The sequence below is a fragment of the Zea mays genome, chromosome 5, assembly GCF_902167145.1.
Source record: "Zea mays cultivar B73 chromosome 5, Zm-B73-REFERENCE-NAM-5.0, whole genome shotgun sequence".
Lineage (NCBI taxonomy): Eukaryota > Viridiplantae > Streptophyta > Magnoliopsida > Poales > Poaceae > Zea > Zea mays.
In genome coordinates, this window is record NC_050100.1 from 19,348,491 (window position 1) to 19,420,138 (window position 71,648).

Genomic DNA, 71,648 nt, shown 5'->3' on the forward strand with positions numbered 1-71,648 from the left:
CCGAAGGGGGACGACGAAATTAAAAAGATGGCCAAAGATATTATGGATGAAGTTGTCGATCGACTGTTGAACGAAGCTACAGAAGTGGTACTTAGGGAAGACTAGATGCTATTTGTAAAAACATTTTAAATGTAACATGTGTAATATCTTGTAATCCTGCATGTAATATATTTGTTTTATTTTTCTTTATGGTTCAATTCTTTACGATGCATGAAACCTTACATACGTACCTTTTTTGAGTCTTTGACGAAAAAACACCTTCCCTTCTTTTCATGCTTCGTGAAGAATATCCAAGCTTCGTGAAAAAAAAAATTCTCCGAAGCTATACTTCGAAGATGAAGATTGTGTCTCCTTGTGACCACGATTTTCACTCTTTCAAATCATACTTCCGAAGATCAATATTGTGTCCCCTTCTTGTGACCACGATTTTCACTCTTTCAAATCATACTTCCGAAGATCAATATTGTGTCCCCTTCTTGTGCCATATGCAACATGATGTATGATGCTTATGCTATGCAAAATGATGTGATGATGTTATGTTACGTAGATGACATTTGTTCCGAAAGATACACACATATCCCCACACAATATTTTTGTATCAGCACTGATTCTTCGCTGTAAGCTCTGCATTCCCTTAGGAACGTCTTTGGAGCTTCTTCGCCTTTTACTTAGGCGGTATAAGCTCTGCATTCCCTTAGGAACGTCTTTGGAGCTTCTTCGCCTTTTACTTAGGCGGTATAAGCTCTGCATTCCCTTAGGAACGTCTTTGGAGCTTCTTCGCCTTTTACTTAGGCGGTATAAGCTCTGCATTCCCTTAGGAACGTCTTTGGAGCTTCTTCGCCTTTTACTTAGGCGGTATCAGCGTTGACTTTTCGCTGTATGCTCTGCATTCCTTTTGGAACGACTTTGGAGCAGAAAACTTACACTGCGCTCCCTTCGGAACGACTTTTTGTGACTTCGTCAGACTTACTCTGCGTTCCTTAGAACGACTTTTTGTTGCTTCGAAGGATTTTCGATAGTCCGAAGGTCCTTTTTATTGTCACAAACCTGTGAAGAAAACATATTTTTCTTGTAGAAATCAACGAAACTAATTACATGAAACCTAAACAATGTCCTTTATTACAGAGAATAAAACTGAATGAAAAAGATTGCTATTAAGGTAGGATATTTGTCAATAGATGTGCTTTGACTCTGGCACGGTGCTGTTGACCGTGCGAGCTTCGGACTGTTCTCTGAAGTCCCTTTGATGTGGAGCATATTGGCTCCCTTCTGGCTGCTGGCCTTGTTGCAACGGAGGTGGAGGCGGAGGCTGTTGCCAGGAAGCTGAAGGCTGACTTGCCGAAGCAGCAGAGACTGCAGGATGGTTGCCCACATATTCTGGGATGTAGGGCGAATGATACGAAGCTGTATGCATGACCTGCTTCGGCTGGGCTTGTTGTGCTGCTGCTTCAGCTATTTCCTTTTGCTTTTGTATAGTAACATGGCACATCCTGGTAGTATGGCCTTTGTTCTCACCGCAGAATAAGCAAAAGATTCTTCTCGGTTGATCGCCAAATCTTCCTCCGAAGCCCCTGGCGCCTCTGCCTCTTGGAGCTGGTGGCCGAAGAGAGCTTTGCTGTTGTCCAGAGGCCTGTGAGGAGCATTGTGGCCTTTGCTGTTGGCTTCCTCTATCATCATTTTGTGTAGAATTGTGAATTGATCTCACATGCCTCGGGTAAAACCTCCCTCCGAAGCCCCTGGTCATTTCAGAAAACCTGAAAGCCTCCTCCCTTCTTTGGCGAAAGTCATTGTCGGCCCGAATGTATTCATCCATTTTCTGGAGAAGCTTCTCCAAAGTTTGAGGAGGCTTCCTGGCGAAGTACTGAGCTGACGGACCTGGCCGAAGCCCCTTGATCATGGCCTCAATGACAATTTCATTGGGCACCGTTGGTGCCTGTGCCCTCAAACGCAAGAACCTTCGGACATATGCCTGAAGGTATTCTTCGTGGTCCTGAGTGCACTGGAACAGAGCCTGAGCAGTGACCGGCTTCGTCTGAAATCCTTGAAAGCTGGTTAACAACAAGTCCTTCAGCTTCTGCCATGAAGTGATCGTTCCTGGTCGAAGGGAGGAATACCAGGTTTGAGCAACACTTCTGACAGCCATAACGAAAGATTTGGCCATGACTGAAGCATTGCCACCGTACGAAGACACTGTTGCTTCGTAGCTCATCAAAAACTGCTTCGGATCAGAATGGCCATCAAATACGGGGAGCTGAGGCGGCTTGTAGGACGGAGGCCAAGGTGTAGCCTGCAACTCAGCGGACAGGGGAGAAGCATCATCAAAAACAAAATTCCCATGATGGAAATTGTCATACCAGTCATCTTCGTTGTGAAAGCCCTCCTGATGAAGGTCTTGATGCTGAGGCCTTCGGTGTTGCTCATCCTGAGCAAGATGACGAACTTCTTCAGAGGCTTCATCTATCTGCCTCTGTAGTTCAGCTAGCCTGGCCATCTTCTCCCTCCTGCGTTGAACCTGCTGCTGAAGGATTTCCAGATTTTGAATCTCCTGATCTAGATCATCCTCCTGAGGTGTTGGACTGGTAGCCTTCCTCTTCTGGCTTCGTGCTTCTCTAAGAGAAAGGACGTCTTGATTGGGGTCCAGCGGCTGCAGCGTGCCAGCCCCTGGTGCTGAAGCCTTCTTCGGCGGCATGACGAAGCTGATGCTTGCCGAAGGTGTCGAAAAGCTCAAGAAATGGAAGTGAGTTCACCGGAGGTGGGCGCCAATGTTGGGGACTTGTTCTCAAATGCTATGAGTTAAGAACAAGGCAACACAGAAAATGTTAAACGATAAAGTCCTTCGTCCTTTGAAGCATTATTTCCCTTAGGATATAACGATCTCCGGACGAAGGTCATGAAGGACGAACCTTCATCATCACAGTATACAAAAGACGAAGCATATAAAACATAAAAAATAACATGAATATTTATATAATATTATTCATTTAACTTTTTATATTATCATAGAGAAATAGAAACAATATTGTATTATAAGTGTACCTTCGGCTTGGAAGGAGATGAAAGTACAAGTGTGACGCAAAAAGCGAATGCCAAGTCAGCGTGAACAGTACGGGGGTACTGTTCACCTATTTATAGGCACGGGATACAACCCATACAAAATTACATACATGCCCTTTACATTTGGTGATAATTCCATAGCAATCTATCGAGGTCTAAATGGCCTTTTCATCTTTAAGTCGGTTCCCTCTTCTGCGAACATGCCGAAGCTTTACTGCTTCACAGCTTCGGCGCTGTGTCAACCTTCGTATCTTTTGAGCTTCTCCTTCTTTGATATAAGTCCGAAGGTACCTGTTCACACATTACACTCTAGAAACACTGTTAAATCATGTTTTTGAGGACCTTCGGAAGCCGAAGGCCCCCAACATTGCCCAAGTAAGAGTTATTTTTCGTGGTAGGCGACGAGTGAGGTATCCGTATCCCAGAGGCGTAGGAATCCCTCAGCTCGGTCAGCCTTGCCACTTACATGCACTCTTATTCGTTTCTTGGGGTCCTGTTACTGATATAGCCGGGTGACGCGAAAGTCTTTTTTGATGGAAGACTTTTTTCGAGGAAAATTTTGACGCGGAGGGGGTTCCCCCCTTCTAGCCCCCGAGGGGGGGTCGGGCTTTGCCGAGGCAAGGCTGACCCTTCCTTGATGGTTAGACTTTGTGTGTGAACGAGGTGTACGAACAACTTGAAAGCATCTTAAGGGTAGAAGCGACGTAGCTATCGGATGTTCCAAGCGTTGCTGTAGACCTCGCCTTGACTGTTGGCCAGCTTGTATGTCCCGGGCTTCAAAACCTTGGCGATGACGAACGGCCCTTCCCAAGGAGGCGTGAGCTTGTGCCGCCCTTGGGCATCTTGTCACAGCCGAAGCACCAAGTCGCCCACCTGGAGGTCTCGAGACCGAACCCCTCGGGCGTGGTTTGTCGCATGGACTGCTGATACCGCGCCGAGTGTAGTAAGGCCATGTCCCGAGCCTCTTCCAGCTGGTCCAGTGCGTCTTCTCGGTTTGTTTGATTGCTTTGGTCGTCGTAGGCCCTCGTCCTCGGGGAACCGTATTCTAAGTCTGTGGGCAAGATGGCCTCGACCCCATAGACTAGAAAGAACGGTGTGAAGCCCGTGGCTCGACTCGGCGTTGTCCTCAGACTCCAGACCACCGAGGGGAGCTCCTTCATCCATCGTTTGCCGAACTTGTTGAGGTCGTTGTAGATCCTCGGCTTGAGTCCTTGTAGAATCATGCCGTTGGCACGCTCTACTTGCCCATTCGTCATGGGGTGAGCCACGGCGGCCCAGTCCACCCGGATATGGTGATCCTCGCAGAAGTCCAGGAACTTTCTGCCGGTGAACTGGGTGCCGTTGTTGGTGATGATGGAGTTCGGGACCCCAAAGCGATGGATGATGTTGGTGAAGAACGCCACCGGCTGTTCGGACCTGATGCTGTTTAGGGGTCGGACCTCGATCCACTTGGAGAATTTGTCAATGGCGACCAGCAGGTGCGTGTAGCCCCCGGGTGCCTTCTGCAAGGGACCGACGAGGTCCAGACCCCACACAGCAAACGGCCAGGTGATGGGTATTGTCTGCAGAGCCTGAGCGGGCAGGTGGGTCTGCCTTGCGTAGAATTGACACCCTTGGCAGGTGCGGACAATTCTAGTGGCGTCGGCCACCGCGGTCGGCCAGTAGAAACCTTGTCGGAAAGCGTTTCCAACAAGGGCTCGAGGCGCTGCGTGATGACCGCAAGCCCCCGAGTGTATTTCTTGTAAGAGCTCCTGGCCTTCGGCGATGGATATGCATCGCTGGAGGATGCCTGAGGGGCCGCGGTGGTAGAGCTCCTTCCCGTCCCCCAGCAAGACGAACGACTTGGCGCACCGCGCCAGTCGCCGAGCTTCGGCTCGGTTGAGGGGCAGCTCTCCTCGGTGGAGATATTGCAGGTACGGGGTCTGCCAGTTTCGATTAGGCGTGACCCCGCTCCGCTCTTCCTCGACGCGCAGTGTCTCACCCTCAAGGGCCGAGGGTGCCTCGGGCTGGGCCGAGGCCTTCTCAGGCTCGGGCGTGTCGTCGGTCTTGACTGAGGGTTGATGTAGGTCTCGGGAGAAGACGTCCGGGGGAACTGTTGTTCGCTCCGAGGCTATCATAGCCAGCTCGTCCGCAGTCTCGTTGTATCGTCGGGCGACGTGGTTGAGCTCGAGCCCATAGAACTTGTCTTCCAGGCGCCGAACCTCGTCGCAGTAGGCTTCCATCTTCGGGTCACGGCAGTGGGAGTTCTTCATGACTTGGTCGATGACAAGCTGCGAGTCACCGCGAGCGTCGAGGCATCGGACACCTAGCTCGATTGCGGTGTGCAACCCGTTGACCAGAGCCTCGTACTCAGCCACGTTGTTGGACGCCGGGAAATGGGGGCGCAACACGTAGCGGAGGTGCTTCCCGAGGGGCGAGATGAAGAGCAGGCCCGCGCCTGCCCCTGTTTTCATCAGCGACCCGTCAAAAAACATGGTCCAGAGTTCTGGTTGGATCGGAGCCGCCGGGAGCTGGGTGTCGACCCATTCAGCCACAAAGTCCGCCAAGACTTGGGACTTGATGGCCTTCCGAGGAGCGAACGAGATTGTCTCGCCCATGATTTCCACCGCCCACTTTGCAATCCTACCCGAGGCCTCTCGGCATTGGATGATCTCCTCCAAGGGGAAGGATGACACCACAGTCACCGGATGAGACTCGAAGTAGTGTCGCAACTTCCGCCGCGTCAGAATCACCGCGTACAACAGCTTCTGAATTTGTGGGTAGCGGATCTTGGTCTCGGACAGTACCTCACTGATGAAGTAGACCAGCCTCTGGACGGGCAATGTATGCCCTCCTTCTCATCTCTCAACCACGGTCGCGGCGCTGACCACCTGAGTGGTAGCGGCGACATAGATCAAGAGGGCTTCTCCGGCAGCGGGGGGCACCAAGATGGGCGCGTTCGTGAGGAGCGCCTTCAGGTTCCCGAGGGCTTCCTCGGCCTCGAGGGTCCAAGTGAAGCACTCGGCCTTTCTTAAGAGGCGGTACAGGGGTAGGCCTCTTTCGCCGAGGCGCGATATGAAGCGGCTCAGAGCCACAAGGCATCCCATGACCCTCTACACGCCTTTCAAGTCCTTGATGGGGCCCATGTTGGTGATGGCCGCAATTTTCTCCGGGTTGGCCTCGATGCCCCGCTCGGAGACGATGAACCCCAAGAGCATGCCTCGGGGGACTCCGAAGACACACTTCTCGGGGTTGAGTTTTACGCCTTTCGCCTTGAGACACCGGAATGTTGTTTCAAGGTCGGAAACGAGGTCGGAAGCTTTCCTCGTCTTGACTACAATGTCGTCGACGTAAGCCTCGACCGTTCGACCAATGTGTTGGCCGAACACGTGGTTCATGCACCTTTGGTATGTCGCACCCGCAATCCTCAAACCAAATGGCATAGTAACGTAGCAGTACATGCCAAAAGGTGTGATGAAAGAAGTCGCGAGCTGGTCGGACTCTTTCATCCTGATTTGGTGATACCCTGAGTAGGCATCGAGGAAAGACAGGGTTTCGCACCCAGTAGTGGAATCCACGATTTGATCAATGCGAGGCAGAGGATAGGGAACTTTCGGACATGCTTTGTTTAGACCAGTGTAGTCTACACACATCCGCCATTTCCCTCCTTTCTTTATCACAAGCACAGGGTTGGCAAGCCATTCGGGATGGAATACCTCTTTGATGAACCCTGCAGCCATCAGCTTGTGGATCTCCTCGCCTATGGCTCTGCGCTTTTCTTCGTCGAATCGGCGCAGAGGCTGCTTCACGGGTCGGGCTCCAGCTCGGATATCCAGCGAGTGCTCGGCGACCTCCCTCGGTATGCCAGGCATGTCCGAGGGACTCCATGCAAAGACTTCAGCGTTTGCGCGGAGAAAGTCAACGAGCACTGCTTCCTATTTGGGGTCGAGCTCGGAGCCGATCCAGATCTGCTTGGAGGCGTCGTTGCTGGGGTCGAGAGGGACGGACTTAACCGTCTCTGCTGGCTCGAAGTTGCCGGCATGGCGCTTCACGTCTGGCGCCTCCTTGGAGAGGCTCTCCAGGTCGGCGATGAGGGCCTCGGATTCGGTGAGGGCCTCGGCGTACTCCACGCACTCCACGTCGCATTCGTACGCGTGTCGGTACGTGGGGCCGACGGTGATGACCCCGTTGGGGCCCGGCATCTTGAGCTTGAGGTAGGTGTAGTTGGGGACGGCCATGAACTTGGCGTAGCATGGCCTCCCTAGCACTGCGTGGTAGGTTCCTCGGAACCTGACCACCTCGAACGTGAGGGTTTCCCTTCTGAAGTTGGAGGGAGTCCCGAAGCAGACGGGCAGATCGAGTTGTCCAAGGGGCTGGACGCGTTTCCCGGGAATGATCCCGTGAAAAGGCACCGCGCCTGCCCGGACCGAGGACAGATCGATCCGCAGGAGCCCAAGGGTTTCGGCATAGATGATGTTGAGGCTGCTGCCTCCGTCCATGAGGACCTTGGTGAGCCTGACGTTGCCGATGACGGGGTCAACAACGAGCAGATATTTCCCCGGGCTCGGCACGCGGTCGGGGTGGTCGCCCTGGTCGAAGGTGATGGGCTTGTCGGACCAGTCTAGGTAGACTGGTGCCACCACCTTTACCGAGTAGACCTCCCGACGCTCTTGCTTGCGGTGCCGAGCCGAGGCGTTCGCCGCTGGCCCACCGTAGATCATGAAGCAGTCGTGGACCTCGGGGAACTCCTCTGCCTTGTGATCCTCCTTCTTGTCGTTGTTGTGGGCCCTGCCACCTTCCGCAGGTGGCCCGACTTTGTGAAAGTGGCGCCGAAGCATGACACACTCCTCGAGGGTGTGCTTGACGGGCCCCTGATGATAGGGGCATGGCTCCTTGAGCATCTTGCCGAAGAGATTGGCACCTCCGGGAGGTTTCCGAGGGTTCTTGTACTCGACGGCGGCGACAAGGTCCGCGTCGGCGGCGTCGCGTTTCGCTTGCGACTTCTTCTTGCCTTTCTTCTTGGTGCCGCGCTGAGTGGACGCCTCGGGGACATCTTATGGCTGGCGGCCCTAGGGCTGCTTGTTCTTCCGGAACATGGCCTAAACTGCCTCCTGGCCAGAGGCGAACTTGGTGGCGATGTCCATCAGCTCGCTCACCCTGGTGGGGGTCTTGCGACCTAGCTTGCTCACCAGGTCGCGGCAGGTGGTGCCGATGAGGAACGCGTCGATGACATCCGAATCAGTGACGTTGGGCAGCTCGGTGCGCTGCTTCGAGAATCGCCGGATGTAGTCCCGGAGAGACTCTCCCGGCTGCTGGCGGCAGCTTCGGAGATCCCAGGAGTTCCCAGGGCGCACGTATATTCCCTGGAAGTTGCCGGCGAAGGCTTGGACCAGGTCGTCCCAGTTGGAGATCTGCCCCGGAGGCAGATGCTCCAGCCAGGCTCGAGCGGGGTCGGAGAGGAACAAGGGGAGGTTGCGGATGATGAGGTTGTCATCGTCCGTTCCACCCAGTTGGCAGGCCAGTCGGTAGTCCGCGAGCCACAGTTCCGGCCTCGTCTCCCCCGAGTACTTTGTGATAGTAGTCAGGGTTCGGAACCGGGTCGGGAACGGCGCCCGTCCTATGGCCCGGCTGAAAGCCTGCGGACCGGGTGGTTCAGGCGAGGGACTCCGATCCTCCCCACTGTCGTAGCGTCCCCCACGCCTGGGGTGGTAGCCTCGGCGCATCCTCTCATCGAGGTGGATTCGACGGTTGCGGTGGTGGTGCTCATTGCCGAGGCGGCCAGGGGGCCGCAGGCGCTGTGTTGCGCGTGCGCCCGGTGTGGACCGAGGCTTCCCGCATTAATCGGGAAGTCGCGGCGCGATGCTCCGAGGGGTATCCCTACCTTATGGAGGCAGAGCTTTCGGCCCGTCGGATCGCGGCATCCTCCAGGAGATTCTTGAGCTCTCCCTAGATACGCCGCCCTTCGGTGGTCAATGGTTCCGGCATCGCGCGGAGTAGTATCGCTGCCGCAGCCAGGTTCTGGTCGACCCCACTAGAAGCCGGTGGCAGCCTTGCCCTGACGTCGTCGGCAATGCGGTGTTGGATGCCCTGGGGTAGATGACGCGCTTCTCCGGCCGGAGCTTGGTCTGCCCATTCCTGCCCGATGTTCCGCCGGAACGGCTCAAGTGTTCCTGCTCCCTCGTCGAGCCTGGCCTGCATCTCGCGGATTTGCTCGAGCTGTGCGTCCTGACCCCCCGCAGGGACTGGGACCACAGCTAGCTCCCGAAGGATGTCAACGCGAGGCGCAGGCCTAGGGGGATCATCGTTTTCCGGTATACCAAGATGGTTGCCTTCGCCGGGACCCCCTAGATCGACGTGGAAACATTCACGACTTGGGCCGCAGTCCTCGTCACCGAAGCTACGGCTACCGTCGGAACAATCGGAAAGGTTGTAGTCGCATGCAGTCATGAAGTCCCGCATGGCACTGGGGTTACCGAGTCCAGAGAAATCCCAACAAAAGTCGGGCTAGTCATCTTCCTCGGAACCCGAGGGTCCGTAGGTCGAGACGGCCGTCAGCCGGTCCCAGGGTGACCGCATACCGTACCCTGGAGGGTTTGGACATGCCTCTATGAAGGCTCCCACCGAAGCGAAGTCGCTTGGTGGGTCGAGGCTGAATCCAAAAGGCACGAGATGGGAAACGGTCGGTACCTCTTGGTCGACGGGCGGTGACGTAGTCGCGTCAGGGGCAGACTGCACCGTCGTCTCAGGTACGAGGGTGACGCCCAGCAAGTCCCTTGCGAGCGTGCTGGCGTCGTCCGTCCTCTTGGAGTTGGCGTGTTGCGGGGAAACGACGCTCGTCTTCGTCTCAGACGCGAGGTCGACGCCCGACGTGTCCCCCGTTGGGGCGCCGTCGACTCGCTCGACAGACGACGAGGTGCCGCCTCCTGCTTGGCCTTGGTTGCCCCGCCTCCTCCTCCGTCGGCGGGGGAGGCGACGGGACAAACCCGAATGTTGTTCTTCCGCCACGTGGGGAAGACGTCGTTGATTCCACCGCCGGCGGGCGGGTTGTCGGCCGCCATTGTCGCTGTCGCGCGGCGGAGGAAGGAGTTTCATGTCGTAGCTGCCATCGAGGGACATGAACTCAAGACTCCCGAAACGGAGCACCGTCCCGGGCTGGAAAGGTTGCTGGAGACTACCCATCTGGAGCTTGACGGGAAGCTGTTCGTCAACACGCAGCAGGCCCCTACCTGGCGCGCCAACTGTCGGCGTTTCGACCCCGGGGGGTCCCTGGACCGACGAGTAAATTGTCGCCGCGTGTCCCAGCCCAGATGGGTCGGCACGAGACGGAGCACGAAGGGGGGCAAAAAAGGGGAGACAGGCAAAAGGGGAAACCCGTGGCCTTCGTGTTGCCCTACGCCCAGGTCGGGTGCGCTTGCAGTAGGGGGTTACAAGCGTCCGCGTGGGAGAGAGCGAGAGACTTTACACGTCGTCCTGTTCCCTCGCGCGGCCAACCTTCTCGTACGAGAGCCCTGGACCTTCCTTTTATAGGCGTAAGGAGGGGGCCCAGGTGTACAATAGGAGATGTAGCAGTGTGCTAACGTGTCTAGCAGAGAGGAGCTAGTGCCCTAGGTACATGCCGTCGTGGCAGCCGGAGAGGTTTTGGCACCCTGTTCATGTGATGTCGTGGCCGTCGGAGGAGTGCTGGAGCCTTGCGGAAGGACAGCTGTCGGGGCTGTCGAGTCCTTGCTGACGTCTCCTTGCTTCCGTAAGGGGCTGAGAGCCGCCGTCATCATGGAGCACGCGGGGCGCCATCATTATTTGTTTACCGGGACGAGCCAGATGGGACGCCGGTCTTGTTCCCCATAGCCTGAGCTAGCTAGGGGTAGGGTAATGATGGCCCCCTGTGACGTGGTCGGTCCGAGCCCTGGGTCGGGCGAGGCGGAGGTCCTCCGAGGTCGAGGTCAAGTCCGAGCCCCGGGTCGGGCAAGGCGAAGACCATCGTCTGAGGCCATGGTCGAGTCCGAGCCCTGGGGTCGGGCGCGGCGGAGTTCGTCGTCTTCTGGGGCCGAGTCCGAGCCCTAGGGTCGGGCGAGGCGAAGTTTGTCGTCTTCCAGGGCCGAGGCCGAGTCCGAGCCCTGGGGTCGAGCGAGGCGGAGTTCGTCGTCTTCCGGGGCCGAGGCCGAGTCCGAGCCCTGGGATTGGGCGAGGCGGAGTTCGTCGTCTTCCAGGGCCGAGGCCGAGTCCTAGGGTCGGGCGAGGCGGAGCTTCCTATGGCGCCCAAGGCCGGACTTAGATACTGTCAGCCTCACTCTGTCGAGTGGCACAGCAGTCAGAGCGGCGCAGGCGGCGCTGTCTTCTTGTCAGGCCAGTCAGTGGAGCGGCGAAGTGACTGCGGTCACTTCGGCTCTGTCGACTGAAAGGCGCGCGTCAGGATAAGGTGTCAGGCCATCCTTGCATTAAATGCTCCTGTGATACAGTCGGTCGGTGTGGCCATCCGGCCAAGGTTGCTTCTCGGCGAAGACTGGGCCTCGGGCGAGCCGAAGGTGTGTCCGTTGCTTGAGGGGACCCTCGGGCGAGATGTGAATCCTCCGGGGTCGGCTGCCTTTGCCCGAGGCTGGGCTCGGGCGAGGCGAGATCGTGTCCCTTGAGTGGACCGAGCCTTGACTTAATCGCACCCATCAGGCCTTTGCAGCTTCGTGTTGATGGGGGTTACCAGCTGAGATTAGGAGTCTTGGGGGTACCCCTAATTATGGTCCCCGACACCGACTGAGCCAACACCTGAGGCCCTCCCCTAAACCAGGGAGTCCCTAATTATCCCACTCAAAAGGTGATAAGGGTGAATACCCTTCATCATACACTTTTTTGAAAACATCATTTAGTAAAACACCGCCCTTTTCTCATCCCACATTTTGTACTCAAAAGATATTCTTTAATGCGGGCTATCTCTCTTCTCACAATGCAAAATACCCATCCCTTATTCCTGGCTTAGGTAGTGGTATAAAGAGTAGGTAATGTATGCATCAAGGGAAGAATGGACTTGCCTTCGTCGAAGTTCTCCTGGCACAAAAGATCTATTTTGGAGAGGCCGGGTTCCCGCCCTTCTTCCGGAGCTACAAATTCTGGAGGATCGGATCCCTCTTCTCCTAGCAAAAATAGGTAATGAACAATACATCAACCATGATGACTTGGTGGAGTGTGACAACTTTTAGATATTATTATTTTGCGTCCTATAATTTATTTAGACTATTTTGGTACATAAAATATCAATATATGCATAAATACATGCAAATAGGAAAAAGAAATGGAAAAAGGAAAATAGAAGGGGTTTTCTGCTAACTGGGCCGGGGGGAATTTTGGCCCAGCCGACCCACAAGCGGGGGACGGCACGGGGAAGACGCTGTGGGCGCGGGCCCACGCGCCAGCGAGGGGGAAGGGGACGACGTTAGGGGGTGACGGGGGGGAGAGAGGCGGTTCGCGGAGGGGAGAACCGGTCGCCGATGAAGTTCTGCGGCGGTTCTTCGCCGGTGACCCGGTTCCGCGCTGACGGAATGGTGGTAAGGCATGAGCAAAGGTAGGGGATTACAGAGGCGGGGTCAATTTGGCCGGTGGATGCTCGGGGTGGCCGGTCCATGACGAGGTGGCGGGTGCCTACGACGGTGAAGTCGTCGGCGAGGCTACTAAGCACAATAGACGAAGGGAAAGTGCGTGTTGTACTCGGGGCGTGATGGCGAAGCTTAAGAGCTATAGCAATTTGGCTATGAGCTAACAGAGAGGAGAGGGAGGGGCTCACCGGAGAGAAGGAAGGTGGTGGCGCCAGGCGCGATTCAATCCAGTGGAGGGGGAGAGGGAGTGGCCGAGGCTGGTGCGAGGAAGGATGGAGCCCGAGCGGGGAAACGAGGAGAGGTGGCGAGCACCGGCGAGCTCGCCACGACGGTGATGATGGCACACAGTGGCGACGGGACGGATCGGGCAGGCGGGGGTGAAGGGACGGCTCGGGCACAGAGCGTGGTGGCGCAAGGCGCCAAACCGAGATGGTGAGCGTGTTAATGGCGAGGCGACGAGGCGGACGGTGGCGAACACGCCGATAGCCTGTTCACGGGCGAGGGGGAGAAGGGGCTGACAGGCGGGGCTCGCTTGCCAGAGAGATGGCGGTTGCGAGGGAGCGAGGGCGGGCGCACTGACGGGTGCGGCCGGGCTGACAGCGGTGGAGGGAGAAGCGCGGGTGCGCGAGCAGAGATGGGTCGCGTGGGCCGAGCGGGGGACGGGCGCTCGGAGAGAGGGGGTTGGGCCGAATTCGGCCCAGCTGAGGGGGAAAAGATTTTCCTTTTCCTTTTTCTATTTCTATTTCTATTTCTATTTCTTTTATCTCCTTTTTCTTTTCAACAAATATTTAGCTATATATTCTTAGGTGTCAAAAATACTCTATGGGAGGTGCTACTAACAATCATGGTGTATGCATATGATGAAGTGTCTTATGAGGTGGGGTCTAGGGGATAATCAAGGGGGGGTTTAGGAGATTAGGGTTTCTAACCTTGGGATTAAATTTTGGGATGTTACATTAATTAACCCCATCTAGCTTCACTCCCCAACTACTACAATGCTTCGACATGTCCCTACAACGAAAAGGTCATGTTTAAAGGCTTTATGTATGGTTTTGGTAATTGAGACAACTAATGGATGAACCTCTACTTTAACTATTGTAAATGAGATAGGTTTAAGTCGCATTCAAAGATTGAGTAAAATTAGCAATCATGGAAAGAATGGTGATGATATAAAGGATTATTAAGTGATTAACATGAAAAGAGGGAGAAGAAAAAATACAAGAGCTCAAGACAGAGGTATAATCTAGGATATTTTATTTTACTGATCAAGAGGTAATAGAGTGCGTGATCAGGTTTAGAAGTGATGGTCGTTCTGATACAGCCCTGGTGGGGTTGGTCGAGGCCCAACAAATTAGGGTTGCTTGGAGCCCAACAGTTCATTAAGCACACCCAACTCAAGGAAAGGACCAATTGCCCGAAAAGACTAGTCCGATGGGGGGAAGAGCGGCTCTCCCTTTTAAGGTGGCTTCCTCCTCCCAAGTTAAGCGAGGTGGGATAACTCTGAGGCTCACACGGTCATCGTCCGACTAGAATTGGGCCAACTATGTCAATAGCGTCTTTGTCAACGGGTAATAGTGGAGAATGTCCTCAACACGGTCACTGTTGAAGGAAACAGGTGACACCTAAGAGGGGGGTCAATTAGGACTTCTAAAACTTTCTCTAAACTAGGCCACAAATAAATCCCTAGAGTAAAACCTATGCAAATAATCAAACTAGAATGTGCAAACTATGTTTTGTCTAAGTGTTGCTATCTCTACCGCAATGTCTAAGTTTCCATCCTAAACAATCTAAGTATAAAGACAAGATTGAAACTTAAATGCTTAATATAAATGCGGAAGCTAAAGAGCAAGGTAGAGATGCAAACTCTCGTGGATGACACCGATATTTTTACCGAGGTATCCGGAACCACGCAAGTTTCCAACAAATCCTCGTTGGTGCCCCTACGCAAAGGGAAGCCCACGCGAGGGCCAAGCACCACGGTCGAGTAACTCCGTAGAGAGCCGCGGGCCTTCTCCACGCGCAAGTTGTAGGATCTAGGACACCGGCTAGGGGGGGGTGAATAGACGGTTTTGACTAAAATCAAAAACACTAGGGAAATTTAATCAATATAACAAGAGGAATAAATTCTCTAGTGATAACAAGTAAACAATCTATGAGAATCAACTAGGGTGATTGAATACTTGATGAACAATATGCAAAATAATAATCACTTGCACGGCAATAAGTAATGCAAGAAAGTAAAGACATCGAATTTTATCCTGTGGTATCGGTGATTTGCCGATCACCCCTAATCCACGTTGAGGTGGACTTCAAGCTCTCACTTGCTCCTCTATCAAGACACGACTTGATCTTTGAGCCAAGTGGACAAGAAATCACTCAATACCTCGATTCCACTAATGTTACCTTTGCCGCTCCGGCGAGGTAGGCGCGAACCCCTCACAATCAACACCGCGGCTTCTCCACTATCTTCTTGGAGAGCTCAACGGAGACAATCACCCGAGCCGTCTAGGAGGCGGCAACCTCCAAGAGTAACAAGCCGATGACGCTTGCTCGGTGTACCACCTAGTGCCTCAAGAATCACCAATGGATGCAAATGCACTAGGAACACTCAATCTCTCACTAGAATGCAATCTCAAGCAAAGAGTGTGAGAGAGTGAGTTGGAGGATCACAATTAAGCTCAATGTATGCAAGGAATGGCCAATAGAGCCCTCACACACGAGCTCCCCTTCTATTTATAGTCCCCACTCAAATCCAACCGTTATGAGCAAAAGACACAAGTTCTGCGCACACGCGGACGGTCCGCGCCCTAGGGCCGGACGGTCCGCCGTACATATAACGGCTATATTTCCTGTTTGAAATCTGTCAGAGCTGTCAGAAAAGTAAGGTCTGGACAGTCCGCCCACCTTGGCCGGACCGTCTGTGACCTGGCAACTTGGAGCACCAGAGCTCTGACCAAGTGCAGTTAACACAAGCGGACCGTCCGCCTACAAGGCCGGACGGTCCGAGACCTAGAGACAGTACTGTCTGGGCTTATCCTCCGGACAGTCCATACTACAAATCCCAAAAACCACACAGTCCCTGCCAAAACAAAATTTGGCACCTGCGGACGGTCCACCCATCAAGGCCGGACGGTCCGCACTATAATTCAGGGACTGTGCCCAGAGCAGCCTCATCTGGTCAGGACTACGGACGGTCCGGCCCTAAGGCCCGGACGGTCCGCAGTGCAAATGAACAGGACCTGTCCGAAGTTGGCAGACTTCATACCCCACTGGAGGATCGCGGACAGTCCGCCCTCAAGGTCCGGACGGTCCGCGCATCCCAAGACTTTGCACTTTTCAAACAAGCTTTTGAAAGGATTTTTAACTCATGAAATTTGAAGCGTTGTTAGTCCTCATGCAAATGCAACCACTAGATGATCTATGAGGCACTAAGTTTTACACAGATCAAAGTCATTGACCCCTCTTAATAGTACGGCTATCTAACCTACTAATCCAGTCAAGTATCTTCTCTAAACTTCTGAAGACTGGCAAAAACAAAACCTATGTTATACCTTTGCCTTCACTTGATCCACAATCAATGCTTATAAATCTCCAAGATTTCCTGTTCTATGTGGTCCAACCCTGCATTCTTATTTCTCTAAGAACCGTTAGTCCACAAACAGTTGTCATTAATTACCAAAACATCACTAAGGGGCCTAGATGATTCACACAAGTGGTGCTCCACTTCCGGCTCCTCTCGGAAGCTCTCCGTCGTCTCCACTATCGTGCTTCCGACCGAAAATGATGCGGGCCTCATTCCATCCGGTACACGGTGGCGGCCGTGTCACAAACTCGATTGTCACGGTCTCGCAAGACTCTCGCCCCACTCGGTACAATTACAATGGCTCGCGCAAGAGCCAAGGGGTTGTGTGGTTTTTCTATACTCACTCAACTAACTAGGATTCACCTAGAGCAAGCGCTAAAGCGATCTAACTAACCTAAGCACTTTGCAAAGCATCTACACTAATCACCGAGTGATTCTATTAAGCACTTGGTGTATGAGCACTTGGGAATGTCTACTATTTGCCTTGGTATGTTTCTTGGGCTCCCACACCTTGAAATGGCTGGTTGGGGTGGTATTTATAGGCCCCAACACAATTCTAGTCGTTGGAGAAAAGCTGTTGCTCTATGCGGCACACCGGACAGTCCGGTGGGGTCACTGGACAATTGGGCTTCTCTCCACCAGTGCCACCTAGAACTAGCCGTTGGGCTCCTGTTCCGTGGTGCACCGGACAGTCCGATGCTCTCAACCAGACAGTTTGCCAGTGGCAACACTATTCTTAGTTTCTTGGACTTTGCTTGATACTTGTTGATCTTCACTTGTGATCTTCATAATGTCTTCTTTTGAGGTGTTGCTTTCCTCAATGCCTTATTCCAAGTAACTTTAGCATCCTGTGAACTACAAACATAAACACTAGCAAACACATTAGTCCATAGGTTATGTTGATCATCAACACCAAAACCTATTGAGCCAAATGGCACGGGGTCTATTTTCCTTACAATCTCCCCCTTTTTGGTGATTGGTGACAACACAACCAAAGCAAGCAAATATATAAAAACATTTGAATGAAAAATGCAATCTACTTTCTAGGATGCATAAGTGTCCCCACAATGTGAGATTATGGACTTAAGCCTCCCCTATTTCAGACCAAAGAGCCAAAACCACTTGAAGGATGAATTTTTTAATTTGGTGGTGTTTGGTGTTTGATACAATTTTCATTGCTTTGGTCCCTAAACTTCTCCCCCTTTGGCATCAACCACAGAAAAGGAAGACATTAAAAGCACATAGAAAGCAGTTAAGACTTGCCCTCATAAAAGCACATAGAAAGCAGTGAAAATCATTATTCCCCCTAAATGAGTGTTCTCTTTTAAAAAGAATTTTCTCCCCCTTTAGAGACGAAGAAATACTCCCCTTGACAGAGATCTTCTACTTAGGAAAAATATGTGAGAAGTAGAGGTGCAAGACATGATTTGATTAGACTAACTTCCCTTATGCATATGTAACAGATATGAGTTAACAACTTATGCATGTATAGCAACATGGGAAGTATAAGATATGAAATCTAGTCTAACAAAATTTTGGAGAAGACATGTAAATGATACCAAATGTAGTCTCAAAGATACCAATTGAAAGTCAATTGTGGACTAATTGAAGACCAATGGTAGGCTTGAGAGACATAAGAGTTCTTGTGGATTTGCAGTGGAAGTTTGTTGTCTTTCTCCGGGGACTCCATTTTCCTTTCAATGAGACTACTTAGTCATGGGTGGGGAATTTAGGTCCAAAGTATGCACTAACCCACTTGGCAATAGACTTGATCCAATATGATGTATCCCATTATATACATTCCAATTTTGCCAAGTCTCCAAATTCCCCGAAGTCCTTCGGACTCCTCACTTGCCTCTCGGGATTCAAACCTTCTTGGTGCTTTTCATGGTTGAAATAATTTCCTTTGGCACCCAGATGCGTTTGGCCCCCTTTCTTTTGTTAGCTTGCTTGTTGGCCTTGATTGCTATCACCTTTCAATTCTTTTTCTTCTTGATCAAATATGGTGTAGCAGCCTTTTTGTCCACCTTGTTGATGTAGGTGTTGGAGATTTTGCTTGTTGGCTTTTGCTTATCCCCGGTCGCCGCCTTGCATTGGAAAGACTTGTGGCCTTCCTTGTGACATAGCCTACAAATCACAGTTTCGTCCTCTATAGGTTTGTTCACTACCAGAGTGGTGTTATCCTGAGGAGGTTGGATTTGTTTGGCTTTGCCTTTCTTGTCATACAAGGCCTTCCCAAGGTGAGCCACCTCTTGCTTTAATTGCTCATTCTCCATTGCAATCTCGTCTGAACATGTTTCTATAACAACATTCTTAACAAGAACTTGATTACAGGGGTTAGAATTATCAATTAAATCAAAGCAAGAAGTAGAAGCATCTTTCTTAATAATTTCAGGAATTTCAACTAAAGATGTCCCTAGGGTGCTACCAATGTTTTCTAGCTTAGTAGTTAGCTCATTATTCTATATGCTAAGAATTTCCATTTTCCCTAGCAAATTTTCAATAGCTTATTGGGAGCTAGCTAACTTAGCTTTAAGTTTTTCTTTTTAATAAGGCCATCATTGGTAGAAGTGGATGGAGCACTAGACTCTAATTGCTCAATTTTAGTTGATAGCTCACAATTTAAATTTGCAAATGTTTCAAATTTTTCTAGCAAACCTTTATAATCATTTTGAGAGCTAATCAACTTATTTTTCAAAGTTTTAAGTTGAGCCTTTTGTTTAGTGCAAACATCCTAGAAAAATTTAACGGCTTCCACAAGCTCATCTACGGAGGGCTTTCCCTCACCTTCATCAACACTACGACTATCATCACTAGAGGATGGAATACTCATTTTACCTCTTGCCATAATGTACTTGTGTGATGACCATGATGATCATGATGAGGATCGGTGGCTACACGTCCTTGGGGGTTCATCTTCGCTTGAAGAGTCATCCCAAGTTTTGATACTTGTAAGCGCCTTGCCTTTACTCCTACCTTTGTGGGTTCGGCCATAGTTGGACAGATGTCCCTGAAGTGGTCCTTCTCCTCGCATGTGAAGCATCCTCTCTTTCTTTACTTTTTCCTGTCAATGTTGAAGAGAAGATCCTCTACCTGCAGGGGCACACCCATTAGATTAATCTTGCGAATCATCCACATTACCTTTCTGACGCGTCGGATTGTTTCTTCTTCCTCGGAGGATGATGTCGATGGTTGATTATCTTCATCATCATCACTTTCTTCTTCCTCCTCTTCTTCACTTGAGGAACTTGGAGTGGGAGCCTTCTTTTTCCCTTTTCTTTCATCACATGCAAAAGCATATGGTCTTGAAGAAGTGGGCTCCTCTCCCCGACACATTTTTTGTGACATCTCAAAGGCCACGATTTTCCCAATCACAATGGTCGGGGTCATTGTACTCAAGTCCTCCATGCTGTGAAGAATAGTGATGATGCTCCCATATCTTTGTTGTGGTAGTAGGGAGATAATCTTCCTCACAATGTCTGCATCACCTAGCTTATTTATGCCAATGGAATTGAGCTCATTGATAATTAGATTCAAACGAGAATACATGTCTCTAACAAGCTCATTATCCTTCATAGCAAAAGAATTATATTCATTTAAAACTAGGCAATGTTTTTGCCCACGGACATTGGATGTGTCTTCATGGAGCTCATGCAATTTTAGCCAAATCTCATTAGCAGTTTTTAATGTAAAAACTTGATTGAAAATATCCATGCTGAGAGATTCATACAAGCAATTTTTGGCTCTAGCATTTAAATGAATTTCTTTTCCTCACTCGTGGTGGGTTTCTCGAGATTTTTGGGTGGTTTCATCCCGTCACGAGTGACTCTCCAAACACCTAGATCAACGACCTTTAGGTAACAAGCCATTCTAGCACTATAATATGGGAAGTTAGTGCCGTCGAAGTGAGGTGGCCTATGGGTATCAATCCTCTTTCTCTAAAAACCGTCTACTCTTTTAGCGGTGAAGCTGAAACGTTTCAAATGAGCCAAATGAAGCTCTGATACAAATTGAAGGAAACAGGTGACACCTAAGAGGGGGTGAATTAGGATTCAAAAACTTTCTCTAAACTAGGCCACAAATAAATCCCTAGAGCAAAACCTATGCAAATAATCAAACTAGAATGTGCAAACTAGGTTTTGTCTAAGTGTTGCTATCTCTACCGCAATGTCTAAGTTTCAATCCTAAACAATCTAAGTATAAAGACAAGATTGAAACTTAAATACTTATTATAAATGCGAAAGCTAAAGAACAAGGTAGAGATGCAAACTCACGTGGATGACGCCGGTATTTTTACCGAGGTATCCGGAACCACACAAGGTTCCGACTAATCCTCTTTGGTGCCCCTACACAAAGGGAAGCCCACGCGAGGGCCAAGCACCACGGTCGAGTAACTCCATAGAGAGACGCGGTACTTCTCCACGTGCAAGTGGTGCTCCGCTTCAGGCTCCTCTCGGACGCTCCCCGTCGTCTCCACTATTTAGCTTCCGGCCGAAAACGACGCGGGCCTTGTTCCCTCCGGTACACGGTGGCGGCCGTGACACAAACTCGGTTGTCACGGTCTCGCAAGACTTTTGTCCCACTCGATACAATTACAACGGCTCGCGCAAGAGCCGAGGGGTTGTGTGTTTTTTCTAAACTCACTCAACTAACTAGGATTCACCTAGAGCAAGCGCTAAAGTGGTCTAACTAACATAAGCACTTCGCAAAGCACCTTCGCTAATCACCGAGTGATTCTATTAAGCACTTGGGTATATGAGCACTTAGGAATGTCTACTATATGCCTTTGTATGTTTCTTGGGCTCCCATACCTTGAAATGACCGGTTGGGGTGGAATTTATAGGCCCTAAGACAATTCTAGCCGTTGGAGAAAAGTTGCTGCTCTCTGTGGCACACCGGACAGTCGTGGGCTTAAGCAGATGTCCGGCTACCACGAACCACTCATGAGGAGGAAACTCTCTGGGTCGCCCGACGGGTATGTGTGCCCACATCCACAGCTGTAGTAGGTAGACACATCCACCTAAGCTGGCGGTCCTCGACGAACGACGACAAGCCTCGCAAAGTTGCCTGTACAGGAAGGCCAACACTGCTGAAGCCCAGCTGTAACCTCCGGTCGTATCCCAGTCAGTCAGGCAGGGCAGAAACATCCATGACACGCTGTCGCCTGTCGCGTCTGGAAAAAGAACTGAACCAAAGAGATGGAGAATCCAAGCTCGACAATGGTATCCAACTGTCTGCTCGTCTGCACCAGGTGGACACTGCCCAAAGGTCTGCCTAAGCCAGGTCAGTGGGACTCCGGTGTTGTGGCTACCTCGTAGCTCATCCGGAAGCAGTCTCCCAAGAAAGGCCTCCACCCTCTGCCTCCAACCGCCTGGTGATGCCTGACCGGTCACTGGACGACCAATAATGCTGAGACCAAGAATCTTCTGGCAATCTTCAAGCGTCACGGTCATCTCACCGCAGGGAAGGTGGAAAGTGTGAGTCTCTGGCCGCCACCTATTGGAAGACAAACGAATACAAAATCATTAGTATGCAAAGTAGATTTGATAATTGTAAATATTAAACAACTAGAGAAGTCTTTACCTGTCGACCAGAGCCGTCAACGCCGCTGGGTTGAAAGTGGGCAGCCCACGACGGACCTGGTACGATAAGACGTCCAAGCGAGCCCTCTATAGGAGAGGAGTGTACCTCTCATCGTACCTCATCTCCTCCAGAAACCGGTCGTGTGTCCGGACCCGCAGAACGGGCAACACCTAGCAATCAAAAGAATTTTCATTAGTCAAATATAGGTCGCATATATTAATTCGAAAATTTAATTTATGTGCAAAATATTACCTCTCCCTCCGCGGTGAGACGGCCCCTGTGGTGCTCGTCGTAGTGAGGGTCCAGCAAGTGGAACTGCGCCATCCTGCAAATTAAGATATCAACATATTAGAATATAAGTTGTGTATAAAGTGTAACAAAAACATCGACATATTAGAATAAAATTTGTGTATAAAAAATATATCACACCTGACTAAGTGTCCAAATGCATGTACGTGAGTTGTGGCCAAGTCTACCGCATTTTCCGCATTCATTCTGCTCTGGGTCCACGAGAAAGGGGGACGCTCGACCTCTCCTACTGCGACCGGAAACCTGATCCATAACCATGTTGCACCGGCTCCTTTTCCTACTACCACGATTGTCCCATCGATGCGCTGGATCAGCAACGTATACTGGACCGGTGTACGTTGGCCATTGTGACTCATCAAGAAATGGCTCAAAACGAGGGCTCCAGGTACGTACTAAGCTCTCTACACTGAACTCAGAAGGTATTCTGCTCTCAAATGCAAAGTTACGATGACGTGCGGCCGCAACATAATGAGAACATGGAAAATGGTATTGTCTAGGTTTACCACATCCGCACGAGAATGCATCAAGTAACACGACATGTGTCCTCGAAGGTCGCACCTCACCGTCGGAAGTTATGCCGCCTAGTGTTGTTACCTCGTATTTACCCAACTCCTCATCAAAGCATTGTACTTCATGTCTATGGGCACGTTCCTTTGCATTATTAAGGTGTGATGTTGGTTTAGGTGCCCATCTCTGCCCTCGGGTCTGCATTGCCTTGGCCTGCGCGTGTCTATCATTAAACCAAGCCACAAGCCTATAAAAAGTGAATGTTACTATAGCATTGACTGGCATGCCCCGTATACCCTTGAGCACACTGTTAAATGACTCGGCCATGTTGCTAGTCTGAAACTCGAACCGCCAGCCACCTTCGTCGTAGGCCCTTGTCCATTTCTGCGGTTCCCTCAGCAATCCAGCAATCCAGTTCTTACCTTCAGCATTTGTTGCATCTTTTAGTTCCTTCAACTTATCCTCGAAAAACGAAACCTCCAACTGTCGACATACCTCCTCAAAAAGGGGGAAGTTAGCCTTGCTATGATCCTTTCGAAGAAGATTTTCTGCTAGATGTCGAGTGCACCATCTGTGGTGCATGGGTGCGTAGCCAGGAATCTGCTCTTGCACTGCATTAAGAATACCTTGGTGTCTGTCAGATATGACACCAACCTCGCGTCCAGGGCCTACGACATGGATGCGTACAAGCCGCAAGAACCAAGACCAACTATCTCTGTTTTCCCTCTCCACCAAAGCAAATGCCAAAGGAACCAGTGCGTTGTCTGCGTCGCATGATATGGCAACCAACAATGTGCCCTTATACTTCCCAAGCAGAAAAGTACCATCAATAGAGAGCACGGGACGACAATGCCTGAAGGCCTCTACGCACTGCGAGAAACACCAGAAAGCACGAAAAAATATCTCTCTGCCGTTCCTCCATTCATTAGGTGTGGGGATGTACTCGTAATGCATGCCTGGGTTTTTTGCTTTCATTGCATTGAACAATGCTGGTAACTTCTCATAACCCTCCTCCCAATCCCCGTATATCATCTTCCATGCTCGCTGCTTTGCCCTCCATGCTTTCCCATTTTGATCCTGTAACCAAACAGCTCCGAAGTCATGGTCATAATTGACTTCACCTTCAAGTTTGGCTGACCCTTCAATATCCCCAATATCCTTTTCGCAATCAGGGTAGATGTCAACTGACGATGCTTAGAGCTCAGCTCTGTCTGGGCACAAGTGTGTGGACCTACAATTTTGGTGATCTTAAACTTTCCGGTGTCCTTCTGCCTTCGGGCACATACCCTCCAATTACATTCCGACACCTCGCACACAACAGTGTAACGACGCTGTGCATACGAATGTCTCACCTTGAACGGCCTCTTCCGGTTCACAGAATATTCCTGTAGCCATCGTCTCAGTGTAGGCGGGTCCTTGAAAAGTAAGCCTACCTTAATCTCAATGCTGTCGGCGTTATCCGGAGCCTCTAGCAGTTCATCGTCACGTCCTTCAGCATAAGCACGGGTGGAATGACTTAAACTGCTAAATTCATGTACTGCAGGGTCTTGCTCCGGACACAAACGTCTTATGAGTTCAATTTCTTGCTCGGTCATTTCTTGAACCGGACGGTCATCATCAGAATCTAAGGCCCGTGCAGCCTCATATGGCTCCTCCTCATCCTCAATCTGAACATCAACACTATTGGATGCCCTGCATATGTTGTCCATATTATATGACACAGGCACATCAAGATAAGCAGCATTATCGATATGTGGAGATCCTGCATCGGGTCGGAGCAAGAAAAACCACATTAAAAAGTCTAATCAAACGAAATTACGATGGATACGAACAATGTGTCGAAGACACTTACTAGGATGATCGTGAACTGGATCCTGGGTCAATGGGATCTCTTGGGGGGTACCACCGCATTAGAAGCCCCACAAACGCCAGGAAGAGGACGAGAAATCCCATACTCGTGCGGACCCGATTGAGCATCGGGCACAACAACCACTTCTTCATGAAGCTCTACCAAAGGAGCTTCAATACGAGATGCATTTGGCATTTGTGGAGATAACCCGACTGGACCATCGCAATGACTAACAGGTAACTTTTGAACAACCACATCCAAACATGGTGGAACCATCGTCTTCACAATTCTTAAATATATCACCCAATCATCTTCTGAGGTAATGGAGATCAACCGTCGGACAACTGTTCCATATGTAATATGGGACAACAAACCCTGAATTGATATTCTAGGGTCGTTTATGTCGCAACTAATCTCCTCACAAGCTCGAGCCAAAAGCTTGTCAAAAGATGGTCTTTCATCGAACAACATGGTCACGATCTTCATACCATCAAAAGTAACACTCCCATAAACATCTATCTCCACCCTTCCTCCATGGTATAGTGTTACTAGGCTGTCCATCTATTACAAAAATGGATTACTAACTCAATAATGGCTATATACTTAAGCCTACTAACTTACTAAGTAATAAATATATATTAACTAATAACTATATAGTAAATATTAAATGAACACATCAAACGAAATTACATAATCTATAAATAATGTACGAAAACAATGTATACCTGAGAACGCGTACGAGTCCAGCTAACGGTGGAGAAGGTCAAGTCGGACGAACACCTACGTACAAAAAAACCTATTGTCAATAAAAAATTTGGCAGCACCTCCCCTGTAAAGTGATGTTTATAGAACCTGCGAATAAACGACAACACGATGGTTGCCAACACAGAAAACATGTAATATCAATGCGCTAAACAAAATGGTAACTATATAATCACTAAGAATTTACTAAACACTAAACTAAGAAATTTACTAAACTAAGAAATTAATAAACTAAGAAATTAATCTAAGAAATTTACTAAGAATACACTAAACTATATAATCACTAAGAATTTACTAAACTAAGAAATTAAAAAAAAAATACCGGGCGGTGGCCGACCGTAGCGCGCGGTGGCCGAGCGTTGGCGGAGCTCCGGGCGGTGGCGGCGAGCTCCGAGCGGCAGGGAGCGGGGCGGGCGAGCGGGGCGGGGAACTCCGGGCGAGCTCGGCGGAGCTCCGGGCGGCAGGGAGCGGGGCGGGCGGCGAGCCGGGCCGGCGGCGGCGATTTCGACGGAACGGCGGCGGTGGGTTTTGCGGCGGTAGAAGTGACGCGAACAGAGAAGAAACGCGCAGAGAGAAAGGTAGTTTGCGGGTATTTCCTAGCTCGGCGCCAAGATCTGTGGCACCGAGCTAGGTGTCACGCAGACTGCCACGTCACACAGCTCGGCGCCATAGGCTGTGGCGCCGAGCTGTGTTACCTCGGCACCACAGCTTATGGCGCCGAGCTTCGGGTCCAAACGTGCAAATAAAATTTCTGAGGGTCCAAACGTAAATTTTTGTCTCGAAAGGGGCTAAAAAACAAAAAATTCGGGTTACTGGTCACCGGTGTCCTCGGTCGACACGGAATGACATCTGGGACCACCTGGGCCCACGTGGCGGTGTGATATACTGTATTAGGTAAGACGAGCAGGGTCACAGGCCGTCGCAGCCCACATCGTCGTCTTCGGTTCGTCTCTTCTGTTGCTGGGCTCGTCGCGAGGGTAGCAGAGGCCAGATGAGGGACAGAGCAAGCGAGAGAAGCTGAAGAAACAATTTGTTTTTTTTCTTTCTTATCGAAACAGCACAGACCAGTGAAAGAGGGAGCGAATTAGCGAAAAGAAGAAGACAATATAAAAAATAAATAAATAAATAACTACACCGAATGCAGCGAGCGAGGTGGAGGTGGGGGAAAAAGGGCGAGGTGACACCGTGACAGAGAGAAGGCGAGGGAGGGATCACGAGGTGTGCTTCCTCCTCCGCCCAATCCTGCCCAACCAAATCCGCCAGCGCCGCCTCCTTTACACTCCCACCTCTGTCCCGGAGCAAAAAAAGGAGGGAGAGGCTCGCTTCTTGGATCGCGGGGTCACGGGACGCGCGCCGCGGGCCGGTACGCTGCTGCTGGCGGACTGCTCGACCCTTGCCTACCAGCTGCTGCCTGCTGCTGCTTCCTTGGCTGGCGCCGGCGAGAGACGGAGGCGAGGCGAGGCGAGGCGACGACGATGGACCGGGCGGCGCTCACCGTGGGCCCGGGGATGGACATGCCCATAATGCACGACGGCGACCGCTACGAGCTCGTCCGCGACATCGGCTCCGGCAACTTCGGCGTCGCGCGCCTCATGCGCAACCGCGCCGACGGCCAGCTCGTCGCCGTCAAGTACATCGAGCGAGGCGAGAAGGTTGGTTCTTTTTTGCTACTACTCCCTGCCTGCCTGTGCGTGTCCGGCTCTCCGATACCAACATCATCAACCAAACCAACCGCTGCAGATTGACGAGAACGTGCAGCGGGAGATCATCAACCACCGCTCCCTGCGCCACCCCAACATCATCCGCTTCAAGGAGGTCATCCTCACCCCGACGCACCTCGCCATCGTCATGGAGTACGCCTCCGGCGGGGAGCTCTTCGAGCGCATCTGCAACGCTGGCAGGTTCAGCGAGGACGAGGTCCATTCCTTTTCTTTCGTCTTCTCTCGCTTTCATCAACGCTGCTTGCTCGTGCTGCCTTTCCTCTGTACTTGTGATGACACTCCTGCCCTGTACAACTACAAACATGGTACACTAATCAAACTGTCAAAGCTTCTTTCAGGCGCGTTTCTTTTTCCAGCAACTCATATCAGGGGTCAGCTACTGCCATTCCATGGTACTGCTCCTTATCTTCTTTCCTTCCAATAACATTTACTACCAAAATATAGCACGTGGATCCGCAATCTTTATACTGTACCGGCCTCATCTGTTTAAAATTGCTCTGTTTTGTGCCTACATTTTTTGTCAAGCAAGTATGCCATCGCGACTTGAAGCTAGAGAACACCCTGTTGGACGGGAGCACCGCGCCTCGCCTCAAGATATGTGATTTTGGCTACTCAAAGGTACTGCTAGATGCTTACAGCTTACACATTTTGGGGGGGAAAGAAACACAGTTTCAATTAACAATGCACACTTTACGCTGTTAGTATACCAAAACGAGGAGTAAAATTATTCTAACTGTAATTAGCAGCCCATGATGTAGTCAAGGAAAAAAATTAACTGAACTCGTCTGCTTATAATTTTAACTCTATCAGTAGAGTAGATACTGTTATCAGGTGCCTTTAAAAAGATGTGGGACATTTGTCTTCAACTGTTGGTCTACTTATACCTCTTTTTTGCATTGCAGTCATCAGTTCTACACTCGCAGCCGAAATCTACAGTGGGAACTCCTGCATACATTGCTCCTGAGGTTCTTCTGAAGAAGGAATACGATGGAAAGGTATCATGTGTATTGTCATTGATTATTCTACATACCGTTTCTATTCATGCACACGTTATTGCTCTCCCCTTAAACAACATGTTTGTGTGGCAACTGGCAAAGCATTTTATACACGCACGGTTTGTAGTCATGTATATGTATAGCAGGAAACTATGTTGGCAAGTTGGAACCCTATGTCAGTCACTAACTCTTCGTTACTGAAAACAAGGTCGCTGATGTGTGGTCATGTGGAGTAACGCTGTACGTGATGCTGGTCGGTGCATATCCATTTGAGGACCCAGATGAGCCTAAGAATTTCAGGAAGACAATTCAGGTTTCCTTTGCAGACTGGTTTACACCAGCGTCTCTCAATTGACTGCTCATCCTGATCAAACGCTGACGAGATCTGCTTGGCAGAGAATATTGGGTGTGCAGTACTCAATTCCAGACTATGTCCACATATCTCCAGAGTGCCAAAATCTTGTCTCTAGGATTTTCGTCGCCGACCCAGCCACCGTGAGTACATGCAGCTTCATAATGTTTCACTAGCTTCTGCACTGCACATGTTTGCTTTTGAACAAATTACTGACGTTACCTATACAGAGGATCACCATCCCTGAGATAAGGAACCATCCATGGTTCTTGAAGAACCTGCCAGCTGACCTAATGGATGACAGCACGATGAGCAAGCAGTACGAGGAGCCTGAGCAACCGATGCAGAGCATGGATGAGATCATGCAGATCCTGGCTGAGGCGACCATTCCAGCAGCTGGTCCCCATGGACTCAATCAGTTCCTGAACGACGGCCTTGACCTCGACGATGACATGGACGACCTGGACTCAGATACCGATCTTGACCTGGAAAGCAGTGGGGAAATCGTGTATGCTATTTGACAGCAGCGAGGCAATGCGTATCATCAGTCGTGCTCAGATCGTTTGTTGCGCCGCAGGTTACCGAGATAATTAGAGAGACAGGGGGGAGGTATCTGCTGGAGATGCTGCTCGTGTCTGATGCCGTGATGCCCCCCTTTTTTTCATCCTGTTATGTTTGGCTGTTGTTTGGTTGTGGTGCACCTCCAGTGTTTTACAACAGTTTGGCCCTTCGGAATTGGTTGTGCTAGAACCTCGTCCATCTGAGAAGACCCTTTGTTTTTGCATCCCCAGCTAAGAGAGTGAAGTACTTGTATAATTATACTGTTTGTGTCATATGTATTTGGTGTAGGAAAATAAAGAAACTCCATTGCCCGTTCTTGTTCCTTCCGTGTCTCACGAATTTTTTCAGAACCCTCTCAATTTTAGTGTCTTTTTGGCTGCTGTATCTCACGGCTGAATCACCAAGGCACAATATTTTAAACGACTGTCGCCTATTTAAATCTTTACATATTTAGTGGTTCCGTGCATTCATAATTGGGATGGACCCTCTCGTTCGTCGAATATCAAAGTGGAGTTAGAGAGATGCTGAAGGGGATAACATTAGATATAACGGGCAGCATGATGTTAGGCGATGGAAAACGTTGAAGGATCGACGAGAAAGAGATATGATGTATTAGAGATGGCTAAGGGTGTGTTTGGTTTGGCTTTTGGCTTTGCTTTTGCCCCCTAAAAGCCAAAAGCCAACCAAAGGGCTGGATCCAGGAAGCAGCTTTTTCTAAAAGCCGACTTTCTCGTAGTGCAAAACTGAAAGCACCCCTGGACCTGCTTTTAGTGGCTTTTGGATGGAACTGTGAAAACATATATCGAAGAACTTTTAACGAATTTTACTGGTTTCCACCAAACGATTTTTAGCTTTTTAACAGCACACAGCCTACAGCAGCTTTTTCCACAGCTCACAGCCCAACCAAACAGACCCTAAGCCACGTCGCTGACCTTCGGAGTTGGGTGTAGGCAGGCGAGGATAATTTAGCTCATGTACCCTTTTGATTGGGATTATAGATTTTTGGTAATCTAGCTCAGAAAACAGAACTAATCACACCCGAAATGTATACAACTCAATCTCTAATATTTACATGGCATAATAGAAGATTCGAAATAAAAAAAAAGAGAAAAAAATCCTTTTACCTGTGCACCACTATAAAATATCGTAATTACTTAAAATTTAATATATTGGTAGAGTAAATAATAAAATATATCTATATTTTTTAAAAGATTTTTTTATAGTTTGATTACAAGGCAGTTGCATATAAAACTTGATTACACAACAATTTTTCGGTATTCTACACCTCGGTGGTGTCCCCGGCTACTTCACCGAACTATTCTAGCATCCTGCGGTAGTAGAAATAAGGCCAATTGAAGCGCCAAAATCGTTGTTCCAGCTAGGTTTTTCTAATTCCGTATGGATTGTAAGGGATTGAGTGTGTTTTAATTCATATCGAGTCAAAATATTTTATATTTTTTTTCAATCCCTTCCAATGAGGTATAGAAATAACCGAACGAATAAACGGATTGTTCAGTTTTCAGGGTCACGTATTTTCATTCAAAGAGATTTGTACCAAACTACTCATTTCTGCCTGCCTTATCATCGTGAACACCGTGTCATTGTGAAACAATTGGCACAAACCTAATTCATTATTTTTATATAAAAAAAGACTGAACATCAGAATCAAGCAGGATGTGGAACTCGAAAGTAAACAGTAAATATAATCATCAGTAACCGATACGTGCTTCACAACAGAATCTATATGTTATCAGTCTTACAGATGTCACTGGAAAAAGGTCACTAGAACCAGAAACATCAGAGAGGAAGAATGAAACAGTAAGTACCATGAGTCCATGACCACACATACCAATTCTGAACTATCATCTCGCAGCCTTACATACATCGATCAAGCATCTATTTATTCAAAAACAAAACATGGCAGATTACACATAAAGCTTGATCAGCTGTCAAAGCCACACATCTGTGAGGGGATGGAACCGCACCAAGGCCACACTTCTGAACAACACACTATGGAGCAAGGAGGGGATTCACCACGTGGCCGACAAACAGCACCACACCAGTCAAGTCTTCGCGGATCAGGAACATGAAAGGGTGATCTGCGACGAAATCCTGAGGCATCGTGAACGACCGGAGCACAACTGTTGCAGCAGATGCGGCAGCGGCCTCCGTTCCTTCCTCGTTCACTTCGACAAATGACTTGTGGAATACGGACGAAACAGACAAGTTCCGTCCCTCTGGTGAATCAACTAACCCCGACAGGTCCGCTTCAGCACTAAACGGAAGCTGGAGCCCGAGACCTTTGAGCAACTCAGATGCCTCAAATCCAAAGGATATCTTGAACTTGGGGACTTTGAACTGTCCGACTGGAACCTTGTGCATTGGGACATGGTTCTCCAGGAACTCTGGTTCAGAGCTCAGCTTTTCAGCCAAGCTCCAGATGGCATCTTTTGCATCTGGAAGAAGAATGTACATGGAGAACTGCCTCTTGTCCGCACCTTGCTGGTATGGAAGCTTAAGCACCTTCAAGTTGTTGTAAGCCACGATATATTGTTTGTCTGTACTGGACATGAAAGGTGCTTGGACTGAGCTCCCATCAAGAAGGTGGAACTCGCTATCTTTTGTTTTAGATGCATCAAACTTCTCAGTCCAAGCTCCTTTAAAATAGAGCGCATTACCAAGAACAAGCCTGGTGGTGTGGTCAACAGAACCTGGGGGCAGGATCTCTTTGATGAGACCAGAAGTAATTTTTTCTACCCATGAGTTCACTTGACCAGCAGCTTCAGCAGCCTGACCAATAATAGAAAATATATCAGTGCCTCATACTCATGCCAAAAGCATGAAACAAAATCACTCTGAAGTTTCCAAAATAACTGACATAGTGCAAGGATATAAGTATGTAAAGAAACTGAGGTAACCATTATATATTAACCTGACACAAACTTAAACAAAAAAAGGAACTGTTCCCGATCAAACAGACTTTAGAAATTGACAAGTAAACCAAGCATAAGTGTAGCACTATTATCACAGAGCATTCAGATGAGAAGGAAATTACATGCAACAAGAGACAGTTCATGTGACTATAATCATCTAAACTGTCAAGATACAATAATATATGGATAGTAGTAAGAGCCGCGGCACAAACCTACCAGGGAAACAGCTGATACATTCAACTGTATATCCACATCATTTAAATGTCCTAGTAGCTTCTAAATAATGGCTGTGGTCAGAACATATTGCTGCAGCTACAGATGCAGCTCCACCACTGCGTGTTACTGTAACTGTAACAACTATTGTACTAAAGATTGTTTGCTGCCGTAGGTACTAAATATTTAGCTCTAGATCCTGAAATAATAGAAGTCACTGGTCCAAGCCTTCAAAATCTCAAGTATACACCTAGTGAGAACTGAAAAATCCAAAAGAGGGTCATAAATCCTGAGTTTTCTAATTATCCTACAACAACCACATCCATACATATTACTCATTAGCAGGCCAGCACCCATCGAATAATGACTGAAAATAACAAATTCCATGGAAAAAATCGGAGTGAACACTAAATAGCACAATTTGGTGAGAGAAACAAGTCAGTAATTATATCTGTCTAAACATATATTGTAAAAGGCTTAGACTTATTATTTCTAAAAAAAAGTATAGTATGTTACAAGTTCAAGCACCGTTAAGTGTTAGGCCACAAAGATCAGGAAAGAAGTAGAGATAACATTATTACACTTAATTACTATGAGTTAAGGAGAAACCAGGCACTTAATAACTCTTACATAACATTATTACACTTAATTATGAGTTAAGGAGAAACAAGCCACTTAATAACTCTGACAAGAGTATCAATGTAAAACTGCACATAAAAAATGAATCAGAATTCAGAAGGCACTAGCCAATCTGTCCCGTAGCAGAAACAGCAAGATTTGATTCATACATCGCGGTAGAAGTACGCAAGTGTTAGGGAGCTCGGTAGGAAGGGGATCAAATCAACCTTTTTCTGGAAGTCGACGGACTGGGTGTCGGCCCTGTACTTTCCCACGGCGATCTCCTCGAAGGCCGGCTTGAGCTTCAGCGAGGAGTCGACGAAGACGCCGTCGGCGAAGGCGACGCGCGGGCCGCCGGCGCCGGAGCCGTCGGCGAGCACGAGCTGCACCACCTGCTCGGCGAGCGCGTGCAGGCCGTCGGCCCCGGCGGGCGCGTCGCCTCCGAGGGCGGCGGCGAGCTGGTCGCGCGTGGCGCCACCCGCGCCGGCGGCGAGGAGGCTGAGCGCGACGTGGAGGGAGAGCGGGGAGAAGGCGGAGTTGCTGGCGGGGGATGGGGGTGGGGAGGAGAGCGCGGCGGCGAGGCGGAGCCCGAAGCGGGTCTGGTAGCCGATGGAGACGCGGATGTCGGCGGCGGTGGCCATGGTCGGTCCACTCTCCACTTGGTTGAGAGTTGAGACTCCTGTCCTGGCAAGGAGGAAGAGGCGTTGCGGTTTCCAAGTCTTGCGAGGTGGTTTTCGAGTATTTTGCTGGACAGCGAGAATGCAAGATGCTCACTCCTTGTGCCAGGTCTTCTTCTATGCTAAGCAACAGGCGTCAGGGGCAGGGCCCATGGGTTGGTTGCTTGCTGCCAGGTGCCAAGACCCAAATATCCTCCGTGGGCCGAGGGAGATCAAAATGCGCCTTTTATTTTTATTTTTTCTCGAGAGGTACTGTACTGACTTAGGCCCTGTTTGTTTGGGATTATAATCTATATAGATTATATAATCCAATGTGAATAATCTAGTGAGGAAACAAACAAACAACTTATATAATAAGATTATATAATCTATCACTTGAAATTATAATAATCCTATAAGCTCATCAAGGGGTGCTTATTTTAGCTTATTGTTTGTAAAAGACCCACTACCCATGCCAAGTTGTTTAATATTACTTCCAATTGCCATCAACTAATGTCATCGGAACCAACCCTCAATACGCACGATAGAATGGCACCGGCCGGACCTCTCCTCCTCCACTTCAAACCCTAGCCGCCAGCTACAACATCTGCTCGATTCTGCGCCACCATGGATCCTAACGACACCGAGGATAGCCTTTATGAAGCTTGGGAGCACCGAAATTTGTTGTTGCGGCGCGAGCTCATCTTCGATTTGAGAAATGGAGACCATGTCAACACGGAGGAGGAAGGAGACGCCTGCAGCCTTGACGTGGGTGACGGCTTGGGGCGTGGCGTTGGACGCGGCGGCGGTGTATCACGGGGGCGCAGAACTACCGGCGTTGGGCGTGCATCAACCAGCTTGGGGCGTGGTGTTGGGCGCGGAAGTACTTGTAGCCTGGCGCGAGGCACCGCGGGAGCCACCGGCGTTGGATGCAGCTCCGTCTCCCTCGAGTCCAGCACTGGCGCACCTACAGGTACGTTCCGTTGGTACTTGCTGCCTCTATCCGCGAGAGCTTCAGAGTGAGCGAGAGAAGCAGCGGGGACAGGGGGAGGACGGACGGGACGGAGAGCTTCAGAGAAGATGCCTCCAGTGCCGCCAGTGAGCTTCAGAGAAGATGCTGCGGCCCCTCCGGCGTCGCCCCGGGGAGCGCGCTTGGCGTCCGCACGGCCTTGGGGAGCAAGCCGCCTCGCTCAATCTGAAGAGAGCCCAGGAAGCAAGCTGCCTCGCTCACTCTGAAGGGATGCTAGTAGCTCCTGCTGATGAAGTAGTAGCTGACGGATAGCTAGTGTCATATTTATTAGTAATACTAGTTAGAAAATCAAGCGCATATTTATTAGTAGCTGACGGATAGCCATAGAATTGGGTAGAAGAAGAATTTCTTGACATAACCTGAGTCTTGCGTTAGGATGGAGTTTGGAAAAAGGGGAAATGTTTTCATCAAAGGTGACATCTCTAGAATTATATAACCTGAGTCTTGCTGTGTGTGTGACTGTTCTGTTTTATTTTCAGTGGCTTCAATGTGACTGTTCTGTTTTATTTTCATATGTTAGGTGTTCCTGCAGATGGACTACCACCATTAGGGATAGGGCGTGGCTGTGGAAAGCGAGCATCACAAGGTTCACAGGGATCTATTCGTTCAGTTCGTGGACGTGGGCGTGGCCATGCTTCGAGCTCACAATCCTACAACCCTCCACGCTCTACTTCGCTCGATGTGGATCTGAACCTTAACTCCGAGCCCACCGCTGATGATGATGTTGAAGAAATGATTCATAACACCACGGTATATTCTTGTACAATTGTGTTTTATTCCATCATGCATTGCTTGTAGTTACTATTTAGTATTCTAAATCATTATTTACATATATCTTATATGAATGAATAGAAACAAATTTATGACAAAGCTGCTTGGACATTCGACAATAGTAGAATTTTTTGTGAAATATGCATCCAAGAAATCAATGCTGGGAATAGGTCTAATGGTATCATGACTTCCCGAGGTTACAACAACATAGCTGAGAAGTATAAAATAGCAACTGGGCTGCGTCATTCAAAAGTGCAATTGAAGAACAAGTGGGATTTACTTAAAGGCTTGTATGGGTTCTGGTTACAACTGCATAAAGATACTGGACTTGGGTGGAATGCAACCTTGGGAACATATTCTGCATCCGATGAGTACTGGAATAGGTTGACAAAGGTATGCATCATTTTGTTCCTTATTTTCAATGTTTTCTTAATGAGTTTAGTTTAACTAACCATTCTTTTACATGCATGTAGGGTCATTCAAACTGGAAACAATTAAAGAAAGGCCCACCAGAGCATGAAGAATTGTTACATGAAATGTTTGGTGGCATTGTTGTGGATGGATCTAGTGCATGCACACCTGGTGAAGTGCTTGGAGGGAATGATGAAGAAGATGTTGCTGTTGATGGATCACCTGCTACTAGTTCCTATGCTCCAAAAGGAAGCTTCCCCCGAAATCGAGCAACTGCCAGAACTGCTACAAGTCCATTGAAGCCCAAGAACCAAATGGTCAAAGTGATGCAGAATATTCATGCCACTCTAAAAGAAAATTGTAAAATTGCAAACAAAGTCATGCTAGGTGAGCATCTAGATGAAGTAATTAGGGAAGTTCAGTCTATGGCGACACTTCATAGAAGATGTGGGGCAAAGGAAGATGTGGGGCAAAGGAAGGATCAGCTGAACACTTCATGGCAACTGAACTTTTTCGGAAAGCTGAGAATCGGTCCTCCTTTAAGGCATTTGAGACAGATGAAGGAAGGCTTCTTTGGTTGAAGCGACACTGTGCACGTGCAGGACTCATGTAGAACAGCTTACTATGCTAGTTAAAATTGTCATGAACCTTATTATGATCAGCTGAACATTAGCATCCTACTTCTTGCTTAATGAACTTTTTATTTCTTGATTAGGAACTCCTTTATGTTGAATTGAACCATATTACAGATAATGTCATTTATAGTATACAATGGTTCCTTGTAGATGGATGTTTGTTCAAGTGATGATGATGATGATATGTCCATGAATGTTGCTCTCAACCGAGTTGAGACTTTGAGGAATTTTGAAGCAGTTGTTGCAGGAATAGGTATGTTCTATACTGAAAATTACTTGAACAAGGCCATTAGAAGACAACCTATTATGTGTGGCTTTGATTGGGTTATGAGAACACTAAGCGATCCTACTGAATGTTATGAGATGTTTAGGATGAGTAAACCATTATTTGACAGATTACATGACTTGTTAGTGTCATCTTATGGCTTGGCATCTAGTAGTAAAATGACATCTATTGAAGCACTGGCAATGTTTCTGTGGACTGTTGGTGCACCTCAATCATTTGTTCAAGTGAAGAATCGATTTCAAAGGTCAAAAGAAACCATTAGTAGGAAATTCAATGAAGTGTTGGATTGTGTATATCGAATGGCCAAAGAGATTGTGAAGCCTATAGATCCAAACTTCATAACAACGCATCAAAAGTTGCTAAGTGATCGGTATGCGCCTCATTTTAATAATTGTATAGGGGCAATAGATGGTACTCACATTCCAGTTGTTGTACCTGCATCAAAGATTGTTCAACATGTGGGTCGTCATGGATATCCAACTCAAAATGTTTTAGCTATATGTGATTTTGATATGAGGTTCACCTTTGTTGTTGCGGGATGGCCCGGATCGGTGCATGATATGAGAGTATTCAATGATGCTCTGCGCAAGTATGGCACTATTTTCCCTCATCCTCCACCTGGTACGATTATATTAATGCAATTTAATTTTGCGTTGTTCATAATTAAAAATTGAGTGTCTCATATTTGTTTGAAATTTTTTAGGAAAATTTTACCTTGTGGATTCGGGGTATCCAAACCAAAAGGGCTATCTTGCTCCATACAAAGGAGTGAAGTACCATTTACCAGAGTTTAGAGCGGGACCACGTGCAACTGGGAAAAAGGAGGTATTCAACCAATTGCACTCTTCTCTTCGTAATCACATTGAGCGTTCTTTCGGTGTATTGAAGATGAAGTGGAGAATTTTGTTGGACTTGCCAAGTTATCCGATATTGAAGCAATCAAAAATAATACATGCATGCATGGCTCTACATAATTTCATTCGAGATAGTAAAATGGCCGATGATGAGTTTGATCGTTGTGATCAAGACGAGAACTATATGCCGATTCCTCCAAGTCATCACAATGCTGAAGGCCAATTGGGAGAAGAAGAGGGAGACATGAATAACTTTCGAGATCAAATTGCCAATGCACTATTTGATATGAGAATGTAATTTTATATTGAGTACTTTGGTTTGGACAAAACATGTATGAATTATTTGTCTTTTTAAAATTACGCATTAAACAATTGTTGGACAAAACGTGTATGAGCTATTTGGAAAAAAAGCATCTATAAACGTGTATAAATTGTTGTGTATAAACTGCGTAGGAACTAGTATAAATTATTGTGTATAAATTGTTGTGTATAAACGTGTATGAGTTTGATAGTAAAACAGCCAGGGTATTATTGTATTTGCATGCATATGAATAATAAGTCAAGTTCAAATAATCCGAGCTAACAAACAGCAGCACCTAGCTTATTTAATTCAGAGCAAATAATCCAGATTATATAATCTAGATTATAAGTTAGATTATATAATCTATAAGTTGAAACAAACAGGGCCTTAGGGCCTGTTTGTTTACCCCATGGATTATATAATCTGGACTGGATTATATAATCTGAGTAGTCCTGTTTGTTTACCCAGATTATTTGAGTTGTTAATAGGATTCTTTTGTATGAGGAAGACAAGAATGCCCTCTATATTTGTACTAGGTTGAAACTCATATATGAAAAAAAATAATTCAATTGACATTGGCAAATATTGCATTAGCAATATTATCACGGAAGGCATTTATGTCACCTTCTTCATCCCCAAATTGACTAGTACTAGGCGCAAAAACGATTCGGTGGATTATAATGGCAATGGTGGGTAATTTCTAGAAAACTTGAAAGGGTAGTGGGGCAGTGGGAAAAAAATAATCTGAAATAAGCACCTCCTCACTTGCTTATGGATTATCATAATCCAAGGGGTTAGATTATATAATATGGGCAAATAAGCTGGACTGTTTGTTTGACTCTTAGGATTATTTAATCCAGATTATATAATCTTGGGGGTAAACAAACAGGCCCTTACTTGGGAAGGAGGTATATATATGCAGTTGTGTTTTGTGTGTGTTGAAAAGAAATGATGATCCTTCTAGTATAATATAAATAATGTTTGCGTCTTTTTTTTATCCTGCAAGTGGAGAGATTGGGAAAACGGGAGTAATATGGACCTGTGTGACGTCATTTATCAGATAGCATCCGAAGTTATATAGAGAATAGATAGACTACGGGTTATTCTATCCGATGTGATTTCGAGAAAACAGTCAGCTTTTGTGCCGGGATGGCTAGCTCATTAAGAACAACGTTGCAAATGAGCGTGCTTGTACTTTACGAACGAAGAAGAAAAGGGAACACGATCGCAGATGTTGTGCGGTGAAACTTGAATTATACGAAGAAAGCGTATATATGATCTCGTGGAGTGAAACTACTTACGAGCTAGTGCGTTTATGATTTCTATTGCCAGTTTAGATGAATCAGCAGAACCGCTCTCTGCTGCTCGCAAGGTTAATCTTGCTGAGCCAAGTGAAGCGAGCTGAGCAGGGACAAAACCAAACACGCGGTAAGTAGGACTATTCAGACTATTCAAGCATTGGGTCGTCTAGGGTCGAGTTCGGGTCAGACCGAGGTCGGATTGTGGGTCATTTGGTATGGCTCACGCTCGACATATGTGAAGTGTAGGATTAGCTCGGGTTGGCTCGTGCCTCCTTGTTGGACGCGTCGGGTCGGATTTTTTGGGGGGGTTGGATCGGATTTTGGGTAAAAATCATGGCACGTACATGGCACGTAAATTGTCCCGGGTTAAAAACTATGGCATGTACTCGCTCGTCACATTAGTCGAGTCAGGTCAATAAAAGACACAAAAGAGTAATGTTCACAAAAATGTGCGACTCGAGATCGAGTTGTTACCCCCCTTATGAATATCGTCGAGGATGGAGTTCACAGGGTGATCTCTTTGAATCGCTTGATGGACTTTTGGGTGTGGCGGTCTTTAACCCTGTATCTCTTGATCATCCTCCTTGCCTTGATCAACTTCATCTCCCCCTTGATCATTGCCCTCCTCTTAAGGTGGCTCATCTTCTTGATATTCTTCTTCATTGTCTTGAGCTTAATCCTCATCTTGAGTTGGTGGAGATGCTTGATTGGAAGATGATGGTTGATCTTGTGCTTGTGGAGGCTCTTCGGATTCCTTAGGACACACATCCCCAATGGACATGTTCCTTAGCGCGACGCACAGAGCCTCTTCATCATCTAGCTCATCAAGATCAACTTCTCCACTTGGTAGCCATTAGTCTCATCAAACACAATGTCACAAGAAACCTCAACTAATCCAGTGGATTTGTTGAAGACTCTATATGCCCTTGTGTTTGAGTCATAACCAAGTAAAAAGCCTTCTACAGCCTTAAGAGCAAATTTAGATTGTCTACCTTTTTAACAAGAATAAAGCATTTGCTACCAAAGACTCTAAAATATGAAACATTGGGCTTTTTACCGGTGAGGAGTTCATAAGATGTCTTCTTGAGGATTCGGTGAAGGTAGAGTCGGTTGATGGAGTACCAGGTGGTGTTAATCGCCTCAGCCCAAAACCGGTTTGGAGTCTTATACTCATCAAGCACGGTCCTTGCCATGTCCAGTAGAGTTCTATTCTTCCTCTCCACTATACCATTTTGTTGGGGTGTGTAGGGAGAAGAGAACTCATGCTTGATGCCCTCCTCCTTAAGAAAGCCTTCAATTTGTGAGTTCTTGAACTCTGTTCTGTTGTCGCTTCTTATCTTCTTGATCCTTAATCCGAACTCATTTTGAGCCTGTCTCAAGAATCCTTTTAAGGTCTCTTGGATTTGAGATTTTTCCTGCAAAAAGAATACCCAAGTGAAGCGAGAATAATAGTCCACAATTACTAGACAGTACTTACTCTCGTCGATGCTTATGTAAGCTATTGGGCCGAATAGATCCATATGGAGTAACTCCAGTGGCCTGTCTGTTGTCATGATGTTCTTGTGTGGATGGTGGACACCAACTTGCTTTCCTGCTTGACATGCGCTACAAACCCTATCTTTCTCAAAATTAACATTTGTTAGTCCCAAAATGTGCTCTCCCTTTAGAAGCTTGTGAAGATTCTTCATCCCAACATGAGCTAGTCGGTGATGCCAGAGCCAACCCATGTTAGTCTTAGCAATTAAGCAAGTATCGAGTTCAGCTCCATTGAAATCAACTAAGTATAGCTGACCCTCTAATACTCCCTTAAATGCTACTAAATCACCACTTCTTCTAAAGACAGTAACACCTATATCCGTAAAAAGACAGTTGTAACCCATTTTACATAATTGCGATACAGAAAGCAAATTGTAATCTAAAGAATCTACAAGAAAAACATTGGAAATGGAATGGTCAGGTGATATAACAATTTTACCAAGTCCTTTGACCAAACCTTGATTTCCATCCTCGAATGTGATAGTTCTTTGGGGATCTTCGTTTTTCTCGTAGGAGGAGAACATCCTTTTCTCCCCTGTCATGTGGTTTGTGCATCCGCTATCAATAATCCAACTTGAGCCCTCGGATGCATAAACCTGCAAAACAATTTAGGCCTTGTTCTTAGGTATCCAAACGGTCTTGGGTCCTTTCACATTAGAAACAAGCACCTTGGGTACCCAAACACAAGTCTTGGAGCTCTTGTGTTTGCCCCCAACATATTTGGCAACTACTTTGCCTGATCTGTTAGTGAGCACATAAGAAGCATCAAAAGTTTTAAATGAAACATTAAGCTCATTTGATGCAGTAGGAGTTTTCTTTTTAGGCATTTTAACATGGGTAGAATGCCTAGAGCTAGATGCCTCATTCTTGTACATAAAAGCATGATAGGAAACAGAATGAGACTTCCTAGCATGAATTCTTCTAATCTTGTGCTCAGAATAACCAGCAGGATATAAAATGTAACCCTCGTTATCCTGAGTCATGGGAGCCTTGCCTTTTACAAAGCTAGACAATTTCTTAGGGGCATTAAGCTTGACATTGCTTCCTTGTTGGAAGCCAATGCCATCCTTGATGTCAGGGCGTCTCCCACTATAGAGCATGCTTCTAGCAAATTTAAATTTTTCGTTTTCAATTTCATGCTCTTTAATTTTACTAGTTAATTGTGCTATATGATCATTTTGTTGTTTAATTAAAGCTAGGTGGTCATGAATAGCATCAACATTAATGTCTCTACATCTAGTACAAATGGTGACATGATCAACACTAGATGTAGATGGTTTGCAAGCATTTAATTCCTCAATCTTATCATGTAACATGGCATTCTCATCTCTAAGATTGGAAATAGAAATATTGCAAACATTCAATTCTTTAGCCTTTGAAATTAAACTAGCATTTTCAATTTTAAGGCTAGAAATTGATTCATTCAATTTATCAATCTTAGCAATCAAACTAGCATTTTCATTTCTAAGATTGGCAATTGAATCATGACAAGCATTTGATTTTTCAACCTTAGCAGTCAAATTAACATTCTCAGTTCTAAGGTTGGAAATGGTGTCATGGCAAATGCTAAGCTCTCTAGTCAAGTTTTCACATTTTTTTGTCTCCTGAGCGTAAGCATTCTTTACCTTAACATGCTTCTTATTTTACTTAATAAGTAATTCCTCTTGGCTATCCAAGAGTTCATCCTTCTCATGATTAACTCCTACCAATTCATTTAATTTTTCTTTTTGTTGCATGTTAAGGTTGGCAAAAAGACTAAGCAAGTTTTCTTCATCATCACTAGAACTACCCTCATCACTAGATGTAGTATACTTGGGGGTGGTTCTAGCTTGTACCTTCTTTTTTGCCGTCCTTTGCCATGAAGCATTTGTGGCCGACGTTGGGGAAGAGAAGTCCTTTGTTGACGGCGATGTTGGCAGCGTCCTTGTCGGAGGAGGAGTCGGTGGAGCTCATGTCGGAGTCCCATTCCCGACAGACGTGGGCATCGCCGCCCTTCTTCTTGTAGTATTTCTTCTTCTCCTTCTTCCTCCCCTTCTTGTCGTTGTCCCTGTCACTATCACTAGACATAGGGCATTTAGCGATAAAATGATCGGGCTTACCACACTTGTAGCACACCCTTTTGGAGCGGGGTTTGTAGTCCTTTCCCCTCCTTTGCTTGAGGATTTGGCGAAAGCTCTTGATGATGAGCGTCATTTTCTCGTTGTCGAGCTTGGAGGCGTCGATGAGGAGCCTACTTGATGTAGACTCTTCTTTCTTCTCCTCTGTCGCTTTGAATGCGACGGGTTGCACCTCGGGTGTGGAGGTGTCGCCTTGCTTGACGATTTGTTTGGAGCCTTTGATCATCAACTCAAAGCTCACAAACTTTCCTATTACTTTCTCGGGAGACATTAGCTTATATCTAGGATCACCATGTATTAATTGAACTTGAGTAGGATTACGAAATACGAGCGATCTAAGAATAACCTTGACCATTTCATGGTCATCCCATTTTGTGCTCCTGAGGTTGCGCACTTGATTCACCAAGGTCTTGAGCCGATTGTACATGGCTTGTGGCTCCTCTCCTTGGTTGAGGACGAATCGACTGAACTCCCCCTCGATCGTCTCTCGTTTGGTGATCTTGGTCACCTCGTCCCCTTCGTGCGCCGTTTTGAGGATGTCCCAAATTTCTTTGGTCGTCTTTAACCCTTGCACCTTATTATACTCCTCTCGACACAAGGAGGTGAGGAGTATATTTGTGGCTTGGGAGTTAAAGTGCCAAATTTGGTCGGCCTCGTCCAAATCGTAGTCCTTGTCCCCTACCTTCGGTACCTGCACTCCATACTCAACAATATCCCATATGCTTTTGTGGAGTGAGGTTAGATGACGCCTCATTTTATCACTCCACATACAATAATCCTCACCATAAAAAAGGTGGTTTGACTAGGGGAATAGAAAGTAATGGAGTGCGTTTAGAAATGCGAGGATAGCAGAGGGGCATCTTACTATACTTCTTGCGCTCATGGCGCTTAGAAGTGACGGACGTCGATTCGGAGACGGAGGTGGAGGGTGACGAAGAGTCGGTCTCGTAGTAGACCACTTTCTTCATCTTCTTCTTTTTGTCACATCTCCGTTGTGACTTGATGGAGGAACCGGATGCCTCCTTATGCTTGTGGCCGGACTCCCTCGAGTGGGTTCTTCCCAAGCTTGCGGACTTGTCGCCGCCGGTCACGATCTTCCTCTTGGCGTGATCTCCCGACATCACTTCGAGTGGTTAGACTCTAATGAAGTATCGGGCTCTGATACCAATTGAAAGTCGCCTAGAGGGGGGTGGATAGGCGGAATCTGAAATTTACAATTTTAAACACACTACAAGTTGGGGTTAGCGTTAGAATAAAAACCAAGTCCGGGAGAGAGGGGAAAACAAATCAACCAAGAATATAAAGCGGATGACACAGTGATTTGTTTTACCGAGGTTCGGTTCCAAAGAACCTAGTCCCCGTTGAGGTGGTCACAAAGACTGGGTCTCTTTCAACCATTTCCCTCTCTCAAACGGTCACTTAGACCGAGTGAGCTTTCTCCTTAATCAAACGGGTCACTTAGACCCCACAAGGACCACCACACACTTGGTGTCTCTTGCTTTGATTACAAGTCACTTAGAGAATAAGAATGGGAAAAGAAGAAAGCACAATTGCAAAAGCCAAGCGACAAGAGCGACAAGTAACACACAGATCACTCTCTCTCTCAAGTCACTAATCACTAATGATCACTTGTCTCAATTGTGGAACTTGGAGAGATTGGAAGCTTTGATTGTGTCTTTGAATGGATTGCTAGCTCTTGTATTGAATGTGAAAGATTGGAGTGCTTGGGTGTAGTGAATGGAGGTGGTTGGGGTTGTATTTATAGCTCCCAACCACTTCCTAGTTGTTGCCCCTTTCTGTAGACCGCGGACGGTCCACGCCCCTGGTTCGAACGGTTCGCCCCTGCTCATCAATGGCTGAAATCGCAATGGTCAGTAGTAACGGCTATATCAACGGCTACTACGCACTAAATGCGTCGTCAGACGTCAGATAAAGCAGTCGCGGACGGTCCCCGTGCACCCCGGACGGTCCGTGAGGACGCTAAAATTACATTTTACCGAACCCGTCACCTTCGGGTTTTTCTGGTTTTCACCGACCGGACGGTCCGCGCCTGAGGCCGGATGGTCCGCGCTTGGTCTCGGACGGTGCTGCTTCTCTGTCGGATGGCCCATAGTGTAGACTTGTGTTTTTGTAGTGTTCCTGTCCGAGGGTCACCTTGGTGCCGCGAACGGTCCGCCGCAAGGGCCCGGACGGTCTGTGCGTGTCGGGGACCATAATTAGGGGTACCCCCAAGCCTCCTAATATCAGCTGGTAACCCCCATCAGCACAAAGCTGCAAAGGCCTGATGAGCGCGATTCCGGTCAAGGCTCCGTCCACGGGACACGATCTTGTCTCGCTCGAGCCCAGCCTCGGGCAGAAACAGTAGACCAAGGCAGATTCACGCCTCGCCCGAGGGTCTCCTCAAGCAACAGACGCACCTTCGACTCGCCCGAGGCCCAGCTCGGGCAAGCTTCGCGGAGAAGCAACTTTGGCCGGATCGCTACGACAATCGACCGTATCGCAGGAGCATTCAATGCAAGGATCGCCTGACAACTTATCCTGACGCACGCTCCTCAGTCGACAAGGCCGAAGTGACCGCAGTCACTTCGCCCCTCCACTGGCTGACCTGACAGGAAAACAGTGCCGCCTGCGCTGCTCTGACTGTTGTGCCACCTGTCAGGGTGAGGCTGACAGCCGCCAAGACCGGCCTCGGGCGCCATAGGAAGCTCCGCCTCGCCTGACCCCTGGGCTCGGACTCAGCCTCGACTCCGGAAGATGGACTCCGCCTCGCCCGACCCTAGGGCTCGGACTGAACCTCGATCTCAGACGACGGACTCTGCCTCGCCCGACCCCTGAGCTCGGACTCAGCCTCGACTTCGGAAGGCGGTCTCCGCCTCGCCCGACCCCAGGGCTCGGACTCAACCTCAACCTCGGACGACGGACTCCGCCTCGCCCGACCCCTGAGCTCGGACTCAGCCTCAACCTCGGACGACGGTCTCCGCCTCGCCCGACCCTCGGGGCTCGGACTCAACCTCGATCTCGGACGACGGTCTCCGCCTCGCACGACCCCCGGGCCCGGACTCAGCCTTGACCTTGGAGGAGCCTCCGCCTCGCCCGACCTCGGGCTCGGACCGACCACGTCACAGGGGGGCCATCATTACCCTACCCCTAGCTAGCTCAGGCTACGGGGAACAAGACCGGCGTCCCATCTAGCTCGCCCCGGTAAACAAGTAATGATGGCACCCCGCGTGCTCCATGACGACGGCGGCTCTCAGCCCCTTACGGAAGCAAGGAGACATCAGCAAGGATTCGACAGCCCCAACAGCTGTACTTCCACAGGGCTCAAGCGCTCCTCCGACGGCCACGACATCACATGAACAGGGCGCCAAAACCTCTCCGACAGCCACGACGGCATGTACATAGGGCTCTGGCTCCCCTTTGCTAGACACGTTAGCACATTGCTACACCCCCCATTGTACACCTGGGCCCTCTCCTTACATCTATAAAAGGAAGGACCAAGTCTCTCGTACAAGAAGGTGGCCGCGCGGGAGAACGGGCTGGCACGCAAGGCTCTCGCTTTCTCTCTCTCCCACGCGAACGCTTGTAACCCCCTACTGCAAGCGCATCCCCCCTGGGCGCAGGACAACACGAGGTCGTGGTTTCCCCTTACTGTTTTCCCCCTTGTGTTCTGTCTCGTGCCGACCCATCTGGGCTGGGACACGCAGCGACAATTTACTCGTCGGTCCAGGGACCCCCCGGGGTCGAAACGCCGACAATTGGCGCGCCAGGTAGGGGCCTGCTGCGTGTTGACGAACGGCTTCCCGTCAAGCTCCAGATGGGTAGTCTCCAACAACCTCTCCAACCTGGGACGGTGCTCCGTTTCGGGAGTCTTGAGTTCATGTCCCTCGACGGCAGCTACGACATGATACTCCTTCCTCCGCCGCGCGACAACGACAATGGCGGCCGTCAGCCCGCCCGCCGGCGGCGGAATCGACGACGTCTTCCCCGCGTGACGGAAGAGCAACATCCAAGTCTGTCCAGTCACCTTCCCCGCCGATGGAGGAGGAGGCGGGGCAGGCATGGCCAAGCAGGAGGTGGCACCTCGTCGGCTGTCGAGCGAGTCGACGGCGTCGGCGCCCCAACGGGGGACACGTCGGGCGTTGACCTCGCGTCTGAGACGAAGACGAGCATCGTTTTCCCACAACACGCCAACCCCAAGCAGACAGACGACGCCAGCACGCTAGTGAAGGACTTGCTGGGCGTTAGTCTCGTACCTGAGATAACGGTGCAGTCCGTCCCCGACGCGACTTCGTCACCATCCGTCGATCAAGAGGTACCGTCTGTTTCCCGTCCTGTGCCTTTTAGATTCAGCTTCGACCCACCAAGTGACCCCGCTTCGGTGGATGCTTTCATAAAGGCATATCCGAACCTTCCGGGGTATCATATGCGGTCAACCTGGGACCGACTGACGGCCGTATCGACCTACGGGCCCCCGGGTTCCGAGGAAGATGGCGAGCCCGACTCTGGTTGGGATTTCTCTGGCTCGATAACCCCAGTGCCATGGGGACTTCATGGCCGCATGTGACTACTGCCTCTCTGATTGCTCCGATAGCAGCCACAGCTTCGGCGACGAGGACTGTGGCCCAAGTCGCGAATGTTTCCACGTCGATCTAGGGGGTATCGACGAAGGCAACCATCTTGGTATGCCGGAGGACGGCGATCCCCCTAGGCATGCGCCTCGCGTTGACATCCTTCGGGAGCTAGCTGTAGTCCCAGTCCCTGCGAGGGGTTAGGACGCACAGCTCGAGCAAATCCACGAGGTACAGGCCAGGCTCGACGAGGAAGCAGGACAACTTGTGCAGCTTCGGCAAAATATCGGGCAGGAGTGGGCAGGCCGAGCACCGGCCGGAGAAGCGCGTCATCTGGCCCAGGACGTCCAGCACCGCATCACCGACGATGCCAGGGCAAGGCTGCCCCCGGCTTCCAGTGGGGTCGACCAAAACCTGGCTGCAGCAGCAATACTACTCCGAGCGATGCCGGAACCATCCACCACCGAGGGGCGGCGTTTCCAGGGAGAGCTCAAGAATCTCCTGGAGGATGCCGCGGTCCGACGGGCCGAAAGCTCTGCCTCTCGAAGGCAAGGGTACCCCCTGAGCGTCGCGCCGTGACTTCCCGATTCATGCGGGAAGCCTCGGTCCACACCGGGCGCACACGGGACACAGCGTCTGCGGCCCCGGGACGCCTCGGCAACGAGCACCACCGCCGCGACCGTCGAACCCACCTCGACGAGAAGGTGCGCCGAGGCTACCACCCCAGGCATGGGGGACGCTACGATAGCGGGGAGGATCGGAGCCCCTCGCCCGAACCACCCGGTCCGCAAGCTTTCAGCCGGGCCATACGACGGGCGCCGTTCCCGACCCGGTTTCGAACCCCGACTACCATCACCAAGTACTCGGGAGAGACAAGGCCGGAGCTGTGGCTCGCGGACTACCGGCTGGCCTGCCAACCGGTTGGATTGGATGATGACAACCTCATCATTCGCAACCTCTCTCTGTTCCTCTACAACGCCGCCCGAGCCTGGCTGGAGCATCTGCCTCCTGCACAGATCTCCAACTGGGACGACCTGGTCAAAGCTTTCGTCGGCAACTTCCAGGGCACGAACGTGCGCCCTAGGAACTCCTGGGATCTCCGAAGCCGCCGCCAGCAGCCGGGAGAATCCCTCCGGGACTACATCCGGCGATTTTCGAAGCAGCGCACCGAGCTGCCCAACATCACCGACTCAGATGTCATCGGCGCGTTCCTCGCCGGCACCACTTGCCGCGACCTGGTGAGCAAGCTGGGTCGCAAAACCCCCACCAGGGCGAGCGAGCTGATGGACATCGCCACCAAGTTCGCCTCTGGTCAGGAGGCGGTCGAGGCCATCTTCCGGAAGGACAAGCAGCCTCAGTGGCGCCAGCCAGAATTGGTCCCCGAGGCGTCCGCTCAGCGCGGTATCAAGAAGAAGGGCAAGAAGAAGTCGCAAGCGAAACGCGACGCCACTGACGCAGACCTTGTCGCCGCCGCCGAGCACAGGAACCCTCGGAAGCCTCCTGCAGGCGCCAACCTGTTCAACAAGATGCTCAAGGAGTCGTGCCCCTATCATCAGGGTCCCGTCAAGCACACCCTTTGAGGAGTGCGTCATGCTTCGGCGCTACTTCCACAATGCCGGGCCACCGGCGGAAGGAGGCAGAACCACCGACAACGACAAGAGGGAAGGTCACAAGGCAGAGGAGTTCCCCGAGGTCCACGATTGCTTCATGATCTACGGTGGGCAAGTGGCGAACGCCTCGGCTCGGCACCGCAAGCAAGAGCGCCGGGAGGTCTGCTCGGTGAGGGTGGCGGCGCCAGTCTACCTAGACTAGTCCGACAAGCCCATCACCTTCGACCAAGGCGACCACCCCGACCGCGTGCCGAGCCCGGGGAAGTACCCGCTCATTGTCGACCCCGTCATCGGCAACGTCAGGCTTACCAAGGTCCTCATGGACGGAGGCAGCAACTTCAATATCATCTACGCCAAGACCCTCGGGCTCCTGCAGATCGATCTGTCCTCGATCCGGGCCAGCGCGGCGCCCTTTCACGGGATCATCCCCGGGACCCGCGTCCGACCCCTTGGGCAACTTGATCTGCCCGTCTGCTTCGGGACTCCCTCCAACTTCTGAAAGGAAACCCTCACGTTCGAGGTGGTCGGGTTCCGAGGAACCTACCACGTAGTGCTGGGGAGACCATGCTACGCCAAATTCATGGCCGTCCCCAACTACACCTACCTCAAGCTCAAGATGTCGGGCCCCAACGGGGTCATCACCGTCGGCTCCACGTACCGACACGCGTACGAATGCGACATGGAGTGCGTGGAGTACGCTGAGGCCCTCGCCGAATCTGAGGCCCTCGTCGCCGACCTGGAGAGCCTTTCCAAGGAGACGCCAGATGCGAAGCACCACGCCGGCAACTTCGAGCCAGCAGAGGCGGTTAAGTCCGTCCCTCTCGACCCCAGCAACGACACCTCCAAGCAAGTCCGGATCGGCTCCAAGCTCGACCCCAAATAGGAAGCAGTGCTCGTCGACTTTCTCCGTGTGAACGCCGAGGTTTTTGCGTGGAGTCCCTCGGACATGCCTGGCATACCGAGGGATGTCACCGAGCACTCCCTGGATATCCGAGCTGGAGCCCGACCCGTGAAGCAGCCTCTGCGCCGATTCGACGAAGAAAAGCGCAGAGCCATATGCGAGGAGATCCACAAGCTGATGGTTGCAGGGTTCATCAAAGAGGTATTCCATCCCGAATGGCTAGCCAACCCTGTGCTTGTGAGAAAGAAAGGCGAGAAATGGTGGATGTGTGTAGACTATACTGGTCTAAACAAAGCATGTCCAAAAGTTCCCTACCCTCTGCCTCACATCGATCAAATCGTGGATTCCACCGCTGGATGCGAAACCCTATCTTTCCTCGATGCCTACTCAGGGTATCACCAAATCAGGATGAAAGAGTCCGACCAGCTCGCGACTTCTTTCATCACACCCTTTGGCATGTACTACTACGTTACTATGCCATTCGGTTTGAGGAATGCGGGTGCAACGTACCAAAGGTGCATGAACCACATGTTCGGAGAGCACATTGGTCGAACGGTCGAGGCTTACGTCGATGACATCGTAGTCAAGATGAGGAAAGCTTTCGACCTCCTCTCCGACCTCGAAACGACATTCAAGTGTCTCAAGGCGAAAGGCGTAAAACTCAATCCCGAGAAGTGTGTCTTCGGAGTCCCCCGAGGCATGCTCCTGGGGTTCATCGTCTCCGAGCAGGGCATCGAGGCCAACCCGGAGAAAATCGCGGCCATCACCAACATGGGCCCCATCAAGGACTTAAAAGGAGTACAAAGGGTCATGGGATGCCTTGCGGCTCTGAGCCGTTTCATCTCACGCCTCGGCGAAAGAGGCCTACCTCTGTACCGCCTCTTAAGGAAGACCGAGCGCTTCACTTGGACCCCCGAGGCCGAGGAAGCCCTCGGGAACCTAAAGGCACTCCTCACAAGCGCGCCCATCCTGGTGCCCCCCGCTGTCGGAGAAGCCCTCTTGGTCTACGTCGCCGCTACCACTCAAGTGGTCAGCGCCGCGATCGTGGTCGAGAGACGAGAAGAGGGGCACGCATTGCCCGTCCAGAGGTCGGTCTACTTCATCAGTGAAGTACTGTCCGAGACCAAAATCCGCTACCCGCAAATTCAGAAACTACTGTACGCGGTAATTCTGACGCGGCGAAAGTTGCGACACTACTTCGAGTCTCATCCGGTGACTGTGGTGTCATCCTTCCCCCTGGGGGAGATCATCCAGTGCCGAGAGGCCTCGGGTAGGATTGCAAAGTGGGCGGTGGAGATCATGGGCGAGACAATCTCGTTCACCCCTCGGAAGGCCATCAAGTCCCAAGTCCTGGCAGACTTTGTGGCTGAATGGGTCGATACCCAGCTTCCAGCAGCTCCGATCCAACCGGAACTCTGGACCATGTTTTTCGACGGGGCGTTGATGAAAACAGGAGTGGGCGCGGGCCTGCTCTTCATCTCACCCCTCGGGAAGCACCTCCGCTACGTGCTGCGCCTCCATTTCCCGGCGTCCAACAACGTGGTCGAGTACGAGGCTCTGGTTAACGGGTTGCGCATCGCCATCGAGCTAGGGGTCCGGCGCCTCGACGCTCGTGGCGACTCGCAGCTTGTCATCGACCAAGTCATGAAGAACTCCCACTGCCGCGACCCGAAGATGGAAGCCTACTGCGATGAGGTTCGGCGCCTGGAGGACAAGTTCTACGGGCTCGAGCTTAACCACATCGCCCGACAATACAAGGAGACTGCGGACGAGCTGGCTAAGATAGCCTCGGGGCGGACAACGGTTCCTCTGGACGTCTTCTCCCGAGACCTACATCAACCCTCAGTCAAGACCGACGACACGCCCGAGCCCGAGAAGGTCTCGGCTCAGCCCGAGGTGCCCTCGGCTCAGCCCAAGGTACCCTCGGCTCAGCCCGAGGCACCCTCGGCCCCCGAGGGTGAGGCACTGCGCGTCGAGGAAGAGCAGAATGGGGTCATGCCTAATCGAAACTGGCAGACCCCGTACCTACAATATCTCCACCGAGGAGAGCTACCCCTTGACAGAACCGAAGCTCGGCGACTGGCGCGGCGCGCCAAGTCGTTCGTCTTGCTGGGTGACGGAAAGGAGCTCTACCACCGCAGCCCCTCAGGCATCCTCCAGCGATGCATATCCATCGCCGAAGGTCAGGAACTATTGCAAGAAATACACTCAGGGGCTTGCGGTCATCACGCAGCGCCTCGAGCCCTTGTTGGAAACGCCTTCCGACAAGGTTTCTACTGGCCAGCCGCGGTGGCCGACGCCACTAGGATTGTACGCTCCTGCCAAGGGTGTCAATTCTACGCAAAGCAGACCCACCTGCCCGCTCAGGCTCTGCAAACAATACCCATCACCTGGTCGTTCGCTGTGTGGGGTCTGGACCTCATCGGTCCCTTGCAGAAGGCACCCGGGGGCTACACGCACCTGCTGGTCGCCATCGACAAATTCTCCAAGTGGATTGAGGTCCGATCCCTAAACAGCATCAGGTCCGAACAGGCGGTGGCGTTCTTCACCAACATCATCCATCGCTTTGGGGTCCCGAACTCCATCATCACCGACAACGGCACCCAGTTCACTGGCAGAAAGTTCCTGGACTTCTGCGAGGACCACCACATCTGGGTGGACTGGGCCGCTGTAGCCCACCCCATGACGAATGGGTAGGTAGAGCGTGCCAACGGCATGATTCTGCAAGGACTCAAGCCACGGATCTACAACGACCTCAACAAATTCGGCAGGCGATGGATGAAGGAACTCCCCTCGGTGGTCTGGAGTCTGAGAACGACGCCAAGCCGAGCCACGGGCTTCACGCCGTTCTTTCTAGTCTATGAGGTCGAGGCTATCCTGCCCACAGACTTAGAATACGGATCCCCGAGGACGAGGGCGTACGACGATCGAGGTAACCGGACCAACCAAGAAGACTCACTGGACCAACTGGAGGAGGCTCGGGACATGGCCTTATTACACTCGGCAAGGTATCAGCAATCCCTGTGACGCTACCACGCCCGAGGGGTTCGGTCCCGAGACCTCCAGGTGGGGGACTTGGTGCTTCGGCTACGACAAGACGCCCGAGGGCGCCACAAGCTCACGCCTCCCTGGGAAGGGCCATTCATCATCGCCAAGATTTTGAAGCCCGGAACATACAAGCTGGCCAACAGTCAAGGCGAGGTATACGGCAACGCTTGGAACATTTGACAGCTACGTCGCTTCTACCCTTAAGATGTTTTCAAGTCGTTCACATACCTCGTTTACATACACAAATAAAGTCTAACCATCAAGAAAGGGTCAGCCTTGCCTCGGTAACGCCCGACCCTCCCTCGGGGTCTAGAAGGGGGGAACCCCCTCTGCGTCAAAATTGTCCTCGGAAAAAGTCTTTCTGCCAGAACATCTTTCGTGCTTTTCGACTACTTCGGTAGTGGGATCCTGAAAACGACGGAGTACACGTAAGCGGCAAGGCCGACCCACGAAAATATATTTTCGTAGGCCGATATATTTTCGTCGGCCGGCCCACGAAAATAGAAGGTTATTTTCGTCGGCCCTCGTGACCGACGTAAATGCGGCCTATTTTCGTGGGTCAGGCTGTATTTGCGTCGGCTTGCCGACAAAAATACGAAAGTTATTTTCGTCGGCCTCTAAACCGACGAAAATTGTCTGTATTTTTGTCGGTCTCCGCCCGGCCGACGAACATACGTCATTTATTTTCGTCGGCCCCAACCCGGCCGACGAAAATAAACGTTTAACGGACCACTATTTTCGTCGGCCTCAATGAGGCCGACGAAAATAAAGGTCGTTAATCTTCCATCCCGGCCTTCTCTCTCTTGTCTCTCACGCGCCCTCTCTCTCTCTCGTCTCACCCGCATCCGCCGCCGCAGCCGCAGCCGCGCCGCGCAGCGCCGCGGCCCGCCCGCGGTGCGCCCGCCGCCGCGCGCCCGCCCGTCGCGCCGCGCGCCTGCCGCCGCGCTTCCTCGCCGCGGCGCGTGCCCACGCCGAACCGCCGAGCCGCCTACCCACGCCGCGCCCACTCCGAGCAGCCGCACCCTCGCCGCGCCGCGCGCCCTCGCCGCTTTCCCTCGCCGTGCCGCGTGCTCTTGCTACGCGCCCTCGCCGCGCCGCGCCACGCCGAGCAGCCGTCCCACGCCGCGGCCCCCTCCACCTTGCCACGGTAATGATTTTATTTAATTTATAGTAATTAGTTAGCTAATTTACTTTATATAATGTATAGATTGATATCTATTTACTTGTTAGTATAAATAGTTAGCTAGGTATTGATAGCTGTTCATTATGTAGCTATCGTGCAGTATTCTGTGTTGGCAACCATCGTGTTGTTGTTTTTTGCAGGTTTTAGAAACATCACTTTATAGTGGAGGTGTTGCCGATTTTTTTATTGACAATAGTAATTTTTGTACATAGGTGTTCTTCCGACTTGACCTTCTCCACCGTGTTAGCTGGACTCGTACATTATTCTCAGGTATACATTGTTTTCGTAATTTCGGTTAATGTGTCATTTATTATTTACTATATAGTTATTAGTAAATAAGTAGTTACTATTTATTTATTATTTAGTAAGTTCCTCGCCCGCCCGCGAATAAGAGAGCCCGTCGTCTGTCCGTCCACACCGTTGTGGCGTGTCGTGCACGCGGCCGTGGCGTGCCGTGCGCGTGCCGTGCGCGTGCCATCTTTTGAATGTTATTTATCTTTTGTTTAATTAGCCATTGAAATGGACGGTGATCGGAGGATGATGTCTTTTGTTTAATCTCCGAGATATTTTTTAATGTTTAGAGTTCAGTTTTAATCGTTAACCGTAGCGAACCGTATGCGTCACCCGTTCGGGAACGGCGAACGTCACATTGGCTTGTGAGGTTCGCCGTTCCGGAATTGTCCACGTATTATAGACAGCCTGAGAGTGTAAGCCGATGCTTGTGATTTGTGACATGTGTCTTACGATTGGCGCGGAATTTCGGTTGTGTAACCCAGTTGTTCTCCAACACACCATGTTCAGGCGTGTGCTTGGAGAGCAGCGGGGTTATGCTGCCGAAATTTCGCGGCAATCATAGGCTACACGTCATAAATCACAAGCATCAGCCTACACTCTTGGGTGGGTTTAGGGCCTTTACCTAATAGGGAGTTCACCTAATTAAGCCACGAACGATCGTTGATGTTCTTTGACTTTTGTAGCCTTTGAAATGGACGGTGATCGGAGGGTGATGTATGACGGGTGGAGAAAGGATGGGGCACATTCGAATGAATGGATGGGTGTAACAAAGGCTTTTCTTGAGCACGCTTTCAAAGATGCAACTGGTCGTCAAGTGAAGTGTCCTTGCAATCGCTGCGAGAACAAGTGGCCTTAGAAGAAGGAAGAAATGGAGAAACTCCTTTGCAAAAGTGGGTTTATGCCGAACTACCTTGTATGGTACCGGCATGGAGAGTCTATTAGACACGTTGACGTGGAGATGGAGCTTGATGACGATCATGATAGGATGGACGATATGTTGCATAATCTTGGTAGGGAGGTTGAAATGAACGCTGAGGAGCCGGAGCAGCTTCCACGCGATGCTCAAGAATTCTTCCGGCTACTCGCCGCGGGAGAAGAGAGACTGTACGAGCACACTCAGATGTCAGTTCTTGGGATTCTCACAAGACTAATGGTGATAAAGTCGAAGCACAACATTTCAAACAATGCTTACAACGACATTGTCCAACTTATGGGCGAGGTTCTCCCAGAGAATCATAAGTTGCCAAAGAATATGTACTTCGCAAAGAAGATGTTGGCTGGTCTTCGGATGACATATGAGAAGATCGACGTGTGTCCCAACAGTTGCATGCTATTCTTTGAGGAGGACGACAAGCTGGACCGTTGTAAGCATTGTGAAGCTTCTAGATATGTCGAGGTGACAAATGATGAGGGTGAATTGGTAGTTACGAAGGTCGCAGCTAAGCAACTTCGTCGGTTGCCCATCATTCCTCGGCTTTCAAGGTTGTTCCTCAACAAGGAAATAGCTCTGCATATGACGTGGCCAAAGAATGGTGTATGTCTCGTCACTGATCCAGACATAATGGTCCATCCGTCGGACGGTGATGCGTGGAAGGCATTTGACGAGTTTGATCCCGAATTTGAAAACGACCCTGGGAGTGTACGGCTTGGTCTATCGACGGATGGATTCACACCTTTCAATACCAGTGCAAGCCCTTACTCGTGTTGGCCTGTCTTCATTGTGACATATAATCTTCCTCCTGAGTTGGTCAATAAAGAAGAGTTCATGTTCCTTGCACTAGTCATCCCAGGCCCCGAGCATCCAGGGCCAAAGCTGAATATGTTTGTTCGCCCTTTAATTGAAGAGCTGAAACAATTGTGGAGAGGTGTGAAGGCTTATGACAGCCATACTGAAAAGGAGTTTACCATGCGCGCTGCTTATTTGTGGTCAGTGCATGATCTGCTGGCGTATGGAGATTGGTCTGGATGGTGTGTCCATGGTCGGTTGTGTTGTCCCATATGTATGAATGATACGGATGCATTCAGATTGAAGCATGGTGGGAAAGTGTCATTCTTTGATGCTCATCGACGTTGGACTCCATTCAAGCATGATTTCAGGATTTCGCTTACTGCATTCAGAAGTGGAGCCAAAATCAGAAATGGGGCACCAAAGAGGCAAACTGCACCGTAGATAATGGCATGGCATGCTTGTCTGAAGCAAGGAGAAAATGATAGGTTCCAAGGCTACGGGGAGGACCATAACTGGACCCATATTTCATCAATATGGGAGCTTCCGTATGCAAAAGCCTTGATCATGCCGCACAACATAGACTTGATGCACCAAGAGCGTAACGTTGCTGAAAGCATCATAAGCACATGTTTCGATGTGACTGATAAAACAAAAGATAATATGAAGGCAAGAAAAGACATGGCTGAAATTTGTAAGAGGCTGATGCTCGAGTTGAAAGTAAGCGATAAAGGGCATGAAAGTAGGCCGCGAGCTGATTACTGCCTCAAGCCGGATGAAAGGAAAGAAATATTTAAGTGGTTGAAGAATCTGAAATTTCGAGATCGGTATGCGGCAAATCTGAAACGGGCAGTCAATCTGAAGACCGGTAAATTGATCGGTTTGAAAAGCCATGACTACCATATTATTATGGAGAGGCTGATGCCCGTGATGTTTCGAGGCTATTTTAAGGATGAGCTTTGGAGCATATTTGCAGAGTTGAGTTACTTCTATAGGGAAGTATGCGCAAAGACGGTATCGAAGAGGTTGATGCAGAAATTTGAGAAAGAAATTCCAATTCTTATTTGTAAATTTGAAAAAGTTTTCCCGTCAGGATTCTTCAATGTGATGCAACATCTAATTGTGCATTTGCCTTGGGAAGCTTTGGTAGGCGGAGCAGTGCAATTCAGGTGGATGTATCCTATAGAAAGGGCGTTGAAAAAGCTCAGGGCGTCTGTTCGGAACAAGGCTAGAGTCGAAGGGTGTATTGCGGAGGCTTTTGCCCTTAAGGAGATATCTCGATTCTCAACCAGGTATTTCGCTCGAGCCAACAATGTGTTTGCGCCTTCAGTGCGACTTCATGTCGAAAATGAATCACCCCAAAGCACCCTTCAAATTTTTGCGAATCCGGGTAAAGCAGTTGGAAAAGGGAGTGTACGTCACATTGAAGCATCAGATTTGAACACGCTAATGCTATATATGTATAGCAATATTGACAGCACACAGGAGGCGTTCGAGTAAGTTTTCCTCATAGTTACGTCCATTTTCTCATCTCATAATTTCTATAGTGTGTAATCTCCATGTTTGTAATATGTCCAGCATGTTTGATGAAGAATGTTGGAAATCTACTAGTAAACCTACGACCATCCAATTAGAAAATCTTTGACGTGATGGGTTGAAAGGTGGACCAAACTTCGTGCAGTGGTTTCGTAATTATGTTAGTAATTGTCGTTCTCTCATTGTCCATACTTAATCTTTGAATTTTGGACTTCGAAGATATAATGCATATACTAATTCCTTGTATAGGTTTCCAAAAACTCTGTGCACCCGGACTTGCAGCAAATGACACATACCTCTGTGTCCGTCCGGAACTATACTCGCTATGATGTAAATGGATATCGCTTCCGAACCGCGAAATTGAAGAAGAGTCGACCATTGGCAGCCACCACCAATAGTGGTGTGTTGGCAAGTTCATATGTTGACGATGACAAAGTAGTGGACTATTACGGTGTTCTTCAAAACATTGTAGAGTTGATTTTCGATGGCCCCAAAGAACTTAAAGTCGTGTTTTTCGAGTGCGACTGGTTTGATGCTCATAGTGGGACTCGTGTCGACAAGTATGGTAATGTCGAGGTGAAGCATAGCTCTAGGATTCCGAGCAGTATGAACGATGTTGTCCTTGCAAATCAGGCAAAACAGGTGTACTACCTGCCATATCCTCACCCAAGCCTTAGGGCTTGGTGGGTTGCAATCAAAGTCAACCCACAAGTCGTCGCTCCAGAGAGTGTTGACTACGTGAGTACGAGCAGGGACAACGATGATGCTGTTTTTCAACCAGAAGCGGCGTCGAATCAAGACATAGCTCACTGATTCCATGTGACCAATGGAGAAGGACTTGAAAATCTCTGTTGCAATTCAAGCGACTTAATTGAAGAACCTAGGTCAAAGCGCAAACGACCTGTCGTCGTTAGAAGATCAGTAAGGATCCAACAAAATCAAGAGCGTATGAATAAACAACGAGCCGAAGAAGCATCATCGGATGCAGATGACTTTTGATTAGTATGTTTATTTTAGTTAATCAATTAAGCTCTGTATTCCAATTTTCACATTATTAATTTTCATATTATTTGTTTCATATACTGTGGTTTGACATTAATTTATCTACAGTTGAACATGTTCAAGCATAGGAGATCGAGGAGGAGTGGGGGCAGCGCGGCCAGCGAGGACAGCTCGGGCAGTGGCCTTTTTCAGGGCACCTCACAGAGCCGACAGAGGCAGCAACAACTTCTCGACTGTCTAGACGAAGTGCAGGGTGAGGAGGGTGAGCAGGAGGCTCCTCAGCAGGATGCTCATGTGCAGGGTGACGAGGGTGAGCAGGATGAGGAGGGTGAGCATGATGAGGAGGTTGACCCTATGGGGGCAGGCAGCGCGGGCGACGCGTCAGATGGTTCTACGTCCTTCAGGTATTATTATGCATATTAGTTTAATTGATATTAGTTTTTAATCATTTCATCATATTGAATTTACTTGTATACTTAGGTATAAAAAGAGCAATGCGCTTGGTCCGAGACCTGCCGAGAGGAGGCTCATCCGGCCGCATGGAGAATGGTGGGGCTTATTTCTGTTGTGTTAATTTTTTAATGTGAACGTGATTGCACTGGTTTACTTGTTTTATTAATGTTTGTAGGTCATGGGAAGACTTGAATTGGGACGGTACAGGCAGACGTCCCAAGGTGAACGCGGTGTTGGGTAGCCTCTGTCGCTTCTACTACCCTGGCATGGTGGAGCTCAATGGCGAGAGGTTCGCGGCTATGCAGTGGGCTGACTGGGGTCTAAAGGACTATGTCCAGCCAGGGGAGTCAGGGGAAAGCAGTAGCGGAGGGGGAAGTTCGGAACAAAAACGAAGGACTTGTCAGGTGGCTGTGTGGGACGAGTTCTGGGTGAGTTTACTTTCGTATATAAGCAATTCACTGAATTATTGCTTCTCCTAATATTACTTTAACTTAACTTCTCCATTGATATGTAGGGGAGGTTCCAATTGCCGAATGAGATCGAGGAGGATCAGGCTCAGTGGGCACGTGTGAAGAGGCACTTTCGGAAGTGCGCTGATAAGGTAATCAAGGATGCCATGTACAATGCTCGCATCGCGGCCGTCAACTACTACTACAAGAAGATAAAGGGGCAGAAAATGAGCAAAGCATTAGGGGCCAATGAGATCTACCTCACAGAGGAGCAGTACCTGGAGAGCGTTGTGGATTGGTTGGCGAAGGACATGGAAGCCTGGAGGTGGTTGGCTAAGAGATGGGCGTCGCCAGAGTGGATTGCAGAGTCCCAGAAGCACCGTACCAACCGTGGCACTGAAGGACCGGGGCACAGGTACGGCGCCGATGGACACCTTGGTACCGCACGCCGCATGGTAAGTATATAAATCAAACTTGTATGTTACATCTATGAAAATTCTATGGTTTAACTCTTCTTTTTCATGCAGGAAGCTGAAAGTGGAGTTGCTCCAAGTTTTATGGAGGTTTACGTCCGTGGTCACCGTGGCCCTGATCCGGCTAACCCTGATGTGCTATGCAGCGAGGCGGCAAGGAAGAAAATGGTAAACAAGTTTGTATTTACGAATTAAATTGCATATTTTGTGTCTAACTCCAACTCTAACTTTCTTTGCAGAATGCATATGGGGAGGAAATGACTCAACGCCATGGGCCTGACTTCGACTGGATGCATTCAGACTTAGATGCCTCGGCGTTGTACCACAGTGGTGGAGGTAGAAAGCATGGTAGGTGAGGTGTTTGTGTTTGATTCGACGATTTCATTAACAAGAATGTGTCCACTTAATGGCTCAACTATGTGTATCATGCAGGTTTGCCTTTGGCACCGGCGTTGTGGAGTATAACAGGACAATAGGTCAAGGGAAGGCATCATCTTTGGGAGGGAGTTCTCGCTCCTCTAGGTCTGCTCGAGAGGCTCAGCTGGAGGAGGAGACTCGGGCAGCATAGGAGCAGGCTCGAGCAGCACAGGAGCAGGCTCGAGCAGCGCAGGAGCAGGTTGGGCAGCTGACACAATATATGGCTTCTTATTTTCAGGTAATTCGTCTATGCATCACGTGTCATCATTGAATTCAAAGTATAATGTTGCGATTCTAACGTTGCATCCATTTGCAGGAAATGACTACTAGACTCGGCCCTGATATGAACTTGCCCGCTTTTCGCCCTCCCCAGGTAACACTATCTGAACACTTCAATTCCATATCAACTCTTTTTTATTATCAAAAATGGCTCGCAGGCACAAGGTTGGGGAAAGTGGCCAGGACAAGCTCCAGCGTCGCAGCCACAGTGGACCGGTGTTGGGTGGATGCAGGCACCTCCAGGCACTTGGACGCCTCCACCACCCCAAGGATCGCAGCCAGTCCCGGGATGGGTGCCACCGGTCTCCCAGCCACCGGCGGGCTCTCAGCCATTTCAAGCGTGGATGGCACCGCCACCGACGGGGTGGGTGCCACCACCTCTGGGGTGGCCAGCACAACAGTACCCGTGGATGCATGCACAGCCTCCTCCTCACCATGGATCACAGGTGACGTTCCATGTTTAGTTTTATGCAAATATTGACCAAACACAGCAATGTCTAGGGATAGCAAAATACAACCTTATTTGAATGATTGATGAATTGCAGGGTTCAGCGTCACATGCTCATGGATCGGAGGGTGGTGTCAACGTTCAAGACTTCCTCGTCCATGGTGCTGCAGGGAGTGGCCACCTTCCTGGTGGCGGAAAAGGGAGTGGCCAAAACTCCCACAGCCCGCCGGAGTGAGGAGTGACTAGTGAGTAGTGAGTAGTGAGTGTATTTTGTGAATTGTGTATTTGAATGGACTATGGACTATTTATGTATATGTGAATGTGTTTTGTGAATTATGTATTTTGTTTGTGAATCTGTATATGTGAATTGTGATATTGTGTATTTTGCTGTGAATTATTAATAGGTGCAGAAAAATCTGTTTTGGGGGGGGGCATCAATTTTCGTCGGCCTCGATGGTGGCCGACGAAAATATGTTCCCAGGCTATTTTCGTCGGCCACGGTGGTGGCCGACGAAAATATGTTCCCAGGATATTTTCGTCGGCCACCACTCAGGCTGACGAAAATAGCCTGGGCACGTATTTTCGTCGGCCACCACCGGGCCCACGAAAATAGTCAGTCGCCCATTTATTTTTGTCGGCCTTGGGAAAGCCGACGAAAATAGGTAATTTTCGTCGGTACCGACGAAAATAGGTGCCTATTTTCGTCGAACTTATTTTCGGCGGCTATTTTCGTCGGTTTAGGCTTATTTTCGTGGGTTTTTGGCCCACGAAAATTTAGGCGTTTCCTGTAGTGCAGCCGAGGGACTCCTACGCCTCCGGGATACGGATACCTCACTCATCACCTTCTGCGATAAGTAACTCACGATCGGATAAGCGATTCCGCTGGCCGAACAAGTCTTAAAGCTCGAAAGCTTTTCTGCCGAAACGATTTTTCGTGCCTTCACGACTATATCGATAACAGAATCCTACGGACGAGTAAGAGTACACGTAAGCGGCAAGGTCGACCGAGCCGAGGGACTCCTACGCCTCCGGGATACGGATACCTCACTCATCACCTTCCGCACGGGGCAACTCACACTTGGTTAAGCGGTTCGGCTAGCTGACAGGCAAGTCCTAGTGCTCGAAATGAGGAAAAAACACGGCTTTACGCCAAAATACGTTGATGTTCAGGCCCCGACAGCCACAATGAACAAACACCGGCACTCAAGGTGCCATTACAAATGGAACTCCGGTTCCGCCCCCGCAGGAACGAACAATCCCCCACATTGGAGGGCCTGCGGGGCGACAAAACCCCAGGTGGCTCGCCGCCACCCGCTTCGGCAGCAGCGACAACGACCTCCGCTCCGGGCAGCCAAACAGCAGCAGCGATGACCTCAGGGCAGACGTTGCTGCGACTAGGTGAGAGCACCTAGAGGGGGGGTGAATAGGTGATCCTGTAAAACTTAAACTTATAGCCACAACAACTTGTTAAGTGTTAGCACGATTATTGCCAAGTGGCTAGAGAGGAGTCTTAACAAAACACAATACCACAAGAGATCAAACACAGAGATGACACAGTGGTTTATCCCGTGGTTCGGCCAAGACCAACGCTTGCCTACTCCACGTTGTGGCGTCCCAACGGACGAGGGTTGCAATCAACCCCTCTCAAGCGGTCCAAAGACCAACTTGAATACCACGGTGTTTTGCCTTGCCTTTCAATATCCCGTTTGCGAGGAATCTCCACAACTTGGAGTCTCTCGCCCTTACACTTAAGATTCACAAAGAAATGCGGAGTAAGAGAGGGAATGAGCAACGCACACAAGACTTCAAAAGATCAGAGCAACACACACACAAGCAGCAATAAGAGCTCGCAACACAACTCAAAGAGTACACAACTCCACAAGAGCTCTATATGCTATCACAATGAATCGAATGCGCGAGATCAATGTCTTGGTGCTTAGAAAGGTTGTAGGAATGCTTCGTATACTCCTCCATGCGCCTAGGGGTCCCTTTTATAGCCCCAAGGCAGCTAGGAGCCGTTGAGAACAAATCTGGAAGGCCATCCTTGCCTTCTGTCGTCGGGTGCACCGGACAGTCCGGTGCACACCGGACACTGTCCGGTGCCCGATTTCTTTCCTTAACAGGCGCAGCCGACCGTTGCCGACCGTTGCAGATCTGGCGCACCGGACAGTCCGGTGCACACCGGACAGTCCGGTGCCTTCTTCCGACCGTTGGCCAGACCACGTGTCGCGCGCAGATTCCGCGGCAAACCGTTGGCTCGGCCGACCGTTGGCTCACCGGACAGTCCGGTGAATTTTAGCCGTACGCCGTCGGCAAATTCCCGAGAGCGGCGTCTTCAGGTCGAGGCAGCCAGGCGCACCGGACACTGTCCGGTGCACCACCGGACAGTCCGGTGCCCCAGACCGAAACAGCCTGTTGGCTGTACACAGCCAACATTCTCCTTTTCTTCTTCTCTCTGTTTCTAACACTTAGACAAATATATTAGTACACAAAACCAATGTACTAAGGCTTAGAAACATACCTTTACTTGTGATTTGCACTTTGTTCATCCATGGGCATAGATTCACATTTAAGCACTTGTGTTGACACTTAATCACCAAAATACTTAGAAATGGCCCAAAGGCACATTTCCCTTTCAATCTCCCCCTTTTTGGTGATTTATGCCAACACACCACAAAGCAACTAGAACAAGTGCAAAATCACTTCAAATAGAACTCAAATCTATTTTGATTCATTTTTGGCATATATGGATCATCCTTTGCCACCACTTGGTTTGTTTTTGCAAATCAAACTCAAATCTCTATCTCTAAGTCAAACACACATGTTGAAGCAAAAAGAGAGTCATTCCAAAAGAGATTGATCAAAGATTTCAAAAACTCCCCCTTTTTCCCATAATCAACATTTCTCCCCACAAGAACCAACTTTTGATAAGAGAGACAATACAAGAGTTTTGACAAACCAAAAGCTCTATTCTACTATTTTCAAAATTTCTCAAGTGGTAGCTGATCCATTTATTGCTTTGGCCTTTATTTTCTCCCCCTTTGGCATCAAGCACCAAAACAGGATCAATCTTGGCCCTTTAACCCCATTGCCTCTCCAAAATCTTCAATTAAGATCAAATGGCAGTAAGAGGTCATGAGATGGACTTGAAATAAGTTACCCTCTCATCGGAGTGCAGTGGAAGTCTTTCATGGTCCAAGTCCACCTTTTCCCTTTCAATCCTCCTTCGAGACTAAATCAAGCAAACTCAAGCATATGGTTAGTCTCAAAGGGTCAAGTTGTAACATAACTCCCCCTAAATATGTGCATCACTTACACAAGGACTTGTGAGGTCCAGGGAGTGTTTGTACAACTTGAGCACCATAATAAGCAACAAAATGCAGAATGAACATGATCAAAGGCATAAACATATATATGCTACAATTCAATCCAAGTTCCGCGAATCTAAGACATTTAGCTCACTACGCAGCCTGCAAAAGGTCTTCTCATCTAGAGGTTTGGTAAAGATATCGGCTAGCTGGTTCTCGGTGCTAACATGAAACACTTCGATATCCCCCTTTTGCTGGTGGTCTCTCAAAAAGTGATGCCGGATGTCTATGTGCTTTGTGCGGCTGTGCTCAACAGGATTTTCCGCCATGCGGATAGCACTCTCATTATCACATAGGAGTGGGACTTTGCTCAGATTGTAGCCAAAGTCCCTGAGGGTTTGCCTCATCCAAAGTAGTTGCGCGCAACACTGTCCTGCGGCAACATACTCGGCCTCAGCGGTGGATAGGGCAACGGAAGTTTGTTTCTTAGAGTTCCATGACACCAGGGACCTTCCTAAGAATTGGCACGTCCCTGATGTACTCTTCCTATCGACCTTACATCCAGCATAGTCGGAATCTGAGTATCCAACTAAGTCAAAGGTAGACCCCTTTGGATACCAGAGCCCGAAGCAAGGCGTAGCAACTAAATATCTCAGAATTCGCTTCACCGCCACTAAGTGACACTCCTTAGGATCGGATTGAAATCTAGCACACATGCATACGCTAAGCATAATATCCGGTCTACTAGCACATAAATAAAGTAATGACCCTATCATTGACCGGTATGCTTTTTGATCAACGGACTTACCTCCTTTGTTGAGGTCGGTGTGCCCGTCGGTTCCCATCGGAGTCTTTGCGGGCTTGGCGTCCTTCATCCCAAACCGCTTTAGCAGATCTTGCGTGTACTTCGTTTGGGAGATGAAGGTACCGTCCTTGAGTCGCTTCACTTGGAACCCAAGGAAGTAGTTCAACTCGCCCATCATCGACATCTCGAATTTCTGCGTCATCACCCTGCTAAACTCTTCACAAGACTTTTGGTTAGTAGAACCAAATATTATGTCATCGACATAAATTTGGCACACAAACAAATCACCATCACATGTCTTTGTAAAAAGAGTTGGATCGGCTTTCCCAACCTTGAAAGCATTAACAATTAGAAAGTCTCTAAGGCATTCATACCATGCTCTTGGGGCTTGCTTAAGTCCATAGAGCGCCTTAGAGAGCTTACACACATGGTCGGGGTACCGTTCATCCTCGAAGCCAGGGGGTTGCTCCACGTACACCTCCTCCTTTATTGGTCCATTGAGGAAAGCGCTCTTCACATCCATTTGGAACAACCTGAAAGAATGGTGAGCGGCATATGCTAGCAAGATACGAATGGACTCTAGCCTAGCCACAGGAGCAAAAGTCTCCTCAAAGTCCAAACCTGCGACTTGGGCATAACCTTTTGCCACAAGTCGAGCCTTGTTCCTTGTCACCACCCCGTGCTCGTCTTGTTTGTTGCGGAACACCCACTTGGTTCCCACAACATTTTGCTTGGGACGAGGCACCAGCGTCCAAACTTCATTCCTCTTGAAGTTATTGAGCTCCTCTTGCATGGCCAACACCCAGTCCGGATCTAGCAAGGCCTCTTCTACCCTGAAAGGCTCAATAGAAGAGACAAAGGAGTAATGTTCACAAAAATTAACTAATCGAGACCGAGTAGTTACTCCCTTGCTAATGTCACCCAGAATTTGGTCGACGGGATGATCCCTTTGAATCACCGCTCGAACTTGGGTTGGAGGTGCCGGTTGCGCTTCTTCCTCCATCACATGATCATCTTGTGCTCCCCCTCGATCACACGCCTCCTGTTGATGAACCTGTTCATCGTCTTGAGTTGGGGGATGCACCGTTGTTGAGGAAGAAGGTTGATCTCGTTTATCTTGTTCCTGTGGCCGCACTTCTCCAATCGTCATGGTTCGTATAGCGGCCGTCGGAACATCTTCTTCATCTACATCATCACAATCAACAACTTGCTCTCAGTTAGTAGCTCATACGACGTCTTCTTGAGGAGGCGATGAAGGTAGACCCTGTTGATGGCGTGGCAAGCCGTGTTCACGGCTTCCGTCCAAAAGCACTCGGGGGTCTTGAACTCTCCTAGCATCGTCCTTGCCATGTCGATGAGCGTCCTATTCTTCCTCTCTACCACACCATTTTGCTGTGGTGTGTAGGGAGCGGAGAACTCGTGCTTGATCCCTTCCTCTTCAAGGAACTCCTCCACTTGAAGGTTCTTGAACTCGGACCCGTTGTCGCTCCTTATCTTCTTCACCTTGAGCTCAAACTCATTTTGAGCTCTCCTGAGGAAGCGCTTGAGGGTCCCTTGGGTTTCAGACTTATCCTGCAAAAAGAACACCCAAGTGAAGCGGGAAAAGTCATCAACAATAACTAGACCATACTTACTCCCTCCTATGCTCAGATAGGCGACGGGTCCGAAGAGGTCCATATGCAGCAGCTCCAGGGGTCTTGAAGTGGTCATCACATTCTTGCTGTGATGTGCTCCTCCCACTTGTTTACCTGCTTGACAAGCTGCACAAGGTCTATCTTTTTTGAATTGAACGTTAGTCAAACCTATCACGTGTTCTCCCTTTAGAAGCTTGTGAAGGTTCTTCATCCCCACATGTGCTAAGCGGCGATGCCACAGCCAGCCCATGCTAGTCTTAGCTATTAAGCATGCATCTAGACCGGCCTCTTCTTTTGCAAAATCTACTAAATAAAGTTTGTCGTCTAATACACCCTTAAAAGCTAGTGAACCGTCATTTCTTCTAAAGACAGACACATCTACATTTGTAAATAGACAGTTATACCCCATGTTGCATAATTGACTAACAGATAGCAAATTATAACCAAGAGACTCTACTAAAAACACATTAGAGATAGAGTGCTCATTAGAAATTGCAATTTTACCTAACCCTTTTACCTTGCCCTGATTCCCATCACCGAATATAATTGAATCTTGGGAATCCTTATTCTTGACGTAGGAGGTGAACATCTTCTTCTCCCCCGTCATATGGTTTGTGCATCCGCTGTCGATAATCCAGCTTGAACCCCCGGATGCATAAACCTGCAAGGCAAATTTAGGCTTGGGTCTTAGGTACCCAACTCATGTTGGGTCCTACAAGGTTAGCACAAATATCCTTAGGGACCCAAATGCAAGTTTTGTATCCCTTGCATTTTGCCCCTAATTTCCTAGCAATCACTTTTCTATCCTTTCTACAAATAGCAAAAGAAGCATTCAAAGCACAGTAAATTGTAGAAGGACCATTTATAACTTTTCTAGGAACATTAACAATATTCTTCCTAGGTATATGATGTATATTTTTCCTAGGCATATTTCTATTATGCACATAAGAAGAACTAGAAGCAACCATGACATGAGCATCAAAATCATCATAAGCATTATAACCCCTATAGGCGCTTCTAGTTTGTCTTCTATCATGATACAAAAAAGCATGGTTCTTTTTAGTGCTACTAGCCATAGGAGCCTTCCCTTTCTCCTTGGCGGAGATAGGAGCTTTATGGCTTGTCAAGTTCTTGACTTCTCTCTTGAAGCCAAGCCCATCCTTAATTGAGGGGTGTCTACCAACCGTGTAGGCATCCCTAGCAAATTTTAGTTTATCAAAATTACTCTTGCTAGCCTTAAGTTGAGCATTAAGACTAGCTAATTCATCATTCAATTTTGAAATAGAAACTAAGTGTTCGCTACAAGCATTAATATCAATATCCTTACACCTAGTGCAAATTTCAACATATTCAACACAAGAGTTGGATTTATTTGCTTCTACTAGTTTAGCATTTAAATCATCGTTTATGCTCTTTAAGTTAGAAATAGAATCATGGCATGTTGACACTTCACAAGCAAGCATTTCATTCCTCTTAATTTCTAATGCAAGGGATTTTTGAGCCTCTACAAACTTATCATGTTCTTCATACAACAAATCCTCTTGCTTTTCTAAAAGTATATTCTTTTCATTCAAGGCATCAATTAATTCATTAATTTTGTCTATCTTAGATCTATCTAAGCCCTTGATGAATAATCTACTTCATCCTCATCACTAGATTCGTCCTCACTTGAAGAAGCATAGGTAGAGTTGCGAGTACATACCTTCTTCTCCCTTGCCATAAGGCATGTGTGACGCTCGTTGGGGAAGAGGGTTGATTTGTTGAAGGCGGTGGCGGCGAGTCCTTCATTGTCGGAGTCGGAAGAGGAGCAATCCGAGTCCCACTCCTTGCCTAGATGCGCCTAGCCCTTTGCCTTCTTGTAATGCTTCTTCTTTTCCCTCTTGTTTCCCTTTTCCTGGTCACTATCATTATCGAGGCAGTTAGCGATAAAATGACCAATCTTACCGCACTTGAAGCATGAGCGCTTCCCCTTCGTCTTGGTCTTGCTTGGCTGCCCCTTGTGACCCTTTAGCACTGTCTTGAAGCGTTTGATGATGAGAGCCATCTCTTCATCATTAAGTCCGACCGCCTCAATTTGTGCCACCTTGCTAGGTAGCGCCTCCTTGATTCTTGTTGCTTTGAGAGCAATGGGTTGAGGCTCATGGATAGGACCGTTCAATGCGTCATCCACGTATCTTGCCTCCTTGATCATCATTCGCCCGCTTACGAACTTCCCAAGAACTTCTTCGGGCGACATTTTGGTGTACCTGGGATTCTCACGAATATTATTCACCAAATGAGGATCAAGAACGGTAAAGGACCTTAGCATTAGGCGGACGACGTCGTGGTCCGTCCATCACGTGCTTCCATAGCTTCTTATCTTGTTGACAAGGGTTTTGAGCCGGTTGTATGTTTGGGTTGGCTCCTCCCCCCTTATCATAGCGAATCTCCCAAGTTCGCCTTCTACCAACTCCATCTTGGTGAGCATGGTGACGTCGTTGCCCTCGTGAGAGATCTTGAGGGTGTCCCATATCTGCTTGGCATTGTCCAAGCCGCTCACCTTATTGTATTCTTCCCTGCACAAAGATGCTAAGAGAACAGTAGTAGCTTGTGCATTTCTATGGATTTGTTCATTTATAAGCATAGGACTATCCGAGCTATCAAATTTCATTCCATTCTCTACAATCTCCCATATGCTTGGATGGAGAGAGAATAAGTGACTACGCATTTTGTGACTCCAAAATCCGTAGTCCTCCCCATCGAAGTGTGGAGGTTTGCCAAGAGGAATGGAAAGCAAATGCGAATTCGAATTATGTGGAATACGAGAATAGTCAAATGAAAAGTTCGAATTGACCGTCTTCCTGTAGTCGTTGTCGTCGTCCTTTTGGGAAGAGGAGGATTCGTCGCTGTCGTAGTAGACAATCTCCTTGATGCGTCTTGTCTTCTTCTTCTTCCCATCTTTTCGTCTATGGCCTGAGCCCGAGTCGTTGGACTTGTCATCCTTTGGCTCGTTGACGAAGGACTCCTTCTCCTTGTCGTTGATCACGATTCCCTTCCCCTTAGGATCCATCTCTTCGGGCGGTTAGTCCCTTTCTTGAAGAGAACAGCTCTGATACCAATTGAGAGCACCTAGAGGGGGGGGTGAATAGGTGATCCTGTAAAACTTAAACTTATAGCCACAACAACTTGTTAAGTGTTAGCACGATTATTGCCAAGTGGCTAGAGAGGAGTCTTAACAAAACACAATACCACAAGAGATCAAACACAGAGATGACACAGTGGTTTATCCCGTGGTTCGGCCAAGACCAACGCTTGCCTACTCCACGTTGTGGCGTCCCAACGGACGAGGGTTGCAATCAACCCCTCTCAAGCGGTCCAAAGACCAACTTGAATACCACGGTGTTTTGCCTTGCCTTTCAATATCCCGTTTGCGAGGAATCTCCACAACTTGGAGTCTCTCGCCCTTACACTTAAGATTCACAAAGAAATGCGGAGTAAGAGAGGGAATGAGCAACGCACACAAGACTTCAAAAGATCAGAGCAACACGCACACAAGCAGCAATAAGAGCTCGCAACACAACTCAAAGAGTACACAACTCCACAAGAGCTCTATATGCTATCACAATGAATCGAATGCGCGAGATCAATGTCTTGGTGCTTAGAAAGGTTGTAGGAATGCTTCGTATACTCCTCCATGCGCCTAGGGGTCCCTTTTATAGCCCCAAGGCAGCTAGGAGCCGTTGAGAACAAATCTGGAAGGCCATCCTTGCCTTCTGTCGTCGGGTGCACCGGACAGTCCGGTGCACACCGGACACTGTCCGGTGCCCGATTTCTTTCCTTAACAGGCGCAGCCGACCGTTGCCGACCGTTGCAGATCTGGCGCACCGGACAGTCCGGTGCACACCGGACAGTCCGGTGCCTTCTTCCGACCGTTGGCCAGACCACGTGTCGCGCGCAGATTCCACGGCCAACCGTTGGCTCGGCCGACCGTTGGCTCACCGGACAGTCCGGTGCACACCGGACAGTCCGGTGAATTTTAGCCGTACGCCGTCGGCAAATTCTCGAGAGCGGCGTCTTCAGGTCGAGGCAGCCAGGCGCACCGGACACTGTCAGGTGCACCACCGGACAGTCCGGTGCCCCAGACCGAAACAGCCTGTTGGCTGTACACAGCCAACATTCTCCTTTTCTTCTTCTCTCTGTTTCTAACACTTAGACAAATATATTAGTACACAAAACCAATGTACTAAGGCTTAGAAACATACCTTTACTTGTGATTTGCACTTTGTTCATCCATGGGCATAGATTCACATTTAAGCACTTGTGTTGACACTTAATCACCAAAATACTTAGAAATGGCCCAAAGGCACATTTCCCTTTCACTAGGCCCTCGCCCACGTCCCCACTCGAGGGGCGAGGACAAGCTACCAAGGCCGTAGAGCCGGAGGTCAGTCCGCGGGTGGCACCGACTATCTCGTCGGCAGAGAAACCTCTTCCGGCTGCCTCGGTGGGAGGTGGCACCGGAAGCAGCGCCAAAGCCGCTCAGGCCGGAGAGCCAGACACGCGACAGCTGCCAGCGCCACGAATGGTGAACGCCCTTCCCCCCCGATCACTGAGGGAAGGAGCGAGCCGTTGCCCGCGCGGAGGCAGGCCCCAACTCGGCGCACTCCCCTCCCCAGCACTGATGATGAACATCCTTGAAGCTGAGGGCGGGGCAGAGGCCGCAGCCCGACTCGCTTCTCCCCACCATCAAACTGGTGGTCACCGTCTTGGGTGACCATCGGCAAGGGGATGCAGCCGGGCTGCCTGATGAAAATCCTTGAAGCCGAGCAATGGCTAAAAGGTACCAACTTCCGCGAAGTTGTGTTCCTCCAACGACAGCAAGACGAAAGCGACGCGAGCGCTCCCCATCCGGGGGCTCGGAAGGTAGAAGGACGCGACGCATGAGGGGAGTGCGAAGCATGGCTGCCATCCAAGGGGGTCGCCCTCTTTTTAAAGGCGACTCTCCCCACTTGTGTCCTCAGCCGTCGCGGACTGAGT

General features: G+C 49.3%; 2 protein-coding genes across 2 annotated transcripts; one reads left to right on the forward strand and one right to left on the reverse strand.

The window, feature by feature from the left end:
* Positions 1-26,448: 26,448 nt before the first annotated feature.
* Positions 26,449-29,153, forward strand: LOC100191972 (SnRK2.10). Its single transcript, NM_001137396.1, has 8 exons — positions 26,449-26,859; positions 26,948-27,124; positions 27,267-27,320; positions 27,454-27,546; positions 27,831-27,923; positions 28,132-28,236; positions 28,320-28,418; positions 28,506-29,153. Exons 1-8 carry the CDS (start codon positions 26,683-26,685, stop codon positions 28,794-28,796), a joined length of 1,089 nt encoding a protein of 362 aa, NP_001130868.1. The 5' UTR covers positions 26,449-26,682; the 3' UTR covers positions 28,797-29,153.
* Positions 29,154-30,540: 1,387 nt separating this feature from the next.
* On the reverse strand, positions 30,541-33,347 carry LOC100280631 (uncharacterized). Its single transcript, NM_001174184.1, has 2 exons — positions 32,828-33,347; positions 30,541-31,626 (listed from the first exon to the last, which is right to left on the reverse strand). The coding sequence occupies exons 1-2, from the start codon at positions 33,239-33,241 to the stop codon at positions 30,847-30,849; spliced, it is 1,194 nt and encodes a 397-aa protein (NP_001167655.1). The 5' UTR covers positions 33,242-33,347; the 3' UTR covers positions 30,541-30,846.
* Positions 33,348-71,648: the final 38,301 nt, after the last annotated feature.

What these genes read in the sequence shown, in the direction of transcription:
- LOC100280631 (NM_001174184.1), bottom strand. Translation starts at nt 33,241, where the DNA reads ATGGCCACCGCCGCCGACATCCGCGTCTCCATCGGCTACCAGACCCGC. An exon ending in CCGTCGACTTCCAGAAAAAG is followed by an intron (nt 31,627 to 32,827) that starts GTTGATTTGATC and finishes ATTATTGGTCAG; the next exon opens with GCTGCTGAAGCTGCTGGTCA.
- LOC100191972 (NM_001137396.1), top strand. Translation starts at nt 26,683, where the DNA reads ATGGACCGGGCGGCGCTCACCGTGGGCCCGGGGATGGACATGCCCATA. An exon ending in ATTTCAGGAAGACAATTCAG is followed by an intron (nt 28,237 to 28,319) that starts GTTTCCTTTGCA and finishes TCTGCTTGGCAG; the next exon opens with AGAATATTGGGTGTGCAGTA. An exon ending in TCGTCGCCGACCCAGCCACC is followed by an intron (nt 28,419 to 28,505) that starts GTGAGTACATGC and finishes TTACCTATACAG; the next exon opens with AGGATCACCATCCCTGAGAT.